The 72,089-nt window shown below is 42.2% G+C and overlaps 1 protein-coding gene across 5 annotated transcripts; it reads right to left on the reverse strand.

Moving 5' to 3' along the window:
* Positions 1 to 1,286: 1,286 nt before the first annotated feature.
* LOC147905923 (poly(A)-specific ribonuclease PARN-like) lies at positions 1,287 to 51,162 on the reverse strand. Of its 5 annotated transcripts, none has more exons than XM_087375587.1 (9): positions 32,463 to 32,559; positions 32,076 to 32,228; positions 31,493 to 31,593; positions 4,683 to 5,068; positions 4,200 to 4,319; positions 3,741 to 3,867; positions 3,272 to 3,557; positions 2,921 to 3,147; positions 1,287 to 2,631 (listed from the first exon to the last, which is right to left on the reverse strand). In XM_087375587.1, exons 2-9 carry the CDS (start codon positions 32,129 to 32,131, stop codon positions 2,549 to 2,551), a joined length of 1,386 nt encoding a protein of 461 aa, XP_087231713.1. In that variant the 5' UTR covers positions 32,132 to 32,228; positions 32,463 to 32,559; the 3' UTR covers positions 1,287 to 2,548. The 5 variants fall into 5 exon arrangements, 3 of the variants coding, with proteins under 3 accessions (XP_087231713.1, XP_087231721.1, XP_087231698.1); XR_015541120.1 differs by lacking the exons at positions 31,493 to 31,593; positions 32,076 to 32,228 and adding an exon at positions 50,736 to 51,162 and having other exon boundaries at positions 1,288 to 2,225; positions 2,374 to 2,631; positions 32,463 to 32,593; XR_015541121.1 differs by lacking the exons at positions 31,493 to 31,593; positions 32,076 to 32,228 and adding an exon at positions 50,736 to 51,162 and having other exon boundaries at positions 2,921 to 3,071; positions 32,463 to 32,593.
* Between the last annotated feature and the right edge of the window lie 20,927 nt (positions 51,163 to 72,089).

Raw genomic sequence — 72,089 nt, forward strand, 5'->3', positions numbered from 1 at the left:
TACACACATATGGTAAAAGCTGATTGATGTATGTTTTTTAACACATGCATGATACATGGTCAAAAACAAGGATATATGTATGTCCAACCATTCAAATCATACTCAAACTGCTCAAAACTTTATGAGCACATCAATATCAATCATATTAGGTCCTCTAGAAATTATGATACCTATCAGACATAGACCGTGTAGAGTGTGTGTTTGAAGTAACTCATAAGGTACAATGTATCATCACAAACAAAGCAACATCATAAGAGAATCAAGTAACTCAACGATGACTTGTGTTTACTTAAAGATGGCCCAAGCTCTAAACAATAGATTACATAGGTCACAACAAAAACAGAGATTCATATACATCATTACAAGCAAAATGGAAAAAGAAGTTAAGGGTGTTAGCTAACCTCCAAATTTGGGTGCAAAAAGCCATGCAAGATAATAGATGAGCATGTTTGAGAAATTTTAAGGAGAAAAACTAGGAAGATCACCATATTCAAGTGGAACTTTAGGACGAGCAACAAAAGGGCTAGCAATACTTATCACAATAGATTGAGTGCCATACCAATCTAACCAGACTGTTTCTTCAAGGAAGCCATTGAAGAGCTCAACTAAATGTGCAACAAGCAAGCTACTAAAAGTCATTCCTAGTTAATACATAGAAAAATTCAAAGTAACCCAACAAGTCATTACTTACAAGGAAGCCGACCTAGCAAAAAGCAGATCCCCCCTCCCCCACAAAAAAGAACTAGAAAAGAACTTTCTATCAATGCTTAGGAAAAAAGGAAAAAGAAGAGATCGCTCCTCACCTTGTAGCAACGTCAAATCCCAAACAAGTCGAACTCCACGACCATCTAAGTCATCAAAGAGCGGAGAAGTTCCTTGCTATGGCAAACCAAGGCTCACTAATCACCCAAGATACAAAGGTGGCCGAGAATGGCCTAGAATCAAGTTTTATTACATAGGAGGAAAAAGATGATGCCCAAGTTAATTGCGGACCTAGCCGAGTGTCACAAATCGAAGCAAAGGCGAAGGAGGAGATTGGCCAAGAAATACCAACCAATAGCAAGCATTTAGAGGTTACTATAGAAACACAATCAAGAAATATTGGGAAAAATTCAACACCATGCCCTAACCCAACCCCAAGGTATCACATTGACGTACAAACAACTTATGCAACAAAGCAAGTACCACTTATACTTTTGAGCTATTTGCCAACGACAATCAATCTCTTTACACTTATGTAGTTGCGCTAAACACTTGAGGAAGCTACTTTCTCAACCAAAGCTAAGACACAATTTTAGAGTACACCACTGAAGACACTAAATCTGCGAGCAAAAGCCTAAACTTGCACTCACACTAGCAAGGCCAAGCGCAAGCAATCATGATGATAGGACAAGTCTAGATTTGGGCCACGTTATGAAACAACTATAGCAATTGCCCCACTTGAGAAGTCTCGATTCAAGCCACAATGAAAGTTCATGGAGCTTACTGCAAGCACATGCCAAAGAGAGAACCCCCGCACTAAGCCTCGCCCGTGAAGCAATCTTCTCCACAATTGGATGTTCACACCCTTGTGATAACTAGCCACAAATATCCTTCAAGGTTCACCGCATGAGACCATGGTGGTTCAAGAGGAGTGTACTCCCAAACATAAGACCAAGTCCTTCAATTGAGAGCGACATAAGGAGTGGCATAGGCTGAGGCACATACGAGGGTGTCAACAAGTAAAGGCTAAGAGAGTATGAGCAGAAAAGGTGCTATCACCGAATGGACAACCGTTAAGGAAACTGCTGAGATAGATACCTTGGAGAAAGCATAATCTAAATTGACTATTCCACTTGTGCAGCCAGCTTGGTTAAAGCATTTGTTGAAGACAATACGTTGTCTACAACACGTGGTTGCCTTTACACGTCAATATAGGCTATTTGCTCCATGCATCATTTCCAGGGTTCATGATACAATGTTTTGCACTACACCCATCGTTGCATATCCAGCCTGCTTTGTTTTTCTTACTAATTGGCACAGCTAGTCATAAATTATTGTTCTCAAAAACCAAGCTTACTCTGTAGGTGCTAGCCCAAATTTCTTGTACATTTGTTGGTTCTTTCCAAAAGCTGTAATCTGATAGTTGTAAGGGGGGGGGAAATGTTGTTAAGCAAGCACAAGAGCTTTTTAAAAAGCTCAAGAGGCCTTGCATCTCCAAATGAAGGTTCAGAAGCTGTGTGAATCTGCAATCAATGGACTACCTCAATTCTGTGCTGGTTTGCACTCTTCTCAAAAGTCTCTGGGGACGTTATCATAAAGCCCAAAAAAGGAAATAAACACATGGTTTTCTAATGCCATCATTCTGCATTTCAATAACCAAACAGCTGGTACCTTCCTTGCCATAGTGCTGTTATGCGTGCAAATGATAAGAGGGGTGTATGCCCTGAATGCACATTAGTTTTGCAGGTGCTTGAGTTCATGACATAATGACCTGCTGCTTCCAACAGAAATTCCCATACACATGTATTATTACAGATTGTCAGCAGACCAGCTCCTAGTTTGACTTTCAAACTTCAGCACAATATGGCTCATCAAGGTTTTCATTCTCAAACTTTGATGATGCAATCTGATCAGAAACCTCGCTTTTTCCTGCACATTTGAAGGAACCCATTGCATTCAGGCATTAGATGGACTAAATTCGCGATGACGTTATGGAATACAATTCTAAAGCCAATTGATATGAGTTACTTAGGGGGTTGAAATTGAAATTCTAGTTGTGCCTGCTTGTCAATATCACATCTCTAGCCGTTCACGAGTCCGGGGTCTCGATTGTACCCTAGCCACAGATTTCTCGGAGTCCCTTCCCAAATTACATTGACATTATATGGCCAGCTGAAAATTTAGAACATGGACAAATACTAGCAGAAAGTCCAATTACCTTCTCTTGTTTCTTTTTCTGCCCTTAAATCGAAAGCCATGTGTCCAAGATTTAGTAAATTCATGTGTTCTGCAATTCCTGAAGCTTTTTCAGCTTTGCCAGGGGAGAGAGATTGAAGAGTCTTAACATCAACATGCAGAAGACGGCAGATCTGCGCAAATACAGATCCCGTCATGAATGCATCATAACCAGCTTCATGTAATAAATTACCATCAGAGTCTTGGTACCTGCAGTGATGCACCGCCACACAATCAGCCTTCAAACATTCACTGGCTTGATTTGGATGAGCAGCCTTTTACACCCCAAAAAAATAAGAAGGCATGTCTCGTCAGAGAGTTTGAAACCACCCACCTCTTGAATCCAGTCATAATTTCTATTTCAACTTTTTGAGAAAGCCGATTGAGGCTTCTTGCAAATCTGGCAGCCCCAGTGTTCACATCCTTTGGTTTGCACAAGTAAGAGTATACAGCACTCAATGAAGTATGTCTTTGTGCCCATGATGCACGAAGGGTCTGCTCAAATTTCATAAGATACTTTGTATCTATGATATAGGGGAAGTGAGTTAAAAGCGAAGCCGAAAATTCTGCAGCTGTCGTAGGGAGTGGTGCAATGAACTTGCTATATATATGGGCTAAATCTGCACCATTGAAAAGCAAAAAGTAGGTGGGCAACTGTCAGTCTGTTGCAATATAGTCAAATTATTCTTGTGCGAGTTCTCTGTACCTTGCAAACAGCCTAGCTCTGAGATAAACTCTCAGAGATGTCATTAGATTGCAACTACCCCAAGGACAAAAGCAAACATAAGCATGTCGACCATTACCAAGAGCACAATTATGTCCAACAACAGGCTTTCTGGACATCACCAATGCATCAATGACATGCCGAAAACCAATCGCTTCATTTATCAAGACCTCCTGAGATGGGTTACTTCCTTTTTCCAATCCATTCTGCATTTTTAACATTAAGAAGCCTTGAGAAGTCAACCTGAGACAAAAAGTCCTTACCTCAAAAAGGTAGAACACCCTAAACGTTTTAAAATTCCATAAAGAGAGAACACCCTGAACCTTTGAAGATATAACACCTTAAATGGAATGATAAAGGAAGGATGCAAGGGATTAAGCTCATCAAGCAAGCCATCAGCATTAACAGAAGTCTCACCGTTTTTCTACATAGCAAAAACAGACATTTTATAGACATCTTCCCATCATCATTTTTTGCCTTGCAGACCACAAAACTCCCCACAGCAACACTAGCACCTTTCTGACAAGACCGCACTGACCTTCAATAACACCAAGTCCTCTCTTGAGCTCGTAAATATAATTGTAATCTCAAGCGGTGGACTAGGCACAGAGGCAATCCTTACGACCGGAACAAGATCCTGGAAATGCTTGTCTAAAACCTGCACAGTCCTTTAGAACTTTCAATAAACACCTCTGACCTGTGACATGAGAATGAATTCAAAGAGTACAAAAGAGAAAATCTTGTGTTGAAACATATGCAACTTTATAAAATGCTCACTTATATGGCATTATGACCAACTGCCATTTGCTTGAAAAGGTAGACACTGTTAAATCTGATGAGATTTCTGTTTCCCTTCCTTTTGGTGTTATTTGAAAATGTATTTATGAAACAAAGAAAGAAATAGAAATAGAAATTTACATCTGCTAAAGAAAATGCAACAAATTGGTCTCAACACTTAGATAGAACTCCACCACACAGACTGCTAAAACAGAGAAAACCAGATGTAGGATTGATGAATCACCTGTTGGGCAAGACAAACTTGATGGTGATTTTCCAGTCGAAGAGTAAAAGATGGGCGTCCACCTAAAATTTGACAGCCTGATAATTTCTCCGCGTGTGGAACTGTAGCTTGGAATCCATCCAACGTGGGGGCGGTTCCAGATATATCAGCAGATGTTTTGATCAAGTGAATTTCATCATCCCCAAGAGAATTCCAATCTAGACTGCAGCTTTTAAGTTTTTTACGCCATTTTGCCAGTTCGACACGCAACTTTTCAAAAAATATAACATCAGAAGTGCTGCTCAAAGTTGTTGTACTTCTAAACTGCTCCACTTTAGGAGGACTACATTCACTGACCAGCCGAAGCCTTGCTTCTGCCTCTTGCGGCTTTGATAAGTACGATATCCCTGCAATAAATTAAAACATATATGCATTAGACACATTGCTCCATTTGCTTCTAGGCTGAGACTCATAGTTCCTGAACTCTAAAGGAAGTAATCTTAAACAAACAGTCAATAAAGTCAGACCAGCCTGTTGGAGATATCATAGTCAAAGAGTGTGTTAGTGTGTAGTACTAGGAGATCTAGTACTAGTCTATGTGAGTGAGTCTTGTGTGAGTGTGTCATCATGGGACTTATCCCATATGCACTAGGTGCTGGTGTGTGAGTGAGTAGCCTATATAAGGCTTGTACTTCACTTGTCTTGTTACACTTGATGAATAAATGAAAGCCTTTGTCATGTCTTCATTTGAGCATCATTTCCTCACACCAACCTTCTCTCTCTCTCTCTCTCTCCCTTCACCATGTTTCTAACATGGTATCAGAGCCACCTTCCATAGCTGCTGCCACATCACCCTTGCCCTAACCCTATTTCTGCTTCAGCCCTTCTTCCTGCAGCCTGCAGCCGCCTCAGCCCTTCTTCGTTTCGCCCTGTTTTACCTCCATTTTCTAGCTGTTTGCACCCGGCTAGAGCCTCTCCACAGCCTGCCTTCATTGCCGCCTCCATTCAGGAGTTTTTGGAGCTTTAGGCGCCCTTGGCAGCCTATTACTTGCTGGTCATCTCATTGTGCCTGCACGTGTGGACCTTTCAGGGCTGTTTCGAAGTTCATCACCAAAATCGACTTTTAATGTGCTGCTGCTGCATAGCCGCCTTCAACAGAGCCACTTCCGAGCTATTTCCAGCGCTCCAGCATACATATACCAGCCGACTTTTACTATGGTGACCTGCTGCAGCAGTTTGGAGTGCCTTGCTGAGCCGCTTTGCAGATTTCGAGACCCACCTTTGCCTCTGGAGCACCTACAGCCGACTTTGGACTTTGGGCCCTGCTGCGTGTATTTTAGAGCATTTACAGCCACCGCCTATCTGCTGCGAACATCTACAAGAGCTCTGAAGCATTCAAAGCTGTTCCAGGGAGCTGCTTTTCACTTTGGAGCTGTCCTGCATCATTTCGAGGTGTAATCTTGCTGCTTTTTTATCAGGGTTTGCCTTTCTAGACACCCTCTTGCTGCATTTTGATCAGGGTTTACATTTTGGAGCCTCCAAGGCTCTTCTTCGCATTCGGTGACTCTCCGATCGGCACATTGAGAGTCATGACATGATGTCCCTTGGTAGCTGCTCCTATGGCCTTCATCGACACATCATTCGAGGGCATCCTCGCCTAGTTCTATTCGAGGGCATCCTTGCCTAGTTCTTCACCGACATACCTCTTCGCATCAGGATGTGCACACTCTTGTGCGGTAGCTACTTCGGGATCATGGGTTCTCTGCCCTTGCTATGCATAAAATGAATGAAAATATTTCTATGTTTGTGTTGAGTCACATAAAGGTTCTCAGCCTTGAGTTGTCCCTCTAAATTGAATGTATTTGGAGTCAATAAGAGGTACTCTACCCTGGGTTGTCCCCAAAAAAGATTGTATAGTGTTTCACTTTGGTTGATGGTTTTGACCACCCAGTTCAAAGTAAGGGGGGATGACGAGTGATGGTTTGCCCTTGCCGGTCGCAAGCTAACTGAGAAGTCACTATCACACGGGAGGTGTTTGATAGTTGGACTTGCTCTTTGCAGTATTGCAGTGGAGGGAGATAGGAGGGGGCCTTCTAAACTTCACATGTGTGTTTTTCTCTCTCATCTTCTCCCTTTGTTGAGATTTCGGACTGGTTTTTCAGCCTCCTTCAGCTGAATTCCGTTTTTCTTCATAACTCCTCACCCGTTTGGATTCCTCAACTTCCGTTTGGCCCAATGGCTTCCCCTCTGCCTCCCCTTCGTAGTGATATGCTTTTCCCTCCGTGCGTTTGGTAGAACGGGCAGAGCTGAGCACTTCTTTTGCTGGTCGAATTTGCAAAAGTGGCTTTTTCTGGACCTTTTTTCTTCTACCGCCTCCTGGGCCTCTCCTCTTGCAAAGCTACAGCTTTCTGTTGAATTTCGAGTGGTTCGACGCGCTGGTTGACTGGTTTTTCTCAGTTTTGGAGGACATTCCGGCGATGAAACTTCTCCAAAACCTTCTCAATGCATTCCTCTCTGAAGCACGCTTCTTTTGAGCCCAAGAACTCCCACTTCTTCGCGACAGAAGTGTTTCTTTTCGCATTTTTCAGTGGAATTCTTGCTGGTCGGCTCTTGTAAATGCTCTTTCTTCGTGCCTTTGCACTCCTCTTTGGCTGAGAATGCAATTGGGCATTGGCTACTATGTCCTCTTGGCGATTGAGGACTTGGTTCGAGTCTTCAGGGCTTGGTGAGTTGTGATTTTGCTACTGCAATTTCTTTTTGCCATAAGCTATTGGTTGGCCTCGTGTGCCGCCTCTTTCTTGGCTCACAGGTGCCCAGGCAGTGCTATATGAGTCATTCTTTGGTTGGGTACTTTGCTGATTTTATTTTGGAGCTTTGAAAAGCTTTGTGAATGCCATCTGGAAACCACTCAAAGAGAGTGCAACTGGGGTGCAGTGTGATTGCATCTGGACAGCCAATGGAATTGCACTCGGAAAAGAGAATGCCTTTGGGTTGAGCCTACGGGTTAAGTGCACTTATGTGATGGTGTTATATGCTTGAAAGCCTTGCGAAGGCTTAGTGAATTGGGGCTGCGTGCTCGATTGCAGGGAAGGTCTCCCAGATGCAACTTGTAATCATTTCACTGTGAAATATAAAGAAATACCGAAAGGGGCGCCACGGTGTTTGGGGCCAATCGGGTGCACTTGTCTATGTCTGTTGAGCAGGGGCATTCTAGCCTCCATCCCTTTTTCAGTGGTTTTGTTTGTGAACAAATGGGTAAATGCCAAATGGTGATCATGCAATGGTTAATGGTTGTGATATATGCTTTGTGAGCTGTAAATAAGTGCTGAAGTGATTAAAGGTTTAGTTCCACTGTCCTCTGAGTGATTAGAGGCCGGTTTCATTGGTTCCATTGCCGGGATACCACACACTCGTTCTCAAGAGGTGGGCCTCGGTAGTTTGGTGGAAGGATATCTTTGCTGCACTTTTTGACAGCTGAATATTACAACCATAAACATGGTGAGTACCCATGAGCAAGAGAGCTCCACAACTCCTCAAAGGAGAAGGCAGGAAAGCCTTAACGATCCAGCTAGTGTACAGCTGCAAGAAGCACAACAAATGCCTTTTGAGCAGGCCACACATGAAGCTACAACTGAGCTCAACGGTGATACTAGTTCTAGCAGTGAGTCAGATGATGCTACTATGTTGAATGCACAGCTTGCAAGTGCAGTGACTGCTTTGACTCAGCTGGCTCAAAATTTGGCTCAGATTGTGCAAACAAATGCCAAGAAGAAGAAGAAATCAAGAAAGCACAAGCAGAGAAAGAGTGAGTACACACATGCATCAGCTTCTCATGGCGGACCGCACACTCATGCATCAGTTTCCCATGAGGGACAGCCATCTAAAATGACTCAGAAAGTGACTTCCAAGAGAGAGGAATCGCCCAAAAGAGCACTTAAGAAAGAGGTACAAAAAGTACAGCCAGTGCAACAGTATGAGCAGCCAGCACAAGGCCTTGGTTTGGGTATTTCTACTCCTCAAAATAATAATGTGCAGTCCATAAATGTGGCTCAACCACCTCAGCCATATTTGAGGCAGCAACCTGAATATTTTGGTACAGATTCGATCTTTGATGCTATGTTGATTTCACCGCCAATTGGGCATAGAAAACAAGTCATGTATGACAATGTGGGAGCCAAGCATGGCTCTCCCTAGTGAAGGGAATGCTGCAAATATACAGCCATCTTTGGGACAGCCAATATCAAATGTATATAAAGAATTTAAGGATGGTGGTTCTCATGTCAAGTTTGATACATATAATGGAGTACGGGACAGGTACAAAGCCCTCACATTCCTTCAACAGTTTGATGCTGCATTTCTTGGGGGTTTGTTTACAGAAGCATCCAAGATGAGGAAGGTTGCCACATTTTTGAAAGGCAATGCACTTAAGTGGTACACCAACCTTATGCTTCATGGAGATGCACCTACTACTTGGCTGGAATTTAAGCAAGTGTTCTCTTCTACTTGGCTTACTCCAACTTTTGAAGTTGAAGTACTTTCACACTGGCATGACTTGTCATACAAACTTTGCAAGAATCTTGATGATTACACCCAGAGGTTTTGGGATGTTTTGCTGCCATTGAGCTCTTACAGGCATGTTTCTTTGAAAGAGCAAATAGAGAGGTACTGTTGTGGATTGCCTAGTGAGCTACGTGATTATTGCATCAAAACCAAGGTGGGTTCTATAACTCAATTAATTGAGAATGCAAGGACAGCATATGCATGGATGCAGGAGAAGAATTTGGGCTTTATGGACAGCAAGAAAGAAGACAACAAACGGGCTGCCAAACACCAAGATAAGGACATCAAATCTGAAAATAAAAATTATGACAAACGACCGTTTCAAAAGGGAGGAAAAGCCCAATTCAAAGCTGGTCAAAGGCGTGGACAGCCTAATAAACAGCCCCGTACCAAGTTATCTGATGAAGAGAAAAAGTCACTCATGGAGCAAAACAAATGTTTTATATGCAAAGGAGAGGGACACCGCTCTTATGATTGCCCATTCAAGAAAAGAGACAGGTCACATGATGATAAGAATGGTGATAAACAGGCTGATCGGAAGGGCAAAAAGCCTAAACCTTCTGCAGGACTTCTTCCAGATGTGATAGGGAGTTTGCCACATGCACATGATGAAGAGGAAATGAAAAAGACTGAGATGTGCAGAGCATGGGGAAAAATCAGAAATCAAAATTGTTTGTTTTTCTTTGATTCTGGGACAAAGGCAAATTTCATAACTCCTGATATGGCAGGAAGGCTTGGCATTGAGCCTGAGGAAATGGGGCCATCCGGCATGTGTGATATGGCCAACCCTGAACTCAACACACCTGTCACTCCTATCATTGGCAAGTTGAGGATGCATATCCAGGGATATCAGGATGCAGAGGACTTCTACATTATGCCTTTGCCAGAGTGTGATGCTTTGCTTGGGATGCCTTGGATGTACAGGGTGGGGGCTGATGTGCAGATGAGAAACAAGAAGATTTCTTTAACTCATAGAGGCAAAAATCATGTACTTGATGTAAATTTGAAAGGGGAGTCCATCCCTCTAGTTTCAGCTTCTTGTATTTCCAATGTAATAAAGCGTCATATTTCAGCGTACTTGATTTTTGTCAAAGAGGACAGCCAACCAGTTCAGGAAGGTTCTACTCTTTCTGCTTTAGATAGAGAAAGGGCTGCTTTTATTTCAGATTTTCAGGATTGTTTCTCAGATGCACTTCCTCAAGAATTACCTCCCAAGAGGCCCGAGGATCATCAAATTGATTCTTGGAAAAGGAATTAATACAGCCAAGTAATTCTCCTTACTGTTCCCCTGTGTTGCTTGTGCAAAAGAAGGATGGCAGTTGGAGAATGTGTATTGATTATAGGGCTTTGAATAAAGTCACAATTAAGAACCGTTTTCCAATTCCACGCATTGATGATATATTGGATCGGTTGGAAGGTCCCTCAATGTTCAGTCGTATTGACCTTAAAAGTGGATACCATCAGATAAGGATACGGCCTGAAGATGTCTACAAGACTGCCTTCCGCACTTCATTTGGCTTATATGAGTTCCTTGTGATGCCTTTTGGTTTGACTAATGCACCTGCCACTTTCAATAGAATGATGGACAGAATTTTTAGAGCACACAGAAAGTTTGTGGGCACTTTCTTCGATGACATCATTGTGTTCTCTAAAAATGAGCAGGAGCACAGGAAACACCTCACTATTGTGTTTCAAGAATAAACACCAAGAAAAGTGAGTTCTTTATGCATGAGATTCATTTTCTCGGTCATATAGTGTCAAAGGATGGAGTCAAGATGGATCCTGCAAAAGTTGAGGCCATGAGGAGTTGGCCAATTTTGAAAAATCTGCATGAAGTCAGAAGCTTTCTTGGGTTTTGTTCATACTATCGGAGGTTTATAAAGTACTTTGCAGAAATTGCTTCTCCCTTGCATGCTTTACAAAAGAAAGCTGTACCGTTTCGGTGGGGACCAAAGGAAAATGCAGCTTTTGAAGAGCTGAAGCAAAAGTTGTGTTCTGAACCCGTTATTATCTTGCCAGATCTTGCAAAACCCTTTGCTGTAACTTGTGATGCATGTGGAAACAGCATAGGAGGCACTTTGATGCAGGATGGCAGAGTGGTTGCATATGAGAGTAGAGTTCTCAAAGATGCTGAATTGTACTTGCAGATATACGAGAAGGAAATGTTAGCAGTGATACATGCTTTGACCACATGGAAACATTACCTTCTTGGAGCTGATTTTTATGTGCAGACAGATCATCAGTCACTTAGATATTTTCTCACGCAGAGAAAATTATCTGAAAAGCACATGAGATGGGCTAACTTCCTCTCAATGTTTCATTTTCAAATTGTACATGTGCCGGGTAACAAAAATGTCATGGCTGATGCACTTTCCAGGAAACCACAGCCTGAAGCAGTCTCCAAGAAACCCAGTGTTTCAGCAGTGAGCATTGCTTACAACAATGTGTTAGATGTGATGAAAGATCAGTATGTTAATGACGTTGATTTTTCAGCTATTTATGAACGGCTTTCTGATGGTCAAAGGCATGATCACTATATGTTGAAAGAGGGTTTCATTTTGATGCATGGACGACTCTGTGTCACTGATCAGATGCGACAAAAAGTCATAATGGAAAGTCATGCTCCTCCATATGCAGGACATAGGGGAATTACAGCAACAATTACAGCAGTGGAGCAATACTTTTATTGGCCATCTTTGAGGAAAGATGTGGAAGAATATGTGAGAACATGCATGGTTTGTCAGAAAGTAAAGTTTGACAGGCAGAAGGCACCTGGGTTGTTACACCCTTTGCCAATTCCGGATAGACCATGGCAAAGCATAGCTATGGATTTTGTGTATGATCTTCCACGTACTCCTACTGGACATGATGGATTGTGGACAATAATTTGCAGGTTTAGCAAACAAGCCCACTTTGTGCCAGTAAGAAAGAAAATTACAGCAGATCAAATGGCCAAATTGTTTTTGCAGCATGTCTTTAAGTATCATGGGATGCCTGAATCCATAATCAGTGATAGAGATCCAAGGATGACCAGCCTCTTTTGGAGAGGACTGTTTGAAAATATGGGCACTACGCTGAATTTTTCGTCATCTTTTCACCCTCAGTCTGATGGACAATCGGAGCAGGAAAACTCTACCATCTTGGATATGTTTAAATGCTATGTCTCAGACCACAAAAGCAAATGGGAGCATTATTTACCTTTGCTGGAATATGCTTACAATAATACGGTGCACACATCCACAGGTAAAGCACCTTTTGAAATAGTGGAAGGTGCTAGGAAGATACCTCCCATTTTGCATACAAAAGAGAAAATCTTCGAAGCTGATCGTTTTGTGGAAAGCCTTGAAGAGGCTTACAAGAAGATCAAATATGCCTTGCAAAGAAGTCAAGTGCTGCGTTTTCAGAAGGCAAGGCTGAAAAATAAGAAAGGCAAGGAAAGGTTGCACACAAAGCTGAACATGCGTTACTATGGTCCTTTCCAGGTTTCTGAAAAGATAAACGAGGTAGCTTATAGGCTGAAGTTGCCTCCGCATTGGAAGATACATAATGCCTTTCATGTGAGCTTACTAAAGCAATATCATGGAGATATTCCCGAGGATGTATCTGATGAGGTGCAGCCTGAAGTGGAAGAACAGGATGAACTTCTGGTCCCAGAGCAGATTCTGGCACACAGAGATAGAAAGCTCAAGGGTAAAGTTATCCGTCGCTACTTGGTAAAATTTCAAAATTACCCATCACTTGATGCGAAATGGATGGAGGAAGGTGAACTCGCAGATTCACCTGGGATATTGCAGCTTTACCTTGATGCTTTCCAATTAGAGCCGACTGCGGTCCGGGCTCCTACAGGTAGTTCAGCAGAGCGAGCGTCTGGAGCATTACCTGATGTTCGAGAGGGGGGTAGCACCTCCACTCCCTCAGTACAGACGGGAACTCACTAAGATTTCATCAGGTCGCTTGATGACACTGTATGTTTCATCCGAGATACTGAGCTGACAGTATTTCTGCTGTGAGACTTCATGATATTGATGCATCTTGACTATTGATCGCCGAGGATCACATAGATTTTGAGTAGTATATATGGATGGATGCATGCCTCTCCTAGCCATATTTTTACTATCTCTGTATACTATAGCTGCGGCTTTCTTGTATACTCTTTTATGCTATATTTCATGCTCGCTCCTGTGTTTTGGGGCAGCAAACTGTGGTTTGCTGTTTCAAGAGAGGGGTATGTCACGGGGGCGTGAAATTCTAGGTACTTTAATGTACTACAAGACCGTGACAACTTTGGTTTTAAAAGTCCAAGCGTGGGCTTAATAATGTGTAATTAAACGCGGCATGGTGCCTAGCACATAAGCGTAATTAATCCCTAGGCCCAAAGGCATTCCAAGGAATTAAAAGAGTGGTTGTTGGGAAATGATGACGTGGCATTTTTAATGGGCCCCCTAGAGGGCCATGTACCTTCAGTGGCCCCCCTAGAGTTCCAGGTGGCTCTAGTGCCTTCTACATGCTCCTTTGCCATTCTTGGACCTTCCTGGGCCTTCTAAACTTCACATGTGTGGTTTTCTCTCTCATCTTCTCCCTTTGTTGAGATTTTGGACTGGTTTTTCAGCCTCCTTCAGCTGAATTCCGTTTTTCTTCATAACTCCTCACCCGTTTAGATTCCTCGACTTCCGTTTGGCCCGATGGCTTCCCCTCTGCCTCCCCTTCGTAGTGATATGCTTTTCCCTCCGTGCGTTTGGTAGAACGGGCAGAGCTGAGCACTTCTTTTGCTGGTCGAATTTGCAAAAGTGGCTTTTTCTGGACCTTTTTTCTTCTACCGCCTCCTGGGCCTCTCCTCTTGCAAAGCTACAGCTTTCTGTTGAATTTCGAGTGGTTTGACGCGCTGGTTGACTGGTTTTTCTCAGTTTTGGAGGACATTCCGGCGATGAAACTTCTCCAAAACCTTCTCAATGCATTCCTCTCTGAAGCACGCTTCTTTTGAGCCCAAGAACTCCCACTTCTTCGTGACAGAAGTGTTTCTTTTCGCATTTTTCAGTGGAATTCTTGCTGGTCGGCTCTTGTAAATGCTCTTTCTTCGTGCCTTTGCACTCCTCTATGGCTGAGAATGCAATTGGGCATTGGCTACTATGTCCTCTTGGCGATTGAGGACTTGGTTCGAGTCTTCAGGGCTTGGTGAGTTGTGATTTTGCTATTGCAATTTCTTTTTGCCATAAGCTATTGGTTGGCCTCGTGTGCCGCGTCTTTCTTGGCTCACAGGTGCCCAGGCAGTGCTATATGAGTCATTCTTTGGTTGGGTACTTTGCTGATTTTATTTTGGAGCTTTGAAAAGCTTTGTGAATGCCATCTGGAAACCACTCAAAGAGAGTGCAGCTGGGGTGCACTGTGTGATTGCATCTGGACAGCCAATGGAATTGCACTCGGAAAAGAGAATGCCTTTGGGTTGAGCCTACGGGTTAAGTGCACTTATGTGATGGTGTTATATGCTTGAAAGCCTTGCGAAGGCTTAGTGAATTGGGGCTGCGTGCTCGATTGCAGGGAAGGTCTCCCAGATGCAACTTGTAATCATTTCACTGTGAAATATAAAGAAATACCGAAAGGGGCGCCACGGTGTTTGGGGCCAATCGGGTGCACTTGTCTATGTCTGTTGAGCAGGGGCATTCTAGCCTCCATCCCTTTTTCAGTGGTTTTGTTTGTGAACAAATGGGTAAATGCCAAATGGTGATCATGCAATGGTTAATGGTTGTGATATATGCTTTGTGAGCTGTAAATAAGTGCTGAAGTGATTAAAGGTTTAGTTCCACTGCCCTCTGAGTGATTAGAGGCCGGTTTCATGTTCTTCAACACCAATCATCCACGTCTAAACTATAGGATTATTATCATCAACAAATGTTATCTCTGTAGCTTCTCATTAACAACTTCGCAATTTACAAATAAAGATTATCATTTTACTCTTCATGAACTCAAGGAGCTCATTATTAACCTGAGCCAAACTCAGCTCATTTACGATAGGCATTCGACTCAACTCATAAGCCACCAAATAATACTTTTCTTTGATATTTCAACTAGTTATCTAACTCTTGCATTAATTCAACCCACCTAGCCTTTCGACCTTTTCCTATTCAGGCTGATTGTGCAACCACTTGATATACAAACAGAATTTCAATCTTACCACTATACCAAAAAAGGGCCTCTATGTTTTCAAAGCATGGGTAATACTGAATAATTTTTTCTTGACTACAAATATTTTTCTAAGCTGGGTCTAGTTTCTTACTTTCAAAAGTGATTGGTCGCTACCTTGGATCAGCACCCACAATTCCATTTTTTGCATTAGTTTCAAGTACAAAAAGTTCATTATGATCAACCACTTTTCATACTAGATTGATTTAATAAGCTGATAGCTTCTTTTAGCTTCCTCAACCCAAGCAAAGGTACTTTCATTTTCCTTCAGCTACTCCATCATAGGTACTGCCAACTTAGTATAATCCTTGACAAATCTCCGGTAACGACGAGAGAGCAAGAGATACGTGCAACTCTTCTAAAGTAGCCGCACTAGGTCACTCTAAATAGCTTTCGTTTTTTTTGAATTCATACGTATTCCTTCTACAGAAACAATATGGCTAGATACTTGACTTTCTTACAAAAGAAATCACAGGACTTAGGCATAAAACTTATGCTACCAAAAAAACATCCAAAGGCTAACTTTGAATGCTCCAAACGCTCTTGCCTGGCCTTATTTACACCTATCGCGCCCCCACGTAGAGCTTGCAAAGGGAAAAAACACCCTACGCATTTGGTGGGAAGGGCCTTGATGTGTGTATGCTCCTCTGCAGCCCGGGCACGGGCTAGGCTAGTTGGGCCGGGAGGCAGCTGGCGGCGCCAAAGGAGAGGCGGGGGACGCAACTGATGCGCATTCTTGAAACAAGGCGGAGCTACCACGCACAGCCCTGCAAGGGCACGAAAGCAGGACAGCCCCTGCTGGGGCTCAAGGCAACAACGCGGGGTGAGGGAGAAGTACGGGGGGTTGAGGAGGGAAGGGGGGGGGCAGCTCACAGGTTCGAGCTAAGCCCCCGCAACCAATACTCTCTTGTCTTACTATGCCTCACCTTTGAGAGGGGGGGGGGGGGGGGGGGGGAGCAGCTCACAGGTTCGAGCTAAGCTCCCGCAACCAATACTCTCTTGTCTTACTATGCCTCACCTTTGAACTGAAAACCATGATATTAACTAAAGGTCTCTTAGACACATTCTTCCATCCGTCCACAACAATGCAAGTTGTCTTCTCAATGTCATCATAAACAACTTGATGAACCTTGAGTTTCATTTTTTCATAATAGTTGTTCTACACATTTTTGAATGGCATGTATGATGGATAGTAAAGCTAGGACCATCTCTTGTCATGGAAGCCATGGCCTTTTCCCAATGGGGGCTTTGCACCATGTTCACAGGATAGCCAATGTCACAAATAGCCTCCAAAATATATTGTTGCACCTATTCCTTGTATTATGATTTAAAAATATGCTTCTAATGTTCATAGGTAAAATCATGATTGTCAATGGGACACATTGCTACCATGTGCACTACTAGTTTGATCCATGCTACTTGGCACAGCAAGACAATTTGAAATAGGGTAGCTCTTGGCACTAATTCTATCCTATGATCAACTACCCTCTCTAGGGGAAACGATCAAGAACATCCTCAAGCAAAATTCAACAAATTCATACAGCAAAACTTGAGCCTTTTAGTTTTTCTTTGCATACAAATGCAAAGAACTTTTACCAACTAAAAATATATCACAAAGAAAAACCTAGACATCGAGTACTCTAACTGTATACAACTCCTTGAAGGTGAATCAACTGTCAATCCTTCTAAAAAATAATAAAGTTATTCAAATAACTCCTCTAAAGGTTATGATGCAATATTTTTTGTCCAAGACCGCATCGGCCACTGTCAAGGTGCATAATTTAAAAATCAAGAGTATCTTTTTCTTTTGGCAAAAAGAGACTTGTGTTAACTATGAAAGACATTTCGAGAGCAAAGCTCAATGTAGAAGTCCGTCATGTGAGGTATGAGAGATAAAACCCAAATAGGGTAAAATCAAGCTCATGTAATAGAGCGAGAATTTAACCAAGGTTGAGACCGATAGTGCCATCTCAATTCTGTGGGGGCTAGCAAGAAGAATGGGAAGCCGCTCCACATTCCTCCTGGTTGAGGCTGCTCCTAAAGACCTCAACCATCCAAATGGCTAACAAATGGCTAGCAAAGTGTGTACCGGGTCCATCCAAATACTAGCCAATGTGTGTGTGGCATGGACTTGGGAATCATCCAAAGCCTCTATAGATCTCGATCTCCAAATATGCCACGCTGATATGAGCGCCAAAATCTCCCACACAGTTATCTAGAGATGCATTTGCATGTCTATACCGAAAGCCAAGAGCCTCGTCCAAAGAACATGACTCAACCAAATGTCGTCAAATTGAAAGAGCCCAAGAAGAGTCATGTCTCTTGTAGAACACCTGAGGCAGTGAAAGAGAGCGCCATGCTATGGGCCCCATGTCATGAAGAAAGGAGAACACATAAAGGTGCTCAATAGTCTAGCAATCCCCTTCCAACTATTTGCAAACCCATAGGCAATGGTGAATAGATTCATCAGCACAGAGAGGCAAGGAGAACATGTGAAATCTGCCCCAAACCTCGACCTTCCGCTAGTTCACGGTAGAAAGACAAAAGAAAAGAGTGATTTTTATAATTCTCAGGGATTTCCAGAGTCTCTTCCAAAAGGATTTCTAAGATCAAATCTGAAAATTCTTCCAATGAGGAGCTCTGGTGAACTTCCAACCTTTAAGGCCAAGCTGGAACCTCTTGAGATTACTAAACGTGTATCGAATGGAGAGGAGGCTCTTCTCTCGGTGCCCTGCATCAATCCATTCCCACTCCCCGGGGTCCCACTGCAAATACTTTACGGGGACACTTCCATAGAGCCAAAGCCTCCATGAGCCCAAGGAATATGTGACCTAGGTTAGGGCGTAGGCAACCCGACTCCAAAAAACATTGTTCCACGTGACCTACAATGCTGACAAGCTGAAATGCAATATACATAAGAATATTATCCGTAGATCTAGATAACCTGCCCCAACATGAACATCAAAGACCAAGGCATCCCCGTTTGACCCTCATAGTCCCACAACTTGAAGTCGGATCCTTACAAGAACTTGTATTATTGTGCTGAACTCCTTGTCCTAGGCATACTTGCCTTTAAAGGGGTCCAGATATGTCAACAAAAAGTGTAGTGACTAGTATAGCGAAGGCTAGGGGTGACCCGCCAAGGGCATCTGCAACCACATTGTTGAATGCACCTAATGGTGATATGAAAGTTGGCCAGAGATTCTAACTAGCGTGCTTGTCGAGCATTCATGACTCACTGAGTAAAGATATACTTCAGCGAGTAATGATACATTTTTACCACGACATGGCTCCCATGAGATTATGTTTTCATGTGCTGTAAGCATGTCCAATCGCCCGCAACTCTTTATCATACACCAAATACCTAGACGATGTCACAATGTTTATTGGTGTCGAATGTCAAAACTTTGCTTGTTGCATCAAGCTTGCTCCAGTAGCAATAATTTATCACCTCAAATGGATGATTCGGGTCAGTAAGATCCATGATCCATGTCTTGTAAGTGCCTACTCTATTGCTGGATACTATACTATGTTTGTAGTAGCCACGAAAAAGCTGCGCCTACTCTATTGCTGGATACTATACTATGTTTGTAGTAGCCACAAAAAAGCTGTGCTTTTCAATCTCTGATATAACTTGGTAAGATAGAAGTTTGCCAAATTACCGAAAAAAGCATACATCATGAATATTCCTTGAAGTCTTTATCATACACTAAATACCTAGATGATGTCACAATATACCTTTGTAAGACTAGAATAAGTCCAATCATACAAATTTAGAATTTTTTTTTGTTCTAAAGATCAAAAATCTACAAAGAAAATAAAAGAGAAAATGAAAGAGAAGAAAAAAGAGGTAAACAAAAACTTTTATGAAAAGCAAAAGGAAGACATACTTAGCAAGCAAAGCAACACTTATGTCGTCATCAGTGCCCAAGCATAAGCAGCTATACTGGGTTTCTAAAGACCCGCGGAGTCTCTTGGGCAAACCCAGTGCTTGCTAAAATACGTCAAATAAACAAAAGAGAATGAAAACAAGAAATAAAGAAGAAACGAAGCAGGTGACTTAAGCAAAAATAAACAAGCAAGTCAAGAAACAAAAACTTCCAAAAAACTAGAATCTCTCTCTCTCTCTCTCTCTCTCTCTCTCTTATTTAAAACACAAAAAGTTAAAAGGCACTTTACACTTATGTCTCGTTTCTGCAAAGAGGCAAAAATACATTTCTAACTTAGAAAGCACAAGTATACTCAAGCAAACTCTCTTTTGAAACTAAAAGAAAAACGGGCTATTCAGCTCCCCGCTTTTTGTTTTCAGCTTAAGTTCAATCATTCTAAACAAACCTAAGGCCGAAACACCATAGATAAAAGACTTCATATCTAAGAATGTGCGAACTTTTTTCATTATTTTCCTTGGATTATACCTCTTGTGTAATAGTAAAGTGATCAAATTACTACAATGAGTGATAAAAGACTCCTTAGTTGTACAAAGGCGGGAAAATCTATGGAATTGGGAAGAAATGACTCCATATTTTGCCAAATCAGAAATGTTTGAGTCAATGTGAGGCATTTTTATAATGTGTAAACCACTATATTCAGGTTGTTCACGTTTATCGTATATATCAACCTCTAATCCTATGGTAGAATGAGAAAGTCTAAGATCTAAGAAAACACAAGAATCCCCTTTTGAAGTGCAGTTCAGTTCACAAGAGTCACGAGGATAGATTCCTTCTCCAAAAGCTCTAGCGTCTTTGTACATAAAGTCTTGAAAGTTAGGAACATCTGGTACAAATAAATCATCTATAAAACGCCTAACTTGACTAAGCTTATGTAAAATGATAGGGCAGGTATTGATAGAAATAAGACGTTGCATAAACTCAAATTCATAAGTGAAAAGATAAAAGTTTGCTAAAAAGACGGCACAATTAGTGCCCATGGGGATTCCTATAACTTGTTGAAACAAAGAATCACCTATTGTGATGTAAAGATTATCTAAAAGAAAATCTATCCAAGAGCAAACATCTTCTACACTTACTACCTTTGTGTATCTTTTCTTTTTAGAACCTATGTCATGATCTTTATTTTTTAGCCACAAAAAGTCAAAGCATAAGGCTGTTTTCTCAACTTTTAGCACTTTGCATCTATCTTTGTCAAATCTCAGCTTGAAAACTTCAGCCACTAGCTTTTTAATTCTAAACTTCAGGTCTTCCAGCTCAATCTTTGTGTAAAGCGTCGTAAAATCATAGGTTTGAAGGAGAATAGGAGACTCTTTTTCCTGAATGCTTCGAGAGGAATTAAAAAATTTTACAACAGGAATCACTCCTACAGAGTCATTTAAAATCCAGCTTGAGTTCGAGGGGACATCTGCCTCTTTTAATAAGTCCCTCCAAAGTTCATGGACACTAGGCAACATGGCTTTGAAGCAGTAGCTTAGCCATTTAGAGATATTCGTCAAAGTAGTCTCACAAGCAGCTGCAATAAATCTTGGCTTTTTTGGAGTTTTGTGAAACTTCCAAGCAGCACAAAGAAAAGGTATGCTTGGATTGCAAACAAACCCAGAAGACTTACAAAAACTCTGATGTTTTGAGATCAAATCTTTTTGAGAAACTAAGGCGGGGGCGTAAGTTTTGGCAGACGAGTTCACTTCTCTCAAAAGACATTCTAAGTAAAACTTTTTGCAAATAAAAACAAAGTTATTGGAACATTTGTCCACATAAGAAATGACAAAATTCCTATGGAATTTTCGAAGAAGAGTTTCATCTTCTTTCGAAAGATGGTTACTTTTCTTTGAGCAAATAACCGAAGGGACTTCTTCTAGTTTCAAAGTAACTTTCTTCAAAATCTTCCCCTTCCATTCTGATAAGATATTTTTAACTCCTAAACATTCTTCTAATTGCAAAACAAACTTTGAGATTCCCTTATCGATAGCTTTTAAAAGGCAAGACTCTTTAAAAGAGTACAATCGAAATTTTGTGCCTTTCATGAAAAGGTCTCTTAGGTTACTAGAAAGCAAAATTGAGGTATCAGTTGTGACTACATGTCCTAAATCAGCATCAATAAAGCTTTGGAATCTCTTACTTTTACAACAACAAGGTTCTTTAAGGATAGAAGATTTTGAATGCTCTGAAAGCCTTTTACCTATCTCTCCATAGTTGAAAGCCTTTTGTCCTAAAGTTTTTACATACTTCCAAGCTACTACTGGATGCTTCCAAATTCTTCTCACAAAACGAGGGAGAGAATCCATTACTTCAGGAGACTTCAAAATGGAGTTTAAGCCTATCTTGTCAAGTGAGGGAGAAGTAAAAATACAAATCAAGAGTTCCTTATTTAGATAGACTTCTTTGCTTTGAAATGAAGCTTTTACTTTTAAGAAGCGATCCAACGAAGTTTTAAGTTGTATATAATGGAGCTTATTTAGATTCAAATCCTCAAAAGAGAAGTTTTCCAAGGTGTATTGAAGTTTAAAAAGAACTTTGACCTAGATGATGTCACAATGTTTATTGGTGTCGAATGTCAAAACTTTGCTTGTTGCATCAAGCTTGCTCCAGTAGCAATCTCGGAAGCATCATTTATCACCTCAAATGGATGATTCGGGTCAATAAGAGCCACGATCCACGTCTTGTAAGTGCCTACTCTACTGCTGGATACTATACTATGTTTGTAGTAGCCACAAAAAAGCTGTGCTTTTCAATCTCTGATATAACTTGGTAAGACAGAAGTCTGCCAAATTACCGAAAAAAGCATACATCATGAATATTCCTTGAAGTCAGCTAGTTGCGGATTATCACGATCGTCTTGGGATTTACTATCATGCCTCCAAAGAAATAACATGTCCCAAATGCTCCAGGATGGTGCGAAAAAATTAAGTCTTTTCAACATTGATGTAGAGCAAATTCTTCTCTAAAAACATTAAATTCCTGTCAGAGATGTTGGTTGTGTTCAATCAAGGATCTCTTGAAAACCAGAATGTCATTTAATAGATCATTAAAAACTTATCCAGCCATGGCTGAAAGATGTCGTTCATTAATGTCATCAATGTGGCCAGGGCATTAATAAACCCACAAGGCATGACTAAACAATCATAGTATCTGTATTTTGTGCAAAAGATCACTCATTCAAGGGCTCGCAGGTGGGGAGGTGACAAGTCTAATCCAACACCCCCAATCTGACCCACTGTGGGCCACAGTCTGTCACATGAACCCCTTATGTCAGGTGCATAGTGACACATCTGACTGGCTCAGACCGAGGACCTCTGTCCAGAGAAGGGAAGAACAGCAGCGGAACGAGGCCATTCAAAGCCCAAGAGCAGGGCAACACAGTTGCCATACAGGGGCCCTTCAGTCCGAGCAGATCTGGTCAGACCAGGGCAGTCAACCGACCAGCCAGGTCGGCCTAACCTGGTCAGTCAACTGTCTGACCCAGTCAGGCCAGATCAAGGCTATATAAGGTGCCTCAGCCCCCCATTTCAGTCACACAGTTTCGGGGCCAGTTCTCTTGTAGAGAAGGGGTAGGGACAGATTTGGAGAAAGGGGGATAGAGGAGCAGAAGGGAGAGACAGAGAGAGGGGAAGAGGGAGGGAAAAGGGTAGGAGAGAGAGAATGAAGTAGGACAGAGAGGGAGAGATTGAGACGGAGTGGGGAAGAGAGAGAGAGAGAGTGAGCGAGCGTAGGCAGGAAGGAGGAAGGGAGAGTAGATGGAATTAGATGTCACATCAAAAAGTACATAGTAGGGGGTGGATGGAGACTTATATAGTCCCTCCACATTCCCCCCCTAAAAGGCCTCTAACTTGGCCTCTTTTTCCCCTTCATTACAGCCATCCCTTAACATAGAATTTTTCCCTCAAAATTTCATATGCGGGCTGTTAAATAGGTGCAGCAAACAGCAAATAATAATCAGTCCGGTAGGAGATAGGGGTTGTCCTGGACAATGCTCTCTGGCTGCCATGAGTTCTCATCCTCAGGGAGTCCTTGCCACTTGATAAGATACTCGGTGTACTCTTTGTTTTGGAGTACATGATCCCTGAAACCCATGATGCACTCCAGAACATAGAGTATGTGGCCCTCCTCATCCATAGGTGGTAGCTCAGGAAGAACTTGGGCATGCTGTCCAACATGTGCCTTCAGCAAGGACACATGGAAAACATTATGAATCCTGGAGGTCCTAGGTAGCTCCAACTCATACACCACCTCGCCAACTTTGCGGATGATCCTGTAGGGACCGTAATACTTGTGAGCAAGCTTCATGTTGGTGTTACCCTTCAGCGAGGCATAACGGTTCTTATGGAGGCGTAAGTGCACATAATCCCCTTCTTCAAAAGACAGATACCTCCTACGTTCATCCGCATACTTCTTCTCCTTGGCTTGGGCATCTTGCATTTTCTTTTTAGCCAATTGCAGAAAGGCATCCATACTCTCCAAGTCATTTCTTGCTTGCTGATTTTTCACAGCCATGTCTACAACTATGGCATACCCACTCTGTAACCATACATAGCCTCGAATGGGCTCATGCCAATAGAGATGTGCTTGGTACTGTTGTAACAAAATTCAGCAAGTGCCAACCACTTATCCCAAGACTTCTATGTGTCATGACAGAAATGCCTATAATACTCCTCCAGCCATTTGTTCACCCTTTCTGACTGTCCATCCGTCTCAGGGTGGTAAGCAGTGCTAGGTGTAAGAGAAGTACCCACTGCTGTAAATAATTCCTGCCAAAAGTGACGCATAAATTTCTGTCTCGCTGACAATCTCCTGAGGGCAACCATGATGCTTAAATACATGCTCACTGAACTGTCAAGCAGCCTGTGATGCTGAATAACGGTCTTAGTGGGTATGAAATGGGCCTGCTTTGACATTCTGTCAACCACCACAAAAATGCTATCCCATCCCCGCTCTATGGAAGGCAACCCTGTGATGAAATCCATAGCAATGTGAGTCCATTTGCCTTCTGGAATAGGTAATGGCTGCAAGAAACCCGCGGGTAACCGGCTGTCCACTTTATTTTGCTGGCAGGGCAAACATTCATTGACAAATTTAACTACATCCCGCCACAAGCCATCCCAAATAAAGCTCTGTTTGAACTTTTCATATGTCTTAGTAATACCAGCATGTCCTGCCATAGGAGATGAATGCATTTCCTGTAAGACCAGCAGTCGGTACTTTGAATCTGGCACCAAATAAATTCTGTCCTTGCACCACAACAGCACCACAACAGCCCATTATGCAGCTTAAATTCAGCATGCCCCTGGCTCGATGGCCTCTGTAACTCCACAAATATGGAAGTTGCCTTAGAATCCTGCATGTATTCTTCCTGAATACCATGAATCCACTCCTGGTAGATGGTAGAAATGGCAAACAAACTGCAAGCCCACATATGGGATAAGGCATCTGCAACCACGTTTTCTTTCCCTTTCCTGTACTCGATGTCGAAATCATAAGATTGAACCTTAGCCAGCCATCTCTTCTGCTTCATTGACAAGTTCGGCTGCGTAAGGAAGTACCTGAGTGTCCTATGATCTGTCTTAACCTTGATTTTGCTACCATACCGGTAGTGGTGCCATTTTTAGAAAGCATGGATGGAGGATAGCCAACATTTCCTGATCATACACATGATAATCTAGTTCCTTGGCATCCAATTTCCTGCTTTCAAAAGCAATTACCCCGTGTTCCTATCTTAGCATAGCCCCTAATCCTTTGCCACTGGCATCTACCTCTACAATGAAAGTACGTGAAAAATCAGGGCATACCAACACAGGAGCATGAGTGAGGGCAAATTTCAGGTCTTCAAAGCTGCGCTATGCATCTGTAGACCACATAAAAGCATCCTTCTTCAAAAGGTCTGTCAGAAGGGGCTGCCCTCTTGGCAAACTTGCGAATAAAGCGCCTGTAGAAGGAAGCAAGACCTAGGAATCCCCTCAACTGAGTAGGGTTGTGTGGCTGCGGCCAATCCTCAATGCATTTCACCTTTGCAGGATCCACTCAAATGCCAGAGCTCAAATCTGATGATAGCCGGAGCTCAAATCAATGTTAGTGGAAAACTGAGCACTCTTGAGTTCATCCAACAGGTCATCTATCCTGGGAAATGGAAACCTGTTTTTTATGGTGACCTTATTCAAGTCTCTATAGTCAATGCACAGACGGTAAGAACCATCCTTCTTTTTCACCAGGAGTACAGGGGATGCAAAAGGAGAAGTGCTATGAGTGATGAAACTCTTCTGAAGTAAGTCCCTCACTTGAGTTGCCACTTCTTCCCATTCTACCTTAGAGAGTCGGTATGGGGCCTTATTGATTGGCTTACTGCTAGGTTCCAAGACTATGGCATGATCTACATCTCTTCTCAGAGGCAACTGTGATGGCAAATCAGCAAACACATCTGCAAACTCTGAGAGCAATCTCTGCATATCACAATCATCAACACGGGGAGTGCCACCCTCTTTAGTTACTTACACATTTAATGCATATACGGCGCTGCCCCTCTTGAGCTCTCTGGCCAACTGCCTTGCTGAAATGACCTGCAATTTAGGAGCTGTAATACCATGCAATGTAACTGATCCATCCTTGTGGACAAAGCTGAGTGTTAAGGCATTAAAATCCATGCTGATTTTTCCCAATGATTGCAACCAATCACAGCCCAAGACAACATCTATTGGGCCCATGTCAATTGCCAAGAGATCACCTGCAAATGTATAGTCATCAGAGAACTTAATCCTTGCATCTTGGCAACAAGATCTGCTGATCATATGTTGTCCATTGGCCACTTCTACTCTCAGCCCATGGTCTCAGTAGCAATCAGTCCAACCCTCTGTAAGGTCTTGTAGTTAACAAAATTGTGGGTGCTACCACTGTCCACATGCACAATCCTCCCATTAATCATCCCTGTTAATCTGATAGTATCAGCACTTTTGGCACCCATCAAGGCATGCATGGAAATAGTATAAAGTGTTGGCTGAGCATCCCAATAAACCTCACCCTCGTTCACGGGAGCATTACCACTTGCATCTTCACGTGCATAAAAAGGTACCGCATCCTAATGCTCCACAGAAAAGAGTGTTGGCCTACAGCCTCTCATGCCACCAGTGGGCAGAATATCATACAAATGCGAAGCATGAGTGTCATGCGCAGTCGCACCACCAGGATCAAAAGGCAAGTCGGTGCCCTTCGTGGCTCTAGTGTCAAAAGCCTCATCTGCATCATGTGTATTTGCCATCTCATCCTGAGACGTATCCAAAGAACCTGGGGCATCAAACAATTCCTCGTCATCTGAGAGGTTAATGATCATGCTAAGTTTGGCAGCACCATTGTTGCGCATCTTGCACACATTCCTATGCTCAGGAGTCCATTTCTCGCCACATTTAAAACTTTCTGCTGTCCATTATTGCCCATGTATGCTGTTTTATGTCAACCTGCTCATTTCCAGCAATAGGCTTGCCTCCAGGCTTGGCATCAGGATACTTGTAAGGCCTGGCATACGGCATCTTACTACCCGAGATAGTAGGAAAGCGAGGAAATGGTGCTGCTGCAAATTTCTTGTCAGTCCACTCAACAAACTTACCCCATAGCATGCGAGCTGCCCATGGCATTTCTGTGCTTGCCAGCATATTTAGGCTCGAATACTTCTGCAAGCTGAGCTGCCCTCTCAATTGTTTGAGGGTTATGTGCCTTCACATCTGCAGTGAGAGAAGAACTTAACCCATGGATGAAATGCAACAGCTTTCCCTTTACACATACATCGTGCACAAACAGGGAAAGCCTCCAAAAGCGTTGCAAGTACTCTTGGACCGTACCGGTCTCTGACAAGGCATAAAATTCAGCCAAGTATTGATCCAATACAAGTGGAGATACAAATGTAGTGACCATCAATTCTTTGAAACCCCTCCAAGTGGTTGGTTTCTGAGGCGAATCCCTCAAGCGGAAATAGTCTTCCAGCTTCGTGAGCCACTCCTCCAACTCATTGGGAGTGCGAGTGTCCCCTTTAAATTTATGCACTGTGAGTTTGTCCTTCATATCCTTGGCTGCATAATTCTTGTGTGTGTGACCTCCAAAAGTGCAGGCATCATCACGCTTGAGGTTCACATAATCGGAGAAGGACATCTCAAGTTTGATGGCCTCAGGTAGGGCCCTGTAAGAACGCAAAGAATCTGCCAACATGTCATCAAAAGTGGCTTGTTGCCCACCACCAACCCCCTACTGCGTAGAAGCTGCTACCATCTGATGCACTGGCTGTGTCTGGCTATATGTGCTCGCTGGCGGAGCGATAGGTGCATGAACTCTGGGCTGGGTCTCTCTACCAAATGCATCTCTTCGAAATGATGGCATACCAAAGGGCTGAGAAGAGGACTGACCTCTCTCCCAAGGGTGTGAGCTGCCATATAAACCCAAGCCAACTCCAGGCATACTCGCTGGTGTGGTGAAAGGAGCACTAGCCGGAGAACACCAACGCCTCGGCCCAAAAGAGACGGCTCAGCCTGTATAGATGCAGAAATCTAAGAGCCAAAAGATGGCCTGACATCCTACAAGAAGGTACTCTGTGGCATAGAAAATGCATCATCTATGTCCAGATAATCCCCAAGCTGGGGTACATGCAATGGTCCAGAAGACTGATGCTCATAGGCACGACAGGCATCTGCCATAAAACCCCTGCGTGGAGCAGACAAAACATCCTGACTGTTTGAATGGTCCCCTTACTAGGGTGCGGGCTGCTTACCCTTATCCTGCATAGCAATGGCAGATGTGATCTGCTGACCAATCTGATGTCCCATTTGGACAAGAGCCGTATCATGCATAGTCATGGCTGTGGTAAGCTGCTGGCTGAACTCCTGTCCTATCTCGTGGAAAGCACCCTAGAGCATCGAGGAAAGAGCATCCAGAAACTATGTCTGTGCTGCTTGCACTTCTCGGGATGCAGGAGAGAGGCTGAGTGAAAGGAACCTCTGCACCACCAATGGATGCAACCACTGTGGCAGGCACTTGCTCATACTGAGCAGCCTCATCAGAGTCATGCGATATATCACGAGGAACCGCTTCGGTGCCATGGTGACAGGCCCTGGAGAGAGGAGCTCGAATGTAGGCAAGGAGAAATGGATAACAAAAGCCCTGCTGTAATGAGCCCCTGAGATAGTGCGTGGAAAACACGAAAATGTCAATGGAGAGGCTCAGAAGAACGGTCGTCGAAGAAGCTTCAAAACGGAGCCAAAATGGCTCCAAACGAGCTCTGAAAGGCCCCTAAAAAGAGGCTGAAAGTGAACTATTTACCCTCTTTTTTTTCTTTTCTTTTTTTGTTGGGAGGGGGTACCTAAGTCACCTAGGACAGTTAGTACAGCAATAATCTAAGACTTCTAAGGCAATTAGGACTGTTGGTTAGTCTAACCTAACCAACCCATGAGGTACTCGATCCTAGTAAATTTGACCCAACCTAACCAGACCAAACTAATTAAACCTAAACAAGGTAACTTAACCCACTAACTAGCTAGACCTAACCAAACCTAAACTAACCTAACCAACTAGCAAATCCCACTAACCCACTATAGTCAGGAACCTTAGAGGCTAAGGTTGTAGGTGGGTGTGGACGGCGGCGCACGAGCGTAGACTGGCGCGAAATGGGTGGCGAGGCATGTAGACGGGCGGGGGGTGGCACGACGGCGACGCAAGAAGCAGCAACGGGCTACGTAGGGCTTGGACGAAGGGCTAACGGCAATAGCGACGGCTGGACATGCGAAGGGTTGGAGAGGAGCGGGAGACGCAGGTTGGAGAGGAGAGACGATAGGATCCGGAGATTGAAGGTCTCCAGACGGGATTGAAGGCGTCCGATTGGGTTGGGTTTGAAGTAGTAAAGGGGAAGCGTCAATTTCCCAAACACATGCTGCTTGCAGGCGACGGTCTACACTCGACGGTCTTGCAGGATGTGTTGGGCTGCATGAGGCGCGACGAACGATTCAGGTTAAGCAAGCATTTGTCGTTGACATTGGAGTTGAGATTGAGCACCACTTATTGAGTTCGTCTTGTCAGGCAGCTGGTCTAGGATAGGCTGAGCAATTTGCTGTAGGAAGGGAAGAGCATCAATGACTGTTCTGCTCCCTGCTTGTCTGCTTGCTCCTATGTCATTTATCCCCCACAATCGTGAACCTTGATAGTCGATCAGACTTTGCGTTGGACGTCAGACTCTCACGTTGGTCTACACGATGGATACGACTCCTAACTCTTGCGTTGGTCTACTTTTGGAGTCCGGAATGAAAGTGAATGGGAAAAACAATGGTGCTAGGGTCGGAGCTCTGATACCAATGTAGAGAAGGGATAGGGACAGATTTGGAGAAAGGGGGATAGAGGAGCAGAAGGGAGAGAGAGAGAGAGAGAGGGGAAGAGGGAGGGAAAAGGGTAGGAGAGAGAGAATGAAGTAGGAAAGAGAGGGAGAGATTGAGAGGGAGTAGGGAAGAGAGAGAGAGAGAGAGAGTGAGTGACCGTAGGCAGGAAGGAGGAAGGGAGAGTAGATGGGATTAGATGTCACATCAAAAAGTACATAGTGGGTGGATGGAAACTTTTATATTCCCTCCACATTCCCCCCCTAAAGGGCCTCTAACTTGGCCTCTTTTTCCCCTTCATTACATCTCTCTAGTTTCTCCCAGCATGCAGTTCCAACTCCCACTCCTGGCCATTTCACCTGCAGTTCAGAGCAGGCATCCATTCAATTGTTATCAATTCCAGGCTGCAGCAGTAGCAGTTCATGGCCTGCAGCTAGACGCAGCAGATCCAGTGTACCCAGGAGCCATACCAATTGGCACACATGTACAGACAGTTGTTATGGCACCTTTGGCCAGCATTTATAATACATAACTAAGCATGTTACAGTATTTAGGAAGATCTTCGATAGCCATTGTGATTGAGGTCTGTTGCACACATTCATGTACACACATTCAGTATACTTCCGCACATCACAGTAGATGGTCTCGCATGCCACATTGGAGTCCCAAGCATGGCATGGCAGTAAGTCCCCGCATGTTAGACAGTCACTTGACAATGGAGATGCTCCATCAGCCTCATGGAGAAGCTCTCAGGGACAATGAAGGTATCCTCGATCTAGGGTCAGCACCTGCTCCTCGATCTATGGTCAGCTCCTGCTCCTCCAAATACTAGCAAACCACCCTGGAACACAGGTACCATCCATGCAGCACCACATGTCCCACACACCAACATCCCAGCTTCGTCGTGCACTCCAAGTACCATCAATAAGTTCATTCACAAAGACAACACTTCGTCAACTCCGCACATGCCAGGACAACAATCATCCATCTTACAGATGATCATCCAGCTGTCCCCCTCAAAAACTGAGAACAACCTTGATCCTGCAAAGCATCTTGCTTCGTGATGTTTCCAACCCAACTATGTGCCGCACCATCTGCAATCAGGTCCATGAAACCTTGTGCAAGGAAATCCTTGTCATGCTCCACAAAGATCCCCACAGGCAGGAATACCTCCAATTGTCACCAAAGAGATTCCACTGACACAATCATCCTCCTCTGATCCTCCAGATCCCCAGTCTCCACCTAAAAGGCTTTGACAAATCACCACCTGGTCCTTCTAGCATCATGCCGGTAGGCCAACCTAGAGAGCAGCCTCCTCACCTTCATTGGTTAGCAACTTGAACTTACCAAAATCTTTGTCACCAACCCTAGGGCAAGCACCGAAAGCCTCCGCAATGAGAAAGAGCTTTCTGTCTGTATGGAAGGCTTTCTCCCTCCAATCTTCAACCATGCATTCCTCTACAAACGACCATCCAAAGCAATCTACTTAATAAAATAAATTGAGAAAACATACGCTGGGAATTCAGCCCAATGTTGCCATTGCAACAAGCCAGGTACACCCATAAGTACCATCATCTTCAGCATCCATGTGTAACTCTGTAAGCATGCCCCCCCTCGTAAACTCTAGCTCATCATGCTTCACCTCTGAATGAGCACCTCCATCTCTGCCAGTGGTACTGGACTTGTCCTAAGATCCAATACTGAGCCACCTGCCATCTCCACCATGGTCAAGGTCTGTGCACCACTCCTTGATGTCTGCCATGAACACCGTCACGCTTGGGTCTACAGACCCTATCTTGGTGAGAGTCATTACCAAGAAAAGTTTCTCCATTGCCAGATTCTGTCTTTGATTGGTCCTCCTCCTTTGCTTGGTCAGCACTCTTCTTCTTGCACTCCTTTGCAAAATGTCCAAGCCTGCAATAGAAGCACTTCTTCTTGCTTAGCCCATCAAAAGATATACCTATCTAAGACTAGAATATGTCCAATCATACAAATTTAGATTTTTTGTTGTTCTAAAGACCAAAAATTAGCTGTTGGGGCTTCTGCACCCGCGTAAGATAAATTGATGTAGTTGAACAGCTGATCACCAGTGGGCGAAAATTCAAGAATTTGCATGTCCGCTAAGGTGATAGAAAAATATACCTTTGTAAGACTAGAATATGTCCAATCATACAAATTTAGATTTTTTGTTGTTCTAAAGACCAAAAATTAGCTGTTGGGGCTTCCCCGCGCAGGATAAATCGATGTAGTTGAACAGCTTTTTAAGAGTCCCTATCATCTTTTTAATCCCTAGCACCCTTCTTTTAATGGGCCTTACCTTTGATGGGCTTCTACCCCATCAAAAGAGCCCCTATCATTTTTTTAATCCCTAGGACCCTTCTTTTAATGGGCCTTACCTTTGCCAAACTTGCCCTTGTCCATAAAGACGCATTGTCAGTGTCGTTCCCTTCATATAGATTCATTTGCACTTCCTCCATTCAAAAAATAAGTCCATGCTGCTTTGCACTTTTGCACGTGGCAATCCCACGGTCCCAAGAAAATTATGACTCCTTCACATAAACCCAAGGTTGACCAAGCTTACTACCCTACTACCGCTTCAGTTACAAGTTTCAGCACTGAAATTACAGAAACATATAAATGAAAAACTGTGAAGCAGGTTTTCCACAAAAAAAGAATCCTTATAAAATTCACATTCTTTAGTTCCCAGATCTGATGAAAACTGCTCATCAGTTCAGCAACAAGAGTCCCCAGGTCACATCCAAATGCCTATGTTCAGTGTTTACCATCTTGAAAGCACAAGTTGAAGTTGAACCCATGTGATGCCAGAAACTCCAAAGACGAAGCCTCGCAGGAAAAGGTAGACGTAGGTAGGTCAAGTGAGAGTTCGTCTCGAGGAAAAAGGTAAAAATTGTACCTTTAACATAAAGAGAGCACTTTTTAGAAGCAGATAAAACTGCGAATTTTCCACACACACAAACAAATGTCATGAACAGTTGCCAACCTCTCCATATGCATTATGATACGTGTCACCTCCAAACAGAGAGATTGTGTCATCCACAAAATACAATTCAAAACTTTACAGTTTGCCTCAAGCCATCTAAATGATAACATCTATGCCTGGACTATCTTTGATATTCCTGAAACCCAACTGTCAGTAAAGCATATCAGTGAACAGCTTAGTTAAAACTTTACACAGCAACAAAATATCTGTATATGCACTCCATCAGAGTCCATATCAAAAGCAGCAGACCCTATGGTCTTCCATTGTAGGATGCTTACAAGCTTCTTCAAACCTCACAAGTGCCAAAAAGTAGGTTGCAGATACAACTATTCCAAACACACAGCAGCATGCACCACTGCATTATACTAGTTTCCTTTGACAGAACCATAGGAAGGTCATCTTCTTTTCCATTGAGTTGGAACTCCGCATCACAAGAGGAATCCATCTTTCTAAGTATACATATAAGGCGTCACAGAAAATGCATTAAGATCAAGGCTTTTGAAAAGCAAGTCATGCACCCCCTTTGTAACAGGGAGATAGACTGACTCACTCTCTCTGCTGCTCAATACTAACTGAACTGAATAATGCTGCACTCAAACACAAGTGATGCTGTGGATTTGAGTGTGAGAATCAGAGGGAGAGAATATAGCGGGAAATGAATTATAGACAATGTCTAGACCAGAGGGCTAAATACAACTGTAAATAAACAAGTATTGTAACAAAAGAGAGAACTAAAGACTGCTGTACCTGACTGAACCGGATGAGGACTAACTGAATGAGGGCTGGAAGGGACTGCTGGGCTGCTGCAGACTCTCCTGCCTTGATCCTGATCCTTGGAGCTGCTGCTGCTGAGGGCTAGAGTACTAGAAGACTTGGATGAAGAATGAAGCCAAGGGGCTGGCCTTATATAGGCTTTTAGGGCAGGTTGACCGACCTGGTTGGCTGGCCAACACATCCCGTTGACCAGGTCAGCCAAAAGTCAACGTTGTTTAAAAGCCGACGCATTGATTTTTTTGACCAAAAAGTCAAACCTGTGTTTTTTATCCTGTATTGTCTTCTAAGGCTTCTTGGCATGGCGCTGCAGCCTATAGGAAGCATGCCACGGGATGTGGATGCCCGTGACACCCTTGGCCTTGGACCCCTAAACACTTTTAATAATGAAGATGCTAAAAGCGAGATCAAAGTACTTTCTAGATCTTTGCAACCTCACTCTTCCTAGAAAGTTTATGCAACTATATGTCTCCCATTCAAAATTAAGGTCTCTACATTTATCAGTTGAGACCTGAGGCGCGCATAGAGCATTCATTTCAAAATCCCTCCATGAGGGAAGCTTGCTTTCCAAAGCTCTTGTACATACTTCAAACCAATAGAAGCCTTCATCCTTGATCATTGCAGTCCCATCAGGAGTGGATAAGGGTAATAAAATAGCGGAAGGAGAGTAGAAACTGGAAGACAAAAAGAATTGGGGAAGCAGGGGACGAGAGAGAGAGAGAGAGAGAATACACAGTTGGATTGGAAGAGCTATAAGAAGATTAGGGAGAATGTAGAGGTCGCATGAAAACATATGTATAATATATGGAGGTGAGGCTTCTATGATCCTCCTCTACATACTCACTTTCAGCCCTCTTTTGTTAAAAGAGTTCCTACCAAAAGATAAGACCCAAGCCCACTAGTTTAGATTATTTTTTCCCTTTATTGCAGCAACTCTCTTTATCTTTCCCCATTATTACAGCCATCATGACCCAAAAGAATTTAGCCTTCAATATTACATATCCCACAATAGAGAGGTTTAAAGCAATGAATGCTTGACACGACCTCCCAGACTCCCGGAATCTCAGACTCGCAAACAAACACAGAGAAGAGACCATACAAACAACACATGGGTGCAAGCTAGCTCACCACCCAACCATGATGTCCGCGCGCGAGGAATATACTCGAGAACTGGGACATCCCCTCCGAGCCCCAAGTTGAGCTGTTGGCACATCTCCCAACCTGATCCCAACCAACCTGGCATCCCATACCACCTGGTGGTGCCCAAGGACCTTGGATCATATGCTTGATCTTGGGCTATGCTACGAAGTAGGTGTGGGTCAGCAACACGATCCAAGATCCAGGAAGAGTTAGGCTTGTTCTAACTTGCGCACTAAGAACTGCACTCCTAGCTCCTTATATAGCTCAAGCCCAATGCAGGTAAAAATAGCAAAAACCCTAATTCTAACCTAATCCATCTATGTCCCTCTGCAACTCAACCAGAGAATCACCAGCCTAGCCCCAAGCCCCCCCAAGCTTCCTAAGCTAGTCCTGTGCACCTAAAGCACACATCAAATACAGTCCCTGCACATGACATACTCCCCCTCCTCTAAGAACTCACTCCTGAGTTCATAAGAAAGTCTGGAAGCTCTCTTTGAGGGGTAGTCAACGTCTTCCATGTAGAATCCTCCTCAACACGATCCTTCCACTTAATCTTGTATTCACTCATTGTCCTATTTCTAACTTGACATTCATGAAATCCAAGAATACCTTCAGGTTCATGTGGTACAAAGGTTACTACTCACACTGATCCGCAACACCCAGTGGTACAAAGGTTATTACTCACTGATCCGCAACACCCAGTACTTCTTTTGGTCTACTGACATGGAAAACTAGATGAACTCTTACATTAGGAGGCAATTCCAGCTCATATGCAACTTATCCAATTCATCTTTTCATCCGAAATGGACCACAGTATCTAGGGGATAACGTCTTAACCTTACCAATACTTAGGCTCTAGTCTATGTATAGGCAATATAGCTAGTCAACTATTTATAATGTGTTATTGCACTACATTTTAAAAGCTAATGTCTACGAAAAGGAAACTTTTCTCCTTTTCTTTTTGTGAAAAAAACTTTAAATATATTTACATGAAAACATTCTTGGAAAAATAAACTTTCAAATCAACAACCGATAACCTATCAAATTTAAGCTACACATTTATCCATTTTGCATCCAAGTGTGGGTGGATATTTAGCTGGCCTAAGCGAGCCCACTACCGACACTGGACACTTTTTAAAAAGATATGAAAATTCACAAAGTATTTTGGAAGCTTTCTTAATCCTTTCTTCCTTGTCCTTCTTTGTTTTCTTTGAAACTCCAGCAAAGCTAGATTCTCGGGAATGTGAATAGTACGAGGATAATTCATGGGCTCTCCATACTCAATCGTATGTCACCCGTACACAAGCTAGTCTCCATCCCTACGCAGGCTGTAACCTCTCCGTACATGGCCAATCACCTGTTGGGATATCTCAAGGTGTATGCCTCAAGCACACCTTGGTTTCTATGTGTGTGTGCTAGAGGCACAGTTAGGTGCCCATAAGCACAGTTAGGTGGTGGTAGAAGCCACATAGGATGATTGAGAGAATCTAGGAGCAGATTGAGGAGATGATTGTGGAGCTCTAAAGTCATCAGTGATGTCAGTGATCATGTAAGAGGTGCCTACTTGAGGGCCTCATCTTTCTTCATTCTATAAGCAAGATTTCTGAGTTTGTGTTCACTCCGTGCTTTCTTTTCAGTTTACCAACATGGTATCAGAGCCCTTTGATCCCCCTTGAGCCCATTTCTGCCACATCATCTTCTTCTTCTTCTTCATCTTCACCATTTCTCCTCTTTCTTCCCAAATCTTGCTAAAGCTTGTTCTCCCTCAGTTCTCCGCCATTCTCCAAGCCCTTCCTGCTGGAGATACCCCTCGTTTGGGCGAACCTCCACCTACAAGCAATGGAAAAAAAAACGTCTCTGCTGGCTGCCATTCTCCAAACAGCGCGTTTTTTCGTCATTCTTCTGTTGCAAAATACTCCCTGCTTGCTGCGCCATTGCTCGAGCCCTCTTAGGAGTAGATGGGCGACCTCAAGACGAACATTTTGTCATTTTTCAGCTCATTTGGTTCAGTAACGAGTCAAAACTCAGGTTCAGCCTGCAGCAACTCCCTCGGGCAAAACAACGCGCCATTTCGCCCAACCTCCTCAGTGGATTCTCTCTGGTATATGAGCTTTCTTTTGCCTCAGAAAGCCCCTTTTTCTTTGCTTTGGAGAGTGAGATACAAGCCCTCCAAGTTCAGGCCTCTGTTTTTGACAGTTTTGACAAGGTTGTGAAAGTGATGCTACATTAGATGCTACTTTAGCATTTCTGAGGTTTTGAAGTTTTGAAAAGCATTAGTACAACTGTGGCTACAACTTTCTTTTAAGTTGCTATACCTGGATTCGATTGGAAAGCTTTCATTTAGCCACCTCTGTGAAGCATGTAAGTGAAAGCATCATTGATTGAAATTTGGTCACAAGTCTTTGCTACATTAAATGCTTATATTTTGAAGCTTTTCAGTTGTTATTCTAGCCTTGTAAGAGAGAAGACACTGCCCAACTCCTGGGTTAGACCCTCTCATGGCTTGCTTATGCAAAATATGTGGAAAGCCAAATCATAAAGCAATGTCTTGTTATGCTACAATGGAAGAGAATGCCAACATGGCTTCCTTGCTGCAGATTGCCAAGATAATGGTTGCCAAAAAGGAAGCAACTTCAAAGACAGAAAATGCCAATCTACTTTCAGTTGATGTGCCTCCACAAGATGAGGCATCCTTTGAAGAGTATGCTTTTTGAATCATCTCCATGTATGCTCCAGATCTCTCTTTTGTTGAGTCAAGGTACTCAGCCTGGATAGTCCTCCAAAATGAATGAAATAAACTATTGTGTTTTGTAAACACCTCTGATCACCATATGATGTAGGCCATGTGTATGTGTTTTCTCCATGGTACCTCCTGCAGACATTGTGTGCATGTACATGCAGGGGAGATAACCATTGGAAGATCTTTTGTATCCCTTTTGTTTACCTTACACCCATGGGAACCCTTGCTAGCTTGAGATCCTAGCCATTGATAGATCCATGACCACCATGAGATGGCATGTGACACCTTGTGCTCGATGTATCCTTGACATAGCCTGAGGCATTCCCTTGAGGGGGGGTTTGTTGGGATATCTCAAGGTGTATGCCTCAGGCACACCTTGGTTTCTATGTGTGTGTGTGCTAGAGGCACAGTTAGGAGCCCATAAGCACAGTTAGGTGGTGGTAGAAGCCACATAGGATGATTGAGAGAATCTAGGAGCAGATTGAGGAGATGATTGTGGAGCTCTGAAGTCATCAGTGATGTCAGTGATCATGTAAGAGGTGCCTACTTAAGGACCTCATCTTTCTTCATTCTATAAGCAAGATTTCTGAGTTTGTGTTCACTCCGTGCTTTCTTTTCAGTTTACCAACATCACCCATCCGTACGTTGCCATGAATTGTCTGTTACACAGTCCCGGCCTGCAACCAGCTCGCATTTAATGCCCAAGTGCCTCAGCCGTACGTGTTCACCATCAAATCGTACATGCCATACGGAACCTAGTCGTGACCTTTCATGATCAGCCCATGCTCCCAAGTTGCCGATCTCTACAGGCCATGATCACGATGTACATCCAATCGCCGACTCAACACCTTCCCCTTACTCTCATCCACGCCTTGCCTTACGAACCTTATGTGATTTTCCTTCCAGGTGCTTCCCCAGGAAACCTTACCAAAAGCATCGAAGAATGGGAAAATGCCACGTGGCATCCCCCTTTCTAGTGGGGCAATTTTAAAGGCCAACCAATGAGCAGCTTACACTTCTAAGGTCCTTTGCCCCCTCTTGAGCCTACACCCCTGATTTACCCCCAAGGCACAATTCCCTAGAGGAAATCTTGCATGTCCACAACCCATGGCCCTGCCCCTTAGTTTTCCAGGGTCCTGCCCACATGGAAGTACAAAACTCATGCCCTCGTGACATACCATGGCAAGTGACCTCGATTGCATCTGGATGTTACTAGGATATGCAATAACTGAAATACATGTGAATACACCATCATTAAAGCATAAATTACAAACTAGCATAGCATATATGACTGTTCAGAGCCTAGGATAGCAATCCATATACATTGCAAAAACCATCTCATAGTGACTAGTACATTGATCGTAGAGATCCCAAGGCACAGATACTAATCAGCAAGAAGTACCTCGGGTGAACATATAGTGACACCACACAACCGCTAGATATCTGATCATGTCCGTATAAGAGCAACGAAGGTACTACCCCGCTCTTCAGCATCAAGCAATGCTCTAGGTCTACGCTCTGTTGAGCCTGAATGAGCCACAACCGAAGTCGGCTCAAGTTGAAAAGCTTTCAGGTAGAGCTGTAACAACTGAAGTGTATCTACCAAATCATCCTATTCCAATCACTTCGCCTACAATGATGAATAGTTCCTAAATTTCACCAAGTAGCGGCGGGAAACTCTACCCTAATCTTCCTTTCCTTATGTGCCAAAATCCTACTCTGGGACTAGGATCTCATCCAACTCCTCAACCTCTGATTGCATCTCAAAAGGCATTAGACTAGGCTCATTCACGAGTTGATGCTCACAGGCAAAGAACTGCCACTTCCACGCTACCACTTAAGCAGCAGCCCGTACAACCACACGTAATCCAACCCAAAATCAGCCTTGGAGCAAACCATACCTACCATGAAACAGTCCGTACACCAAGCGTGGACCAGCCGTACTGCAGTACCTAGATAAATTCGTGGGCTCTCCATACTCAATCGTACATCACCCGTACACAAGCTAGAGCAGTATCTCAAGTGAAGATATAGTGACCCCAAGCAACCTCTAGATATATGAGCCTCTCTATATAAGAGCAACGGAGGTACTACCCCTCTCTTGAGCATCAGGCAATACTCCAGGCTGAGCTTGAAGGAGCCACAACCAAAGTCGGATCAAGTTGAAAAGCTTCTAGGTAGAGCTGTACCAACTGAGGTGTATCTACCAAATCATCCTCTTCCAGGCACGCCGCATGCAATGATGAATAGTTTCTAAATTTCACCAAGTACCGGCGGGAAACTCTACCCTTGATCTTCCTTTCCTTATGTGCCAAAAATCTGCTCTGGAGCTAAGATCTCATCTAGCTCCTCAACCTCTGATTGCATCTCAAAAGGCATTAGACTAGGCTCATTCACGAGCTGATGCTCATAGGCAAGGAATTTCCCCTTCCATGCTACCACTTAAGCAGCTTCCCGTACAGCCACACGTATTCAACCCGAAGTTAGCCTTGGAGCAAACCGTTCCTACCATGAAACAATTTGTACATCATACATGCACCTAGTGTGGACTAGCCGTATTGCAGCCCATACATAGCTCGTCAGCTCTCCGTACTCAATCGTACGTCACCCGTACACAAGCTACTCTCCAGCCATACTCAAGCTGCAAGCTCTCCGTACATGGCCCAATCACCCGTTCGTACACTGCCATGAATTGTCCTTACACAACCAGCTTGCAACCAACTCGCATTTAGATGCCCAAGCGCCTCAGCCGTACATGTTCACCATCAATCTGTACATGCCGTACAAAACCCAATCGAGTATTCATGATCTGCCAGTGCTCTGAAGTCATCGATCTCTATAGCATGTGATCCCGCCGTACCTCCAATCGCCGACTCAATACCTTCCCCTCCCTCTCGTCCACGCCTTACCTTACGAGCCTTATGTGATTTTCCTTCCAGGTGCTTTCCTCACGTGGCACCCGCCTTGTCATTTGCCCCCATTGCCCTTTCCAGAGGGGCAATTTTAAAGGCCAACCAATGACTAGCTTAAACTTCTAAGGTCCTTTGCCCCCTCTTGGACCTTAACCCCACTTCGCATCCAATGATGGATAGTTCCTAAACTTCACCAAGTAGCGGCGTGAAACTCTACCCTTGATCTTCCTTTTCTTATGTGCCAAAAATCTGCTCTGGAACTAGGATCTCATCCAGCTCCTCAACCTCAGGTTGCATCTCAAAAAGCATTAGACTAGGCTCATTCACGAGTTGATGCTCACAGGCATAGAACTGTCGCTTCCACGCTACCACTTAAGTAACTACCTGTACAGCCACACATACGCAACCCAAAATCAGCCTTCGAGAGAACTGTACCTACCATGAAACAGCCCGTACACTGTAAGTGCAGCACCCAACATGGACCAGGCGTACTGCAGCCCATACATAATTCGTGGGCTCTCTGTACTCAATTGTACGTCACCCGTACACAAGCTAGTCTACAACCATACTCAGGTTGTAAGCTCTCCTTACATGGCCCAATCACCCGTCCGTGTGCTGCCGTGATTTCTTCGTACAAAGCTGGCCTAAAACCAACTCGCATTTAATGCCCAAGTGCCTCAACTGTACGTGTTCACCATTAGTCCGTACATGCCGTACGAAACCTAGTCATGACTTTTCATGACCAGCCTGTGCTCCCAAGTCGTCAATCTCTACAACCCGTGATCACGCCGTACATCGAATCGTCAACTCAATACCTTTCCCTTGCTCTCGTCCACGCCTTGTCTTATGAGGCTTACATGATTTTCCTTCTAGGTGCTTCCCCAAGCAACCTTGCCAAAAGCATCAAAGCATTGGAAAATGCCACGTGGCATCCCCCTTGTCATTTGCCCCCATTGCCCCCTCTAGTGGGCAATTTTACAGGCCAACCAATTACCAAAACTTCTAAGGTCCTTTGCCTCCTCTTGGGCCTAAACCCCAAATTTACCCCCAAGGTACAATTCCCTAGGGGGAAATCTTGCATGTCCAAACCCCATGGCTCTACCCCTTAGTTCTCCAAGGTCATGCCCACATGTCAGTACAAAACTCACGCCCTCATGACACACCCGGCACACAAATCTTTTCACTTCGGAATAGCAACCCATTCCCACTCATCCACTGACCTTCTACCGCCTGTATCCTAGGTGGCACAATCCATGAGTCTTCGTTAATCATCCAACTCCCATCCTAGACCTTCTGCCAATAAGGACTGAAATTGTAGAATCCCGTAGGATAGAATAGATGCATCTTGCAAGAGGTGTGAGAGCACAATGAAAGAAAGATGGTAGTTCTCTATTATAGATTGTGAGAGAGATGACTCTCTCTTATAGAGAGGGGGAGAAGGTAATACCTTCCCTATATAAGTGGCAATCAGCCCCTTTATCAGTGGGAATCAGTCCCTATATCAGTGGGACTGGCCTAAATCAAAGGAACCTCCCATGTGGGGGCCTTTGGCTTACATCATCACTTAGGTCACACACTAGACACATCATAGCACTTGATGTGCCTTTACAACACACACAAACACACATGTGACTCCCCTAGATGCATACATGCACCATAGAGCAAGCCCTTGATCATACTTATCCCAACATACCCCCCCTCAAGGGGTTGCCTCTTGCAGTGTCAAGGATACACCTAGTCTCATAGTTTCTCATGCCATCTCATGGTGGTCAAGGATAAATCTATAGCTAGGATCTCATGCTAGCAAGGATTCCCAAGGGTGTGAGGTTCACAGAAATGGGATAGACATATCACATGGTCTACATCATATGGTGACTAGAGGTGATTTACAAAAGACATAACATATTCTTTTTGAAGTACTACTCCAGGCAGAGAACCTCAAAATTTAACCAAGTGATGATAAACAAAAAAGACAAAGTGCCTAAAAAGCATAGTCTTCATTTTCTTCATTTGCTGATGGAGTTCTTCCTTCAGCCAGATTTGCTTTGTTGTTGAAGTAGTCCTTCTTCATAAGAAATGCTTGATTCTCTTGGTTGTTCTTCACGGAATAACACATTCCCTTTTCCAATTGTAGGCAAAGGAACAAGATATATTTGAAGCACTTCCCTTCATCAATGTGGTGAAAGTATGAGCCACTTAATCCCAAAGCTATGATAGCAAGAGCCTTCTTGTCTTTGATCAACCAATTAGCTTTTTCTTTTGTAGACTTCTTTCCATTCACAACATTCCATATCTTCTTTTTCATAAGCATAAACTCAACTTTTGTTTGCCAAGTATGGAAACTAGTTCCATTAAACTTATCAGAAAAGGTCTTAGCTTCCATGGCAAGGTCTTACCCGAGGACAGTGTCTAGTGCCTTACAAGTGAAAATATGAGCAATAAAAAATATTCCTTCAAAGTACAAGCATTTAGTGTAGCAAAGGCTTGCAACCAAATTCCATACTACAAAACATAATGGAAATGATGCTTTCACTTGCATGCTTCATAGAGGTGGCTAAATGAAAGTATTCCAAGCAAATCCAGGTATAGCAACTTAAAGGAAAGCTGTAGCCACAGTTGTACTGATGCTATTTAACACTTTAAAACATCAGAAATGCTAAAGTAGCATCTAATGTAGCATCAAACTCACAACATCGTCAAAACTGTCCAAAACAGAGACCAGAACTTGGAGGGTGCAATTCTCACAGCTCATAGCTCTATTCAAGGGGATTTTTATGCAAGAAGAAGGGCCTTATACCAGAGAAGGGCTACCAGCAAGGAGGGGCGAAATGTTGCGCCAGGTCGCCCTGTAGATACTTGAAAAAACCGACTGGTTTTTCGGCGTTTTCTCCTCCATCTCTTGTCCAAACGAGCTCAAATTTCAACAGCAGCTTGCCCTCAGTGTCGTCCAGCACAGGCTCAGAGGAATTTGCAGATAGGTAAGTACAGAGGCGGCATTGCGCAAAAGTTCATCAAGGAGTGTGAGTGTTGGCGTTGCGCATACAGTTGAAAATTCTATGAATGCTTGCAGCTGGAAGTTCGCCCGTACGTGAGGAGTTTGCAGCTCAAAGGGTTTGGGCAATGGTCGCTTGAATGCAGAGAACAGAGCTCTCAAAGATTTAGGGAAGAAGGAGGAAAATGGAGAAGATGAAGAAGCTTTGAGAAACTAGTAGTTTATGCTAGAGAAAGCATCTAATGCTAGGCTAGGCTAGATCTAGAACCTAAAGCTCTGATACCAAGTGTAGAATCCCGTAGGATAGAATAGATGCATCTTGCAAGAGGTGTGAGAGCACAACGAAAGAAAGATGGTAGTTCTCTATTATAGATTGTGAGAGAGATGACTTTCTCTTATAGAAAGGGGGAGAAGGTAATACCTTCCCTACATAAGTGGCAATCAGCCCCTACATCAGTGGGAATCAGTCCCTACATCAATGGGACTGGCCTAAATCAAAGGAACCTCCCATGTGGGGGCCTTTGGCTTACATCATCACTTAGGTCACACACTAGACACATCATAGCACTTGATGTGCCTTTACAACACACACAAACACACATGTGACTCCCCTAGATGCATACATGCACCATAGAGCAAGCCCTTGATCATACTTATCCCAACATAAATGACTATCAATTGTGCAAAGCCCTCTCAAGGACTGAAGGGCAAAGGATATCTCGGTAAATGACATAGCATTTACCATCTTAATTCAATTAAGGGCATCTGATTTCAAGATCGAAATCTTGCATTAACTCTACCTATCGAGCCTTCCTTACTCGCAAGTCCGTCCTATCGCACACATACATGATTGACTGATGATCAGTCAATACAACAAATTTAGAACCATATAGATAGTGCCTCTAGACCTTAAAAGCATACACCATTGCGTGAAGTTCTTTTCGAGTGTCATCCAAGGATATTGAGTGTCATCAAACTTTTACTCTCAAAAGCAACAGGTCTACCCTCTTGAAATAATATGGCCCCAATCGCATGATCACTCGCATAGGCCTCCAAAACATAAGGCCACGTAGGATCAGGCAATCAGGCAGCGCTATAACGGGTGCTTCCTTGACACAAAACTTTCATTCCAAGTGATAGGCTAATTAGACCGTGACCATGACCTTTCAATATGTGTCAAAAGCCATGTTTAACTCTTCATTCAAAGTGATAGGCTAATTTGATCGACGACCATGACCTTTCAATATGGTGGTCAAAGGGACTGTGATTTTACAATAATCTCGTACTGATTTTCTTAAAAAGACAGTAAATCCTAGGAAAGAACGAAGTTGTTTCACAGTCTGAGGTATCGGCCAATCTAAAACCTTTTGAATACAATCTAGATGAATGCTAACACCTTTCTGAGAAATCTTGTGTCCTAAGTAAATGATCTCTTTCATTAAAAAGTCACATTTACTCATCTTGGCATACAGCTGATTCTGTTTTAGTAAAACTAAGATGACTGATGTGGTCCTCTAATGTCTTGCTGTAAACCAAGATATCATCCAAGAACACCACAACAAACTTGCCCAAATAATCTCGGAACAAGTCGTTTATCATTTGTTGGAAGGTTGCGGGAGCATTGGTCAAACCAAAAGGTAATATGAGAAACTCGTAATGACCATACCAAGTCCAAAAGGCTGTCCTTTCTATATGTTTCACATAAATGCTGATCTCGTGATAACCAGTACGCAAATCAATCTTAGTGAAATACTTCGCTCCTACCAATCCATCGATCAAGTCATCAGACCTACGGAGAGGATATTTATTCTTAATTGTCACTTTATTCAATCGTGTATAATGAAAACACATTCTCTAAAAATCATATTTTTTCTTCTTAAAAGGACACGGGCACCTCCAAGGTGATTTACTTGGGTGGATGTAGCCCATCTTCAAGTAATCCTAAAGTTGTATAGCTAACTCATCCTCCTCTAACTGGCTCATCCTATAAGGTGTAATATTGATAGGTTGAGCGCCACGAACTAAGTCAATGCGATTGTAGCGGGAGATAGACTATCCTCACTCTCTCTCTTGCTCAATATTAACTGCAACTGCAAGATGATGCACTCAATACACCAAGTGATGCTATGGACGTGTGAGAATCAGAGGGAGAGAATGTAGTGGACCTCCGAAGAGAAATAGATGCAACTAAATAATGAATGCTCAAAGGGCTGAATACAATGTATGAAGGGGCTGAAACCCTCATTGCAAAACTAGAAAGACTAGACTACCTAGAGGAGGTGAATCCTCACTAGATCCCTAAAGAGGCTGAGGCTGCCCTGTTGAACTACTACGTGGAGGCCTTCCTGCTGCTATTCTGAGGGCTGAAGTGACCAATTGTGGGATGAGAAATGAAGGCCAAGGGGGCTCCCCCCTTGGGCATCAAACTAACCGACCAGACATATTTCTGCCCACCGACCAGACGTGGTAGTCCTACTGACGTGGCAATCGACCTACTCACATCATCATTGACGTGGCACCTGTACGGTTTGCTAAGCTGGCTTCTAGCTGCATGGCAGTCCACATGGCAGCCAGTTGACATGGTTGCTTGCGTGGCAATCCACGTGGCTGTTGCATGCTGACTAGACAGCCAACATGGCAGTCCAGCATGCCATGGGCTGAGGATCCTTGTGAGATCCTCTTCTGCTGAAACTCGAACCAATATATGAAAGTGGCCTTCCGTCGTGCTGATGGAGGTGACCAATTGTGGTACATCTGGCTGATAAATCCTAATCTGGATACCTGGCTCATGAATCCAAAAATGTTTGCTAAATCATGATTTGCAGGTACTAAATTCCTAGATCTAGTGCCAACTTCTGGTAAGGATATGTGCTGTGGTTAATACTCCAAAATGATGCTCCCTGTGGTTTTCCTCGGTGCATATAGGTGATAGGGACAGAGGGAGACTAGGTTTGAGAGAGGCATCATGGTCTTGTTGTAACCATGTTGCCCGCTGTAATATTGTGTCTTGTTGGCACCGATCTCAAACCCCTTGAATGACTAATATCAAACATCGAGGTGGAACACCCTTAATCCAATAGATGAACTTGGACCCATGGCCTAGGATTTTGACATCCAAACCTTGGTGCCGATATTCTGACCGACTTCAAACTAGTGCCACCATCGTGCTCCCAAGTTGACGTACACCACCTGAGTAGGTGCGACCCTGAGTGGCCACTGTGTATCCACCCTAAGATCTTCAGAGTGGCTGAAGCTATCTGCATGTTGCTCTCTATCTACTGCCCTGGAAATGCACCATTCAAGGTCATTAATTCCATTGGCGTAAAAGGCAACTGAGCCTTCTAAGCTGCATTGGTGGAGAAGATTCCTCGGAATTGCCTAAATCTGCCAAGATAACCATCAACCTGTCCATTAAACTGAAACATATTGGGAAACTGACGGGGCTCCCCCTTTTGCTGAGCTTCAAGCTCCTACATGACTACTAAGGTTGTCCCTGTAGTGTGTTGATCATCAAGGTCCTTGATGACTACTGAGGTTTTTGAAACTGTTGTTGAACCACTTGATGCGTCTCATGTGGTTAGAAGCTTTTGGTAATGTGGGGAATCTTCCTTAATATGGCCCACGGCACATGACAATGGGAGCATCGGTTCTCTTTGGCATAGAGTGCTCGTGTCGCTTTATCCAAGTACCTGCCATAGCCATTGCTGTCCTTTGCCATCTAGCTCTTGTTCCATTCCCACCATCACCTGGCATGGAATCCTGGGACTTCTTACTATTGACCTGCTTGGATCCTTGACCCTTGTACATGAGCTCAAAATTCTGAGCAAGCTCGTATGCACACTCATAATCCCGTGGCCTAAAACTTCCGACATACCCATGGAGAAATTTGCTCAGCTTCTGACTATCCTCCAGCTGCAACTGTATGAACACCTGAGTGAATTTATTCGCATAATGATTCACTGTCTCGGTATCTCTCTGGTGTAGCTCGTAGAAATAGCTTTGGAGCCTATTCAAGTACTACTGTGGAAGGAGCTGTAATCGAAGATCTTTCACGAATTTCATCCAACTGCAAAGAGGGGTCTCCTTGTCTGCATCATAGTGATCTTTCTGCCACTTGAGCCACCAAGTGACTGCCTCGCTTGTGGGGTGCATGGATGCTATGATGCACTGCTCGTTGTTCTTCATAGGCATAAAGAAAAATAACTTTCAAACTGATTGAGCCACGAAGTCAACACTAAGGGTTCTTGCTTACCATCGTACCGTGTGAAGTTGAGCTTCCCCGAGAAGGAGGGCTTGGCCAAAGGTGGAAGTCGCTCAATTTCACCCCCCGTTGGTCCAAGTAGGGAGATGAGAAGCTGCCGGTCCCGTTCTTCCTTCTCTTCTCAAGCATATACCTAGATGAATCCAGGAACATTCCCAAAGTCATCCTCTAAAAACACAACATAGTGCAGTTTCAACCTCATGATAGTCACTCACAAGGTTGAAAACCATAAACTCCATCATGCATAGTAGGGACTAGCTACTATGACATCCCCACTGACGTCATCAGCGCCCAACAGTGGGTGTAGACCATAGTATAAAAATATGCTCTGTAGACCATAGTATAAAAATATGCTCTCACACATACAAATCCACACACCCATACATACTTGAGCATCCATTTATACAAAGTCTTCGTACTGAGTTTCTGTCGGCACTCCGGAGGTGAACGGCAGACTCAGCCATGATGAAGGCTAGCACTAAAGGAGAAGGCTAATCAAAAGGTAGTCCAAAATCTCTTCATTCAAGCTACAACTGCTTGTGAAGTCTAAACATTTTCATTTTAGTCTCTCCCCAACGAGCATCTAAATCTAAATCTAGCTGATAGGGATTCTCCTCCCCTCCATGGCAGTGACCACAAACCAATCCCAATTACTCTACCTTCCATCCCCTCTCCCCCTCTCAACTCGAGAATCACCTGCCTATAGCCCCAAGCCCCTCAGGCTTCCTGAGCTAGTCTTGTGCACCTGAAGCACACGTCAGATACTGTCCATTGACACAATGTTGTCAATCAATTTGCCACAAGGTGGGAGTGCTCCTACACAATGTTCTCTAGCGCCAGGTTTCTCATCTTTGAAGATTAATGAGATACTCTATGTACCTTGTTTCAAAGGGCTCAATCTCAAAGTTCATGATGTGTTTGGGAATAATGATGTGACCCTACTCATACATAGGTCCAGAGGTGGTAACGTAGAGAAAACTTGGACATCCTGGCCAACATGTAGTTTCAATAATGACACATGCGACACATCCTAATTTTAAAGGTGATTGGCACCTCCATATGACATTCTACTACCCAATGATCTTATACGGCTCATCAAATCCTTGTTGTTTGTGTCACCCTTGAGCTTAGAGATCAGAAAGCAATAGGTTGAGCTTATGCAAGAATTTGACCTTCAGTTAAAATACATACAATGTGGTAACTACTATCCTTAGCCTGAAGCTATGACGAGTGAATCGAGCTTTGCTCGATTCAAACATGTAGAATGTGGTAACTACTATCCTATAATCCTTGCAAGAGTTTGACCTTCAATTAAAATAAGTATCCGTGGTAACTACTATCCTGACCCTGAACATATGGTGAGTGAGTTCAGCTTTGCTCAATTTCATACTGATTTTCCAAAGACCTTTAAGGGAACATGTGAGTATGAAGCTCTGTATTCTCAATATGGAGTAAATGGGTGCTATGGATGTGGTACCTAATGATGATACATGATCCACAACGGAGACACACAAACGTTGGTTTGACACCTATGTGTACTTAGAATTAATAAAGAACTCAAATGGGAAAAGCGCACCATAGAGAATAACTATGTACTCTAAGGGCTGAATATGTGTTCTAGGTGATAAAAAGATCAAGCGCCAAAATTTATATGAATGTTGTGGTGGTCCATTTGCTGGACACCCAAGTAAAAGCCGCTTTTCCTAAAAGATAACTATAGATAAATAAAGTAAGATATGTTACGCAAATTAGGTGTCTGCTGCAACCACTAGTATTCTGAATTACCTAGGGCATGCATGGAGGGGCACACTGGAGTAAGCAAACTCGAAAGACGGATGCTTGAAGGTTACAAAAGAAGTTGTTGAGCTGCCTACTTTTTTGCATGAACCAGAAAAATTTCTGAACGTGGGAGGAAAAAGAACGCACCATACCATCAATTCAAAATGTTTGGTTAAGTGTCAGGATAGGCTGGAAGAAAGTACAACGTGGAAATAAGTTAGCGACCTTAGTCAATTGTAATGTCAACGCGAACCTAACAACAATGTCGGTTAGATGAGATTTGTACAACTAATCCTATTGGAATAGGGCTGAAAGTCCTTAGGACAGGACATGTGATGATTAAACGACCCAAAAGGTGTGTCACCTTTAATGTTATGATGTGATGCCATGTGGCCCCTACCACCTATGTCTCTATCTGGACGGAAATACAAGTTACAAAGGCATCATTGTTGGGAGACGATCGTGGAGATTGCCATCCAATTGCCCCAACTGTATTGAGGCAATGATAAGTTCCCATGATCCATCTTCATGTGGTCACTTATAATCCATGGTGCCATGTCAAAGACAAGCAAAATTTCCACGACTATTCAAGACACCACACACTATCTTTGGCACACTAACATCTCAACTTTGAAAGTTTCAGCGAAACAGCATACAATGACGGTTTGCCTCACAAAACAACGAGGCACACGGTAATTGGTCTGCACAAAGCAAACAAATTCTTTATGACAGCTAAATTATCAACGAGACAAACAATTTTTAAGGAAAAATGTGCTTGAGACCGTCCGTGTTAATCTTGCTAGCCCAACTTGTTGCACAATATCGCATGCTTTTGGTAAGTGCTTCTTCCAAAGAGATGTGCGTATAATTTTTGCGCGCAAGTCAAAACTTATTTAACTCTATTTTTGCAGTTACACACATCGTATATCGTGAAGTCAGACCAAAATATAATCCGCACCCTAACCTCAAACAAGTTGGCTTAGGAATTAAGTACCCCTTCCTCTTGTTCCAAGGATCTCAGTACGTTAAATGCTCTTTAACAAGCAGTTCAAAGAAGAAACGGGCCAAAAAATGCATCTTCTTGGTTACTATGAAAATGAAAACGGATGGGTAAATTCATTATCTAAGGAACTACTCAAGAGATTTAATATGCATCAGAGCGAGCCTTGAAGTTTTTCGGAAGCGAAGTTAAAATCAGCTAACGTTTTCCCAAAAACCCAGGGGAAAAAGAATCGATGATCACATTATCATAGAGGTTAACATTTTCCGTCTGTGCCTGAAGATTGACCATGTGAGTTGCCCAACCCACGAAAAGTATAAATGCACCAACAAAGACCAAATTTACAAGAACCATATCAAAACCTTACGGATCAAACATACGTGACACATTTGGGAGGTGAAAAACATAATCTGTCGTCACAGATTGCAATTCGACGGGAAAAAATGTGTTAAAGACGTACGGATGAGATATGAACTTGCCACGTGCCTTGTCCCACTCGAAAAGCGCCACACCGACTTGAAAGACTGCAAACTTCTCCGCCAGGTGCTTAAGCCTCCAGTAGGCACGCTCCAACGCCTTGGGATCGATTGCGAAACGGTCGACGCGAGGAGCTCCGTGAATGCCACTCAATTCCAGGTCGAAAGCCACAAAATCGGCAGACTGGAGCTGAATTCTGAAGCTATCGAGGGAGGGCCAGAAATTGTGTTTGGTGACGTCGCCTGGAAGGGTGGAAAAGGGAGATTTGCACACAAATCTCCATAACCCGCTCCTGCCAAGCACACCATTCATGGCGTTGGATTGCGCTTCATCCTCTTCCTCGTGCTGCTGCACCTTAAACCCTCTTTAAATCTGCCAAGGTCTAATTGAAGGCGTTTCACCAAGGATATTCGAAGGGTCCCCTAAGGGATCACTTGGTTAGTGAGTTGCTAATAATGGCCATAGTTTTGAAGTTAGTTCATTTGGTCAATTTGACTTTGCAAATTATGGTTAGTATGAGGCTTAAATGTAATGTGTTTAGGGTTTATGGTTTTTGTTTGCTTGTGGAGGTCCTAAATGTTTTTTTGTCTTTTATCCTAAAGCTTTTGTCTTTTGTTAGGTATCTCTCTCTAAAGATGGAGGCTCTCTTTGTCTTTTTTTTTTTTCTTTTTTTTTCTTCGAAGAACTCTCTTTGTCTCTTGTATGACACCACATTTATATTACTTTTGCCAAAATAGGCACTTGTCCCCACTTTGATTTAATGGCCCATCCACCACACACACACACACACATACACCTTTTCACTCCTCTTTTTCACTCATGTACCTTTCCAGATAATCCTTCACCTTCACTTGCTTTTTCTCTTTTCCTTTCCTTCCAATTTACACCTTTCACAAGTTATTCAAAATATTTATCGAGCTACTTACACTTGGACTTATAATGACACTCCAAAAGGCAGGGCCATAGTGGGATCTCCACCTTGTTTAAAGCGTGCTTGCGTGCTTTATTGACTTGTTAGTGCGCAACTGGTTTGTGGAGCTCATCCTTCCACTGATGCCTGCATGGCCTGCACGCATTCCTACATGCTTTTGGCTCGTCGTTTGCCTCCTCGTGGCTACCACGCATTCTTGCATGTTTTTTGGGTGACTTTGTCTACTTTCTTAGCACGCCTTCATTCTTGGCTCTCATCCTTTCGGCGCCCATACTGTTGTGTGCTCTCGCCCATGTCCTTGCATGGGTCGAGCTATGTCTAATGGGGCTTGCGTGCTACGTGACAAAGTCTTCCGTCGATGTGTGCCTATTGGGGCTTACGTGTTGCACGATATAGTCTTCCGCGCCGTGGAAAGAAAGTTTGTGCAGGGTTATGGGCACCGAAGCTCTAGAAGCATGGAATGGCTTTGTGTGTCTAAATGGAGACATTGTGGTTGGGTGTATAAGAAGGGCTTTCTTCCGACGGTTGGTTGTTTGGCTTGTTTGTTCTCTGCTTTCTTTGTGTGGTTTGTTGGCCTTGTGAGAAGCTATTGTCAGCTATGGCTACTGGACATAAAGCAAGTTATGAAGAGGGACCGGATGATTCTGGGGATTCCATGGATACAAGCAGTGGCAAATTTCAGAGAGGTTGTGTTTGGTAATTCTTTGTGTTGGGATTCGGATTTCAGTATTCGTCATTTGGACTCCTTTGAAACGTTTTCATGGCATCATTCTTTTCTTTTTTTATCTTTTTCTTCTGTGTTTTCAGGAATGATGAACATGGCAGAGAGCAAGAAAACATGTGCGGAGGATGCGGTGTCGGCCCTTCGTGGTGACTACCGTTGGCTACCATATCAGCTTGATTTTTGTAGTGATCATCGCAACAGTGTTAAGGAAGTCGTTTTGGTAAAGCTTTGCTTGAGAAGTGCTTCTCCTCATAAATTTCTTTTGGTGGCTTCTATATAGCAGAGAAAATCGGTGAATCGAACATTGATGGCGTGACTCTTGTACATGTGCACCAACATGGTCTAAAAAGTATCGACATTCTTCCTAATATAGGCCGTCGTTCTCCCTCTATTCTTTTGTTTATCGACGAAAGATGGCAGTTCTATTTCCTCTCCGATGTGCACTGCCACTTTATTGAGGTGCAATGATTTGGAGTTCCTGCGAATTTTGTCGGCATTTTTATTGTTCTGCATGCATCGTACACCGATCCGGTCTTATTATTCGTCTTGCTGTTTCGTCGTTTTGTACCTTGCTTTGCATTGTGTTAGTCGTTCAACGCATAGGTTTACAATGAAACTGTCCCGAGAAGCACTAGCAAAATGACGGTGGGTGTTTAAATGTAGGAGAGACCCAATATGAAGCGCAATTTAAGAGAGCACGTGTTGTAAGCGCTCCATCTGCTGCAACTACCAGGAGAGGAAAAATAAACTCAACGTCTGTTGAAGGTGGTATACCTGTCTTCTCATCTTCAGATCTTGTTACACTGCCGGGAGAGGGAAAAAATACTCAAAGTTTGTCGAAGGTGTTATTATTGTCTTCACGCATTCAGATCCTATTAGAACGAGTGTTTTTCTTTTTAATATTTCTCTTTGTGGTTGAATCTGTGGTACATTTGGGCCCACCGATGATGACTGATACAGTTCGAGAACTCGCAGAGTAAGGTTTTGTATCTGCATCGGGTGTTTGTTTGATAAAAACATGTATCCCTCCCCCAACAATGGTAGTAAGCTTGCCTTTATTGTTGGGACCAACATGAGGAGACGTGAAAGACAAGTCTCTTCTTCATAATTCCGGTATCAAGAAGAATGCAAAGAGAACGCTAAAGACTAGTTTCTACGCAGGTGCTAAACAAGCTTGTGGAGAAGGTATTGCTCTGTTAGTTTGTCTATTTTGTAGACACATCATAATCTTTACGCTTATTGTGGCTCACATTGCTTGTCTAGTTCGGAATATGCTATGTGGGAAAGGCTGCAACACTGCATGATAACTATAGATATCAAGCCTCCGATTGGCAAAGAAGAGAGTGCTTTTGAGATAATAGATGGATAGAACAACCTATGAAAGTATCTGCAGTTTAACATGACCATGCAAAGGTTTTTTTGATTGTTTGGTATAATTCCGTAAATGTTGCCATATGGTTGAGCTTTCGTAATGCAAGATACTTAAACGTTTTCATTTTTTTGCAAACATGGGAACGTTAATTCAATTGCTTATTCAAATTTCCCAATTGTTGTGTTTATGAAAGAGAGTTTCTTAAAATTACAAATGCACATTATTTTGGACTTCTTAAATATATTTCCATGGAAGATAAGAAGACAATGTTTTCTTGATATGTGTATATGTTATTTTCCATGGGAAGCGTAACATGTACGTTTGTTATCATATAGTCACACTTGGTTTAAAAAATATAAATTTTATAAAGAGGGAAAAACCATTTGTTGGGAAATTTTTATTGTTCTAAATTCATATGTGTGCATGGAAAGAACAAATAACGTTTTGTCTCTCATTGAAATTATATGTTTTGCAAATCCAAAGCCAATATGTAAACAAGAATACTAAATCTACAAGTTTAGCCAAGCCTTGCTCACAACAAAATGTCAATGATCTTTTACAGCAAGTTCCAATTCTGAGGCAACAAGAAACAAAAACATTCACGACGTGAATGTGGAGGTTTTACATCAAACACATGTGTTGGCTGATGTCGCTAACGAGCCAGGGCACAGTAGGCTCACTGTGCCAACACACACAAATATCCCAAATCCAAATAGTTTGTCAGTGCTGTCCACCATAAGTGCACTATTTGACTTTGTGCCGCACCGGTTCGCTTTCAAGGGGAAGATGTTAGCTAAATACGGTACTTTCAAAGCTAAAGACATCCCATACCCTGTGTACATGCGCATTGACCCAACTGACCAAGTGTGTTCTGAAACAATCACGCTTCATGTTCCACATGCAGATGTCTTGCAATTCAGAGACGTCTTGCAAGTCGATGAACTCTTTAGAATAGAGGGCCCGACCATCACCAAAAGGGCTCATGGTGGTGAGGGAGGCACATCTTCTTTTTCATTGCGTGTTGACACAACAACAACAGTTCTAAAGGGTGAGCCACTTGATGGCTCCATTTCTTTTGTCCCAGACAATGTTTTTTGTGTGTATGTACCCAGGGCAACCAACCAAATAGAGAACATGAGGGCGTCTTTCATATCAGTAATTGACACTATTGCATTTGTTATTGCCAAAGTGGATCTTGATAGACCATCAACAGATCATTGTCGCAAACAGTCCAAACCTCGAGGATCATGCAATGGTGAGAGTGAATCCCTTCAACAAGTAGCGCATTTTGTTCTTTAAAATACTCTTTTTTCCCCCTTGCCGACATTCCTTGCCCTCTGGTATTTGTCTTCTATTGCAAAGAGAAGGCATACACTCGCTCGCTTGATTGAAGAATTTGGTGATGAGGGTGTTGTGACATACGTTGCAAAAAACATTTCATGCATGCGTGCAAGGCACACGTTGGGGGCTGAGACATACTCTTTCCCACAAAAGGTGAGGTATTACAGACGGGTCGGGCTTTCCTTTGAGAAGCACCACCAAGTTCTTCTCACATGGATCCACAAATTGAACTCACACCTTACAACATGAAATGGAATATCAAAATTTTAAAAGAAAGGCCTCACAACACTAGCTTCCTTGCTTCTATCTTGCATCTGACTATGAACAACTACACCATATCTTGCAAGAAACATTTGCAACATGCCACTCAATGTAATGACGCAATGGACATTTTTAGAAATTGCAAATTCTCTGAATCATTGTTTCTTGCTTCTCTTATGGTGCTTAATTGTGCTTTCGGTCAATCTTTCTCTATCCTCACATAAGATGGTCTGTTGGTCTCACAAACAATGGAACTAGGCAGGGCAGACCAAAGGGAAGGACACTTCCTTTTGGTAAATGAAACAACAAAACCAGCCATGATTTTCCCAATGCTGCAAGAAAAGAAAGATGTCCATACAACATTTGGACACAGAGGTGGAGGAGCTTTGGCTGTTCCAACTTTTACAATAGCATGAAGAGTTGTCAGCAAAAGCAATTGCTATACTTTACAAGGACTTCCACCCAAAAAGTCAGCACACTATCAATGCCACATGTAATAAGATCTACAAAATCAAAACAACAATCTATCTAGCTAAAACCTCAAACCAAGGAACCAAAATTCTTACTATCTTTACCACGAAGCAACAAACTCAAGTACACTCCAATGAATGACCCGGTAGATTGAAACTAAAAAGAAAAAATAGCACGCCGCAAGGCAAGTACTTCACTAAAATGAATGAGACACCCAGTGTTGCATGCTCTTGTTGTGGGAGTCTAACTTTTGAGTTGAAGCTGAAGCGAATCATTGAAGAAATTGTCCTTGCTTCAGTGGCACCGTTGGAAGAGCTCTCCGTGTGAATAAAAATATCCTTCGCACAAATTTGTGAACTCACATACAAAGGGCAACTCAGCCTACATAATAGTGTCATCAATGTCTTTGCAGATGTCAACAAGGCACAATATATCTTACCACGATTTGTAGATGATAATGCAATAGTAATAGTTGCAATCAAACATTGATTACACTATGATCATAACTACATCACTGGGTTGGTATGGCCAACCCTAACAATGCGCACATTGCAAGAAATAATTGACAGTCCACTCTACAAAAAAACCAAGGTGGAAGTGGACCATGCCTGGCTAAAGCACATGGAAAAACTTCGAAGCAATGAAGAAAATAGCTCTACGAATCAAGCAGGAGAGGTCAACCCAGGCTTCCAGAATGAGATAGACATGGACACATTAGTTCATGGCATCTACACAAGCCAACAAGTTATTGATTTTGAAAACAAACCTTTGGCTCTTGCACCTTCTGAAGGTTTCTTGCCACTATGCCTTTTCAAAGATGAACAAGTGAAGAACTCGCATTTCCAACTCTATTTTATGGGCACACTCGTGCGTACGACATACCATGCCAGACACCCTACCAGGCCTTGGCAAAATGGGAACTAAGAAATGAGGACAAGAGGTTCGCATTATCAATCAAGAACTTGTTCTTCAAAACCATGAAGATACTAGTGTGCCAAATACTGTCATCCACTTGGGTCCGTATGTCCAAAGGCCAACTACAAGGAACAACAATACAAGTGAGAATTGTAGAGGTAGACACAAACATTTAGAGATTTCTACAGTTAAAAATTGGGTACCACGACTTCGTTTGTTTACATACATCTACCGACTACAAACAACGATTGAAACGCAATGTCTTTGCAATTGTTTACAGCAAAAAAATGTCAAGAGCCATTGATGTCATGCCTACGCAAACTACAAGAACATCCACTCCCAAATGAAGATACCAAACATTGCCACAATGATCATGACCTCATTAGGTTGGACCCCGTAGCACAACAGCTCAATACTACACACACAAATTCAAAGCTTTGAAAACACTTGTGCACCAAGACATCACTATATTCGGAAAAGTTATTGATTTCTTCTTTGTGATGGAGTTTCAAAACAGAGGTAGCCAACATGACCATGGCCTCATCTGGATAAATGAAGCCCTGACATATAGAACTTGCAAAGACAATGTCCTGGAAACCTTTATAGACACTTACATTACAACCGACAGTGCAAAACTTAATAATACACATGCTGACTTTCAAACTCATAGGCATAGACAAACTTGCAAAAAAAGAGGAAGGCACTATTGATTTGAATTCCCAAGACCATCGATACGGAAAACCAAGATCTTAACACCATTTCTAGATGCAAAAAACGATCTCGCCCTATAAAAAACTTCAAAGTGGTCGCACAAACACTGTAAGACAAAACAATGACGACACTAGATTTTGATACTTTTCTTGACAAAATGTCCATGTCAGAACACAATTATGAGCTTGCTCTAAGAAGCCACATCCAGAACCCAAAACCTTCATAAAAAGACAACCAAAAGACATACACACAAACAATTTCAATCTAATGTTGACAAAATTGTGGGAGGCAAATACTAATGTGCTATTCATTCTAAATCCTCATGGTGAAACCTCCTAGTGTACATCATACATCACAAAGATTTACAAAGAATCCAACACTACAATCAAGAGTGCGATCATGCAGAGTTTCGAAAGCAATGCTTTTACAGATGAATAAATCAGGAAAGTCGGCAATGAGATTTTGAACATGTAGCACATCAATGCACAACAAGCCATATACCTTTGCCTTTCACTCCCACTCACAAGCACAATTAGAGAATTCTTGTACATAAACACAAGCACCCTCGATGTGCACAACTCGAGCAACTCCACCCAGAAAGCACTGACATCTTTTTCGACAACATAATCACTAAGTACTTACGAGATGAAACCAAAACTTGCAAGCCATTGCTTGGTGACTTTTGCAAGCCATTACATAGTACAAAGAGGAACAACCAAGAAAAGAAAATGCAAATGCATAATTCGATTCAACAATTACAACCTAGCTAAAGACCTAGAAAACCATTACAGAGAACTTTGCCTATTATATTTGCCATTCAAACTTGAATAACACAAACTGGACATTGAGCTTCAAACTTGGAAAGACATCTACAACTGCCACCAACAAACTATTAGAGAAAACCAAGCACTGTTTCAAAGAACGGCTCATATCCATCAACATCAAATGACATTGATACAAGCATTGCTACGAACTCAAACAATGAAAAATCGTTGAGGTCCGCATAAAATTTTGACTTTCGAAATGAACTCAACCAACAAAATAGACCCAAGGGCCTTCATGGTATCCAACAATGCAACAAAAAACATTTGTCAAATGATTCATATTACTCGGTGCTAAGGAAAATGAACTCCAAGCAAAGAATCATACTAGAAGACATTCTCCTAAAAGAAAGAATAAAACCACAAACACAATTTTGCTTGTTCATTTTCAAAAACGCCAGCGCTGGTAAAACTTTTTTGGTGTTGGCAATTGTGGAGGCATTGCGACATTATTACTCACACAAAACCACAACGGATGTTCAACTCCCAAAAGCGTTACTACTAGCATACATCGGCAAAGCAACAAGAACTATAGGCCAAAGCACAATACATGTAGCACTTCACTTGCCTCTATTGACAAGCAACTGTATATCTCTATCGGTAGAGAAACTACAAACTTTATCCACGCACTACGCAAACATAGAACTAGTAGTGATTGATGAGATCCTATTGGTTGGATTAAACACCTTCATTGTGGTAGACATGAGAATGTGTGAAATAAAGCACAACCACGGCAAACCTTTCGGTGGGGTGGATATCCTACTCTATGGGTGATCTTTGCCAAGCCAGCCTAGTGAAAGACTCTTGGATTTTCAATACACAAGACGATACAACAATCACACTAGGCTCATGTTGGAGATCACATGTTTGATAATATGAACTACAACAACCAATGCACCAGGAAAATGTGCCATTCCTCAACATTCTAAATAGAATCCGTATAGGATCACAAACCGATGAAGACATCAAATTTCTGAACAGAAGGCACATAAAAGAACTGCTTGAGGAAAATAGTATCCCACACTTATTTTTCACAAACTTTGCAAAAGATAGACACAATGACTACGTCTTCAACAAACTACCTAGACAACCACACATAATTAAAGCGATTGACGGTAGGTCAAACACATGCAGCAAAACCATAACAATCCTAGCTAACCCTAAGAAAACGTGTGGACTTCACAATGAACTAAGACTCAAACTAGGGATGATAATTGAAATATGTTTGCGGAATCTTGACATCAACAATGGAATTGTGAACAGTGCAGATGGGATCTTTAGAGGTTCCAACACTAAGACAAAACCACAGCTCATATGGATGGAATTAAATGACAACCACGCCGGCAAAAAAACAAGATATGAAAACAAGCATTTATACAATGACAATGTACCAATATCATGGACACCGATTCTATGAATAATTTGAGAATTCCAATTAGGTTACAACCAACTCAATACAGTCACAAGAAAACAATTCCCGATCTAGCCAATAGCTGCTGCTAGGACAATCCGCCATTCACAAGGACTAACCATGGAATTGCTGGCATTTGATCCCACTGGCATCAAGATGCATGGCCTTGCATACACTGCGTTATCATGAGTTCATGACCCTAGCAATCTTTACTTCCTCTCCAAACTACAAAAAGAAAAAAAATGCATTTAAGAACTAACAAGGCTAAGTACAACCTCAGCTTGGACATTTAAACAAATTGATTTTGCAAAGAACAATCAAACTAAAAGTACATTGCAAAGCTTGAACATAAGGTCTTTATGAGATCATGAACAAGACCTGCTAACATCAACAAGTATCCTCAATGCAACCATATTGTGCTTGCAAGAAGCCCACATCCAGTCACTTCCAACCTTGGTGCTGCCAGAATTTAACAACAGTAGTGCTGGGTTTGACAACATATTACAAAAAGGAACTAACATTGCTCCAACATGACAAGTTTTGCATTGGAGGTTGCGAGTGTTTACTTGCATTGTTGCAAACAATAACAAAACAACAAATGGCAATCATCAAATTGTATAATCAACAAAAGCATAATCTCTAACATTGATCCAAGCTATAGAGACAATGCCAAACATCATATCATAACCCACAACAACATACATTGTGGGGGACTTCAACTGAACTACGACTCTAACACAAAACAAACAATGAAATTTCGACAAATGATGTGCTTCTACAAAATGGTACAACTTATTACAACTGCTACAACAACAAATGGGTCAAGAATCAACCAGATGTGGACAAATTGCACCGATAAAACAACTGAGCATGGCACGAACTACATGTATTGGTTTGACCATTCTTTGCTTTACACACTATCCAACAACTTTTGATGATTAGAATTGATAAAGCGTAGAGGGCACTCTCTGATGTGATGAAAAATGATGCTATTTTGCATTCACCAAATGAACTGGATAACTATGATGTGCGTGAGACTCCAAACCATGTATTGCAATTGAGGCATGCATGCACGATCGCCTAAGAGTGCAACTTTCCACGACCATGGAATAATCAGTTGCCCTCTCCAAAACATAAGAAAAGTGAAACACCAAATAGCTTGGGAGGTAAGGCAATCTTGAAACAAATGGTGGTGTGTCTCTAACGCAATGTTGCAAAACATGCAAATAGGTGATATCCCTCGCCACTTAGTTAAACGATCTTTTGTGGCAAACAAGTTATGAGATGCCAAACAAAGAAATTCAATCTATGAGAGGGTGCAGGTGTCTAGACCCTTCTGACTCACCTTCCCTAGGTATCTATAGAATCAAGCGGTGCAAACTTGATTTATAGAATGGCAAAACAGTGGAGAAAAAAACAATAGTCGGAGCTAAAATGTGTTTTAGCACTGTGACCTGGCCTAGGAATAGAATCGGCTTATTGGACCATTTGTGAAATTTACCCTAAATGTTATCAAAGCACCAATCAATCCGCTGTGTGAGTGTGATGCCCAGCTCTATTGGATAGCCCAGATAGTGTATTACCTCTCCCGTGCCAATTATTGTAAAGCCATATGGAAGAACCCAAGGAGGTAGCGATTCCCAAGATAACCAAAGTAATGTAGTTTTAGAAAAATTAATTCGCAAATCAGAAACTTCTGTGAACTCTAAATACACAAGAAGAAGAGAGTCCAAATTCTATTGTTCCCCTTCAAGAAAGTTTGTGTTATCATGGGGGAAATCTTTTGGCGAGCTTTTTAATGTGAGCTTTTTTACCATTTCCTTTGTTTTTGCGAGCTTTTTTTAGAAATCCATACATGTTTTTGTTATAAGAAAGATGGGGAGGTTAGAAAGAGGGGGAGAGAATATAGGATATGTTCATTTTCATAGCATGTGGGAGGGGTGGAAGAGTGTATACTATGCACAAGGGGGGGGAGGATATGAGTGGCAGTAGGAGGCAAAAAATTATGGAAGATATGTCCATATTCAAAGTAGAAGGGAGGAACTATGGGAGATATGTACATTTTCAAAGTGTATAATTTGACAGATTTGACCTCATATTTGGATTCCTCGTCGAATTCCGGTCATTTTGAGTACCAACATGACCATATTCTGATAAAAATTGGAAAAATGGTGTTTTTGCCCCAAACAGGCCAAAATGACAAAAACACCATTTTTCCAATTTTTATCAGAATATGGTCATGTTGGTACTCAAAATGACCGGAATTCGACGAGGAATCCAAATATGAGGTCAAATCTGTCAAATTATACACTTTGAAAATAAACAAATTTCCCACATGCTCTCCCTTCCCCTTTACATTTAGTAGATGAACATAACTTTCACATTCCTCATCCTCTCTCTCCTCCTTGCACTCCTCTTTGCAGACCTTATAAGTTCCCCCTCTACGTTCTCCACTATGATAATGAATATATGTTCCAACTCCCCTCCCCTCCCTTCTCCATGCCACCTTACCCATGTGCCCGTCCCTCCCCCTTTCCTTTATCTCCCCTCCCCCCCCTCTCTCCTCTTAACTGCAACCACAACCCAAACTTTCAACCCACCCCACTCCATGACCCCCCCCCCTCTCTCTCTCTCAGGTAAATGAAAAGCTCGCAATATTCATGAAAATTGAAAAAAAGCTCATGACAAAAAGCTCACAAAAAAATCACACCCTGTTATCATCAGCATAGAATACGATGTGAAATGAATCATATTGGTTAGTGTCAAACCACGTAAGGATCCCTGTTGGATATGAAAATCTAGTTGTCATAGCAATGGTTCAGTAACTATGGCAAAAAGGAGAGGCGCGAGAGGGCAGCCCTAACGAACAAACCGCTTGAGTGGGAAGCATCCATAGTTGTACCCATTTATACTAACCATAGCTAAGGCATTGGAAAATCGCATTGTTATCATGTTGCAAAAATCTTCACCAAAGCCAAGCTTACGCATTGTGCTAAGCATAAAGGACTAGCTTACCCTATCATAAGCTCAAGGTTGAGCAAAAGAAATTTGAGATTCTGAGTGACAACCAAGTCGATAGCCAAGAGAACATTAAGGATCGCCTCATGAATGTTATGACCATGTAGGAATCCATATTGATGTGAGTGTAGAGTCCAAGCCAACAAGTGCTTCACTTGCAGCACCATAGCCTTGGAAAGTATCTTATACAGGCTATTGAGCATTGTAAGGGGCCGCCAATCTCCAGGGAGGCTTCTATTTATAGATTCTGGAATAAGATTGATAACGCCTTGATTTTTGCCAAAAGAGTGCCTTGAGAATGGCAGTAATTTAGGAGATCCACGAGATCAGGACCACAAAGCTCCTAGTAATGCTGATAAAAATCTATAGGTATGTCTGTCACATCCAGGAGCTTTATTTTTTGCCATTAATGAAACAACATACCATAGCTCGGGCTTAGAGAATGGATGTAGTAACATGATGCACTCTTGTTGAGAGACCACCGATGAAGTTGGCTCTAGAAAATGCCTCACCCTTTCTGAAGAATGCCACGTGGACCAACTTAAAGGCACCTTGAATGTTGCCGATCATCAAGCAGATATTTGTGGAAAATAGCTAAGTATAATTTTCGTGACATAAAGAAGGCAGTGAGGCATGCTCCATCCTTTAAAAACATTTATGCACCTCTGTAGAATTTCATGGATGAGGAAATTGAGAAACATGATTCACACTTTCATTATGCACAACAATCTTAGCATATTGAGCTGGAATGTTAGGGGTACGTGTGCCCTCTGGAAACAAATAAAGGTATGTAGTAATGCTCAAATGATAAAGCCTCACATGATTGCACTGCAAGAGACTAAAACCGGGAACTATGGATTCCAGAATATACAGCTATCCAGTTATGAGATCTTCATTAATAGCCCTTCCATAGGGAAAGGTAGCACTGCAATTATTGTCAAATCTTAGCTCTGTAGTTGTGGAAAGTGACTCAGAGGGATTCTTCATTGCAATTCAAGTGACAAGGCATACTTTCGAATTTCTCTTTATCTCAGTCTATGCGCCCAATATTTCACGTGATCGTATAAACCTATGGAACCATCTTCAAAACATTTGCTCAAGTAAACAGGTTTTGTTGGCAAGGGATTGGAACATGACAATCCTTCTAACAAATCGCTCGCATGAGTATAGTATATGTACCGATGAATTACATGGTCAAATTTTGCAAATGGATGTCAACTGGTAGATTGATGTTCACTATGTTGCTTGTAGAATGTCCAATGCTTTACATGGCATAACTAGCATGAAGACCAATCTTGGTGAGCTGCAGAGCTTGATCATATATACATCTCAAAAGGCTCCTCGTGGATTGACCCGAGGTTTCAAGATGAAAAGCGCAAGAGAACAGCTTATGGCTATTCAAGATAAATATGGTCGAGAAGTTATGAGTGACTCTAATATAGCAGATGTTATGATTTGCCACTTAACCCGAAAAGTCAAAACCCATTGTTGGGCAGCGAGGGCCGGGGGAAAGGGCAGTGGAAGGGGGGGGAAGGGGCAGCGGCAGGGCAACCGAGAGAGTGGCTAACCAGGGGGTAAAGGGGCGGGGGGAAGGGGGGCATGGGCGGTGAGGGGGGATGGGGAGCCCGTGATAGCAAAAGCTCCAATTCATGTTGGCCAACTCGATGCACACTAGAATGGGGGCGAGCGGGGAGGGGGGCAAGGGGGAACCCTGTGACATGCAAAAGCTCCAGTCAATGTTGGCCAGCTCGATGCACGCTCATGTGATAGTCACGACATCCGATTGGTCTAACCTTGTGGGTGGTGTAAAGGCCCTAAAGGCCAGCATTATTAGGCTACTTAGATGCTACGATTGTCACACGGGCATGCTGAGCTAGCAAACACCAGTTGGAGTTTTTGCATGAGCCCTGGTGTGTAAAGGCTCGTATTCTTAGGCCAGTCCAAAGTCAATTTGACCAACAAAAACCAGAATCATGCAAAGCTTGCCATATTAAACTCCAAGTCCCGCCCTTGGCTCACCAAGTTTAGGTGCTCAAGGTGTAGCAGCCAATAGTTGTGTTCCAACATATGATAGAAACTTATTGCATTATGATGTGCTAAAATCAAGGTGACCACAATAAGGCACTTGCTGTGTAATAGGTGTGCCTACTTGTCGAAACTGAGGATTACCAAAAAGCGAGCGGAGAAAAGCGAGCAGCCCCAAATAAGCGAGCAAGATTAAATAGGTTTCAAGCGAGCAAGAACCTCATCCAGCATCTTATTCCTCTCAATATCATTGGAACAATTGATGTGATCATAAGCAAATTAAACATATTCCAACAATGAAGGCATGCCTGAAACTCACAATTAACTTCTCTTTCATCCCCATACTATCACATTTGAGTCATTGTGGAGAGGTGGAGACACAACAATACATAAAATTTGCGATAAAAAAAGCAAACACTACTCAGATTGAACATCCACACAGCAAGATAATGATAGATCACAAGGTAGAATATATGACTGAAAATATGTAAACATGATCATGTGCTACATATACATATCATGTCTTTTATGCTTGCATAAGATCGTCCATACATTTGATCCAAAAACATGGAAACAGAACCAACTATGTCAAAAGAAAAAAAAACACATTTTCATCATAAGGATTAATTTTGCTTAGTGAAAATACCTATGTAATCTAGACAATACCATGCTTTAAAAAACTTAGGGAGCCAAAAAAGGATTTTAGCCCTCCATACTTCTATTATGACCAATGTCTAAATGATAGTTCTATCAGAACTAGAAATGAATGCATCTAAACCACTATGTTGATTGCTCATCCAGTATCCTGTAGACTATTATGTTAAAGTCAATATGTGACCACAAACTCAAGCATAAGAGGAGCATGATTCAAGTGAAATAATTGGCAAAGACGCTCTGTAACTAGTATCCTGCTGCATCTAATGGAAAATATGCACCAGGCATTAATAAGCTTCTATTTCCACCCCTATAAGCAAACTCGTATCCTGTAGTATGAAAAACTCTAAGGAAAACATTGCACTTAATGCATCAATTAAGCCAGTGACCACTCATCAGGCACAATCAAAAAATCATCAAGGAAAGTCTAGTCAAGCAAGTTGAAGCAAAAAACCAAATATCTATTTGGATCTATGCCGTGGTGTATCCACCAACCATGAGTAGCAAAAGAACCTATGAAAAAAAGCAAAATAGGTATTATGCCACTCTACCATGATCACTTCCATGCTACAAATAAGGGAATACATAGTCGTTTTAGGGTACTTTTAGTAGGATTCATTCCCAACCACTAAAAAGAGAGCCAATGCTATCTATTTGTATTCATAAAATCTTTATGAACATTATCATGTTCAATATAAGGATAGGAGCTAGCTCAATGGGTAGTCTTAAACAAATATAAATACTATTCGAATTTTAAGCTTATGCAAAAGATTTTTTTTAAACACAAAGTAAAACTTGATTATACATATAGATGGGAATCAGGTCACCATTGTAAGTATGTATTTAGTAATTAAGTTGAAAATATTCCCTTAGAAAAGGGTCATAGCTCAATCATCATAGTACCCATATTATATATCCAAAATTTACAAGATCTCATTCATACCATTAGAATGTTTTCATCACTTGTCATAAGTACTAACCTCAATTGGCATTATGTATTTGGGTCAAAATAGTTTTTAGTACAGGATATAATGGAGCAACACATTTATGTAATATCTAGTGATCATAGTTTCTAATATAGGATAAAATGGAGCATAGAGTAATGTTGTCATTCAAAAATGATAATACACCTTCTTTGACCATATACAAGTATCATGCATTCATAAAAAAAGTTAGTCATAAACTGCAATATAATGTGCCCATAATGCATGTACATTAAATCTTCACATGTTAGAATGTGAGAAAGGGAATAATTTAACTATGAAATCAGGGATCAATGTAGGAAATGGTATTCTATGCACACATGTATGCTTGGGTCCATCTAATACAATATTGGAAATTGATGTGAGTATAAGTGTATGCATCCATCGATGATGTATATGAGTGTATGCATCCATTTGTGATGTATATTGTTGTACTAATCCATGGTGCTTTACGGCTTGAGTTGTTTGTAGCGCAATTAATCACAAGAATGTTGTATTTTTTAAAAGAAAAATGCCATAAAATTTCATGCTACAAAACACACACAAAAAAATGGCATTTGTAGCATTAATCCAAGCATTTCCTACAAGCAATCTCCATCCCTCCCTTTCCTGCTTACTCTTTCGGCCACCTCCACCCTCTTGTTGCCCTTCAAGACTGCCTCTTGCCTCCTCGCCTCCTTGCTTCCTCACCTCCTCACCTCCTTACTTCTTTGCCTTCTCACCTCCTTGCATCATGCTTGTTGTTGGCAATTCCAAGGCTGCTGTCCCTCCCCTCATTGTCTAGCTCCTCTACTCCTCACGTCAGGTCTCCAATGAATAGCTTGGGGGTCTTGTTTTTTGGAGGGGGGAAGCATAAGAATGGCAACACATTAATGCGCTATCATTTTTCGTGCTTTTGCCACCCAAAAACAAGACCTGCAATGCCCTTGCTTAAGCTTGAATGAGCCTCTTGATTTTGGGCGTGTTAAGCAATTTTTGACCATTATACCCCCAAAATCAAGAGGCTCATTCAAGCTTAAGCAAGGGCTTTGCAAGCATTGCAAGTCCGATAAATGAAATCAATCAGATTAGGAATTGGCAAACTCGATTTGGGAATGGTCAGAAATACTTTGTCTTTGAATAATGCCTTGGATCATGGGATGGGGTCCATGAACCTGCTGCCTATGATGATGAATGGTTCTACCCTCGACTAAAGGTGACGTGTGTAGTAGTAAAAGGATAGCCCTCATGGAATCTCTAAGGGGTCTTGATTTTGGCCATGATTTGCACATTCTAGCACTTGAGCCGTACATCAATTTCCAACACTTGAGGCATATAGTGGCTTTGCCCACGCAGCGTTTCCAGGTGCAATCCAAGCATCAAGCAATCTCATATTCAATATCCAGAGACATCATGAGGGGTAGAGCCTCTTTTTGGTAGTCTCACTAGCAATATGTATTGAAAAAAAATGTATTCAATTATTATATTCTTCCTTGCTATATGAATGCTCTTAATGCATCAAAATTGTAGAAATACTTCAATACTACTTCTAAGTTATATTGTATAATAACCTCCATATGCATGCTCGTGAGACAACAAAAAAGAGACCTGGCAACCCAAAAATAACAGCGCATTGACGTGCTGCCATTTTTGGGATACCAAGCCTCTTTTTTAATGTCTCACAAACATAAGAACAAGCACTTGTGTTCCTTGCCTTTCTTTCCAATGGGGGTCTTGATTTTGGGGGTGTATGCCAAAAATTAATAAACAACATTATTTGATGCATATAGTTTTATTAAATAGATAAAATAGGCATGAGAACATCTAAATTGGCTCTTGCCATTCGATTTGATGTATGACATGACTCCATTTGGATTTGTAATTCCAAAGATACGAGGTCTTACTTTTAGGGCTTGAATGCTTGAAATAGGTAGCGCATCAATGCGCTGCCTATTTCATACATTTAGGCCTCAAAAGTAGGACTCCATGTAGGACCAAATGAGGTCCTACTTTTGAGGCCTAAATGCATGAAATAGGCAGCACATTAACAAGCTACCTATTTCAAGAATTCAGGCCCTAAAAGTAGGACCCCGTATCTTTGGACTTATAAATCCCAATGGGATCATGTCCTATATCAAATCGAACGACAAGAGCCAATTTAGATGGTTTTCATGCCTATTTTCTCCATCAATCAAAACTGTATGCATGAATATATACATCAAGATATGCATCAATATATGCATCAATATATACATATGTATGTATATACATATATATATATATATATATATATATATAGAGAGAGAGAGAGAGAGAGAGAGAGAGAGAGAGAGAGATACATACATACATACATACATACATATGGGTGTGTACACACACACACACACACACACACACACACACACACATATATATATACACATATAGATATATATGTATGCATATACATATATATATACATACTTACATACATACAGCAAAATTAGGACCCCATTGGTTGCCTATTTCATGCATTTTGTTGTCTCATGAGCATAAGAACAAGCACTTGTGTTCCTTACCTTTCTTTGCAATGGGGGTCTTGATTTTGGGGGGGCGTATGCCAAAAATTGATAAACAACATTATTTGATGAATATAGTTTTAGTTGATGGAGAAAATGGACATGAAAACCATCTAAATTGGATCTTGCCATTCGATTTGATATATGACATGACCCCATTCGGATATGTAAGTCCAAAGATACGGGGTCCTACTTTTAGGGCCTGAATGCCTAAAATAGGCAGTGCGTTAATGCGTTGCCTATTTCATGCATTTAGGCCTCAAAAGTAGGACCCCATTGGGTTGCTATATATATATTGGATTATTCCCTCCATATAGGATAGGCCCATGTAGGGGGGTTGTAGAAAGTCCAAGAATGCAAGTTAAATAATGGGAAAGTAGGATGAGGTGGCAAGATTCCTTATGCCAACCCTCCACTTGTCCTCCTAGATGTTTGAACGTATTATAAAATTGGGAAAGACCAAGGGAGTATCTTAGACTTGGGATATGGGGGTTGATGTATGTGGAAAAATGAGGCAAAGGGTTGTCGCACACAATTGAGAGTGCGTAACCGATATATATAGCAACCCAATGGGGTCCTACTTTTGAGGCCTAAATGCATGAAATAGGCAACGCGTTAACGCGCTGCCTATTTCAGGCATTCAGGCCCTAAAAGTAGGACCCCGTATCTTTGGAATTGCATATCCGAATGGGGTCATGTCATATATCAAATCGAACAGCAAGATCCAATTTATTGGGGGGGTATGCCAAAAATTGATCAACAACATTATTTGATGAATATAGTTTTAGTTGATGGAGAAAATGGACATGAAAACCATCTAAATTGGATCTTGCTGTTCGATTTGATATATGACATGACCCCATTTGGATATGCAAGTCCAAAGATACGGGGTACTACTTTTAGGGCCTGAATGCCTGAAATAGGTAGCGCATTAACGTGCTGTCTATTTCATGCATTCAGACCCCATTGTGTTGCCAATGGGGTCCTACTTTTGAGGCCTAGATACATGAAATAGGTAGCGCGTTAATGCGCTGCCTATTTTAGGCATTCAGGCCCTAAAAGTAGGACCCCATATCTTTGGACTTACAAATCCAAATGGGATCATGTCATATATCAAATCGAACGACAAGAGCCAATTTAGATGGTTTTCATGTCCATTTTCTCCATATATCAAAATTGTATGCATCAATATATACATATATGCATCAACATATACATACACACACACATACATACATACATACATACATACATACATACATACATACATATATATATATATATATATATATATATATACACACACACACACACACACACACACACACACACACACACACATATACACACACATATATATATATATGTATGTATGTATGTACATACATACATACATACATACATACAAACATCAAAAGTAAGACCCCATTGGTTGCCTATGTCATGCATTTTATTGTCTCATGAACATAAGAACAAGCACTTGTGTTCCTTACCTTTCTTTGCAATGGGGGTCTTGATTTTGGTGGGGTATGCCAAAAATTGATCAACAACATTATTTGATGCATATAGTTTTAGTAGTTTTAGTACACATACATACATACATATGTGTGTGTTTGTACATACATACATGGATGCATGCATGCATGCATACATACATACATACATACATACATACATATTGATGCATATAGTTTTACTAGATGGGGAAAATAGGCCCCACTCCGATTTTTGTGGAGAGACCCAACTAGACAAATAGAGCAAGTCCAAGGGGTCTCTAGGGACACCCCTCGGCAAATGGAGATACCCGGAATGCAATTTTAGCACCAATTTTGGGATGTAAGCTGCATAGTCATGTCCATAAAAAGTTGTGTCAATTCTTGCATTAAATGTAGGGTGGTGAATATATCCTATTCCGTCATGGGGCCGGAGAAGACGGAGGCAAAAAATTGAACCTCCAAAAAGACTTCTTTTACCAGTCTATGGGGACCGACTCTTACTAGTGTTGAGAGTGGACAAGACAGCTACCGTTGGTGTGATATGGGAATCTCCCAGTCTGTAATTTCAGCACCAATTTTGGGATGTAAACTGCATACTCAGGTCCAAAAAAAGTTGTCAATTCTTGCATTAAATGTAGGGTGATGAATATATCCTATTTCATCATGGGGCCTACAGAAGACGGAGGGAAAAAATTGAACCTCCAAAAAGACTTCTTTTACCGGTCTATGGGGCCCGGCTCTTACTAGCATTGAGAGTGGACAAGACAGCTACCGCTGGTGTGATATGGGAATCTCCAAGTCTCAAGTTTTGAGGTACATAAAATTAGATCATGCTAATGGTAACTCTAAGAGGTTCCAAAGGCAAGCAACATTCTTCATCATAGCTAACTCGAATGCAAGGTAGTGAAAATGCCAGGAGAGTTGCTAGATAGCATTGATTTTGGGAAGGGATATGATGATACTTTGTTGTGTTATGTAGGATATTAGTTTCCATTAAATTTGGGACATGTTAGATATAACTTCATAAAATCCTAAGTCATGAAATTAATACATTACAAGTTCAAGCATAAATAATAGTCGTGAAGTTAATGCATTAAATATTCAAGCCTAAAGAAGCATTAATCAAGACCTAATGCACTGTACCAGACTTTGGCCTTACCCTCATTCCATAGACTTGCCAACGTAAGGCCAAAATTTTCATTCTTAAGAATATGTGGAAAGACCTTACATTTGGCGAAAAAATTTCATTCTAAAGAATAGGTGGAGTGAAATTGTGTTTGATAAATACAAATCAATGCTCAAGTTTGGACATAAATAAAGGTATCCTTTTGGAGATATTGGAACACATGAGAGAAATAATATTGAAGATACATGAATTTTTAGACATACTATTAAAGACAAATGAACATATAATGGATGAAATCCTATTGATGATACATGAATTTTCAATAGAACTGTCATTCAAAAGATTTGATGGATTGAATGTAGCTTTAATACATTATCCCTTTTACAAGGGTGTTTGAGTTTGAGGCTTGAAACATAAGAATGAATCTGTGTTGAAGCCTAGTGGTTTGTTAAGGATATGTGAAACTTATAGTAAAAGTACATACAATGGAAGAGATTATATCAAGAGCCTATTAAGGACATGTGAACATATAGTAGAATA

This window comes from Dipteris shenzhenensis, chromosome 1 (assembly GCF_047967505.1).
Source record: "Dipteris shenzhenensis isolate YYH24624 ecotype China chromosome 1, Dip_SZ_1.0, whole genome shotgun sequence".
NCBI lineage: Eukaryota > Viridiplantae > Streptophyta > Polypodiopsida > Gleicheniales > Dipteridaceae > Dipteris > Dipteris shenzhenensis.

Excerpts from the sequence above, each read along its gene's own strand:
- LOC147905923 (XM_087375572.1), bottom strand. The coding sequence starts at position 51,064 with ATGAATGGTGTGCTTGGCAGGAGCGGGTTATGGAGATTTGTGTGCAAA. Across the intron at positions 32,594-50,735 it reads GGCAAGTTCATATCTCATCC|GTACAATTTTTACCTTTTTC; the intron begins GTACGTCTTTAA and ends TTTATGTTAAAG. Across the intron at positions 3,868-4,199 it reads AGGACTTGGTGTTATTGAAG|AATGGATTGGAAAAAGGAAG; the intron begins GTCAGTGCGGTC and ends TTAAAAATGCAG.